Source organism: Dipodomys spectabilis, unplaced genomic scaffold (genome assembly GCF_019054845.1).
Source record: "Dipodomys spectabilis isolate Male_0828 unplaced genomic scaffold, ASM1905484v1 ptg000179l, whole genome shotgun sequence".
NCBI classification, from domain to species: Eukaryota; Metazoa; Chordata; class Mammalia; order Rodentia; family Heteromyidae; genus Dipodomys; species Dipodomys spectabilis.
In genome coordinates, this window is record NW_024870856.1 from 10,806,871 (window position 1) to 10,877,255 (window position 70,385).

The following is a 70,385-nucleotide window of genomic DNA, read 5'->3' on the forward strand; positions in this document are numbered from 1 at the left end:
ATTCTCCTGCCCCCAAGCCCTGCTCATTGGACGTGTTGTTGACTCTCTCTTTGTGTCAACAGACTTGAGTCCAATTAAAAAGCCATCAGCCAGCCACCCACGGAGCATGCAGACTCACAGACATGAGGAGGAATGGGCCTTCACCAGCTTTGACCCAGAAAGCACAAGACCTGGGAGCAAGGAGAGAGCAGAACGAGAAGGAACAGGATCTTCAGAGAGTCCTCCTCCTTCCTCCTTCTCAAGGTTAGCCCCAACCTCCTCTGAGCAAGCGAGGACTGAAGAACTGCTCGCATGTGTCCTTACAAGCCTCAGACACGGCATTTATGGCTCTAACCACCGAGAGGGAAATGAGGCCCAGGACTTTTCGTTGTCTGGAGTGGTGGGCCAGGATTTCGGCCAGAGGCCAGCTCCTTTCTTCTGCTTTGTTGCTCCATTTCTGAGAATGCTCATCTATAGGCAAAAGCCATACCCTAACATTTAGTTTACATATATCTTCAAATGTTCAACATTCTTAATCGTAGAAGACATGCAAATCAAAATAATATGCAGATTTCATCTCACCTCAGTCATCAAGAAAAAGCCAACAACAAAGGCTGGCAAGGATGCAGGAAGAAAAAGAATCCTTGTGCACTGTTGGTGGCGAGGTAAACTAGTACAAACCATTATGGAAGTCAGTCTGGAGGTTCCTGGAGAAACTGGAGATGGAGAACCAGGCAGAGCTGCTCTTTCACTCAAGCATATACCCAAAGGAATGTAGGTGAGCGCACAGAAGACACACCTACATGCCCACATTCATAGTGGCACTATTCACACTAGCTAAGCTGTGGAATCACTCTAAGTGAAAAAAATATGGTACATATATACAATGGAGTATATTTTGAGCAATCAAGAAGAATGAATTACGCAACTTGCGGGAAAATAAATGGATCTAGAGGTCATCGTGTTAAGCAAGATAAACCAAGTTCAGAAAGGCAAATAAATATTGCATGTTTTCACTCATAGGCAGACTCTAGACGTAAAACTATAATAATAATATATTGTGATTGACATGCTTGTCAGCAGTTCTTTTGGCAGGCAGTCAGTCAGTGGAGGAGGAGGACAGGAAGGAGTGAGGGAGGGTATAATAGAACCACATTTTCTATAGGGACAAAAATAGCACAATGAGACCCACCAAAATCTGCAAAAGGAGCAGCAAGAAGGAGGAGTTAGAAAAGGGTAATATTGAAGTACATTATACGCACACTGTAAATATCACAAAAATTTCTTTGCATAAAATGTAAATATAATTTTCATATGACATCTAATATATACATTAAAAAGTTGAAAATCTAATTTTCAAGTTGACTATGCATATATGTCATCTTTCATTTTCCAAGGTACAAATTGCTTGACTGGCAGATCCGAAACTCACCTGGTTCTTATTTTCCCACTCCTGCTCTCAAGACAGAAAGAATTCATGAGGCACCTGGTTTGCAGGTCTGGAAACACTTGAAAGCAGGAGAGGCCTCTGCCCGCGGCACCCTGATGGATTAAGTGATCAGGAGAGAGCAGTGGCTGCTCCAGGAGGGAGACGGGCCCGTCGTGGGGAGCTCGCTGGACAGGCCAGCAGTGGACTCCCTGCGTCCACCATGGGTTCACCACGGGGGCCCAGCGCATGAACGATGTGAGGCCGGCCATCCAGCTGAAGCTCTGAGAAGGTGTGTGGAAATGCATCTCTTGTGAAAACAGAGAGCAGCCGGGAGCGGCTGCAGCCTTGCTCTGGACCTCAGCCCTCGTCACCTCCTCACAGGCCACTCAAAGCGGCCCCTGCCCCGCCCTCCTTGGCTATCACTTAGTCCATGGAGCACTTCCTATTTAAAACACTCCACTAACCTCTTAAAAACATTCAGATCTCCTGTTCCTGGAGTCAGCCCTCTGGGATTGTGATGATAACCTGTGGGCCAGCTCACAGATGGAATGCGTTTAGGGACTGCACACGGTGATCAGGAACAGAGAGAACCATCTGCAGTAACGGCGAACGTTTGCCCCACCGGACAAATCGCCCCCAGCAGCACAAAGGGTTTCTGTGGGAAAAAATCCAGCTACATCTAGAATCCATTGAGGGGAACGAGCAGACTGAGACCTCCAGGCTAAGTGAATATTGGAATTGCTTGATTGGATCAATTAAAGAAATTTGTGAGCTGAGTGTTTTATGGAGAGGACAGGTGTCCATCAGAGGATGTGTAGCTTCATAAGGCAAGAGGAGTGTATGTCTAGTGACCCAGCCATAGTACAGCACAGTGATCAGAAACCCCCCAAGAGCAGAGCCTCTATGTTCTCTTCACAAATTCAGGATAAAGAGTTAAGGTGGTAGAAAGTCTGATTCCTCTGATTTGACCACCTGACTACATACATCAATCAAGCATCACATTGTACACTGTAAATATTAAGAATCATAAAAAATATTTTAAGATGTCTGATAAAACAAAAAAGAAATAGGAAGAGGGGAAAAAGCCAATGGGATAGTTGAGCGCATCAACATGGCCAGCAATTGTTGGAGCAGAAGAAAACTCCAGCTCCGGTGTGTATGCTTGCTCCTGTGAGTGATCCGCTTGGTAAAAAGGTCCACGATAATGAATGCTCACCACTAGGAAGACTTATACGTCAAGTTCACTTGGCTCACAAAGGCATTTGTTGGGTGTAAATCACTGGGACAAATGTGTCCAGCAGATCTGGTTCTGATTTTCTTTATCATAATTCATGGTGTAAGTATGCAGGAATCTCTCCTACACTGCTCATCTGCTCACGCTCCAGATGTGCAAGCAGGCCCAGTGTGAGCAAGTGTGGGCCTGAGTGGAAGGCAGCATGAGACTGGAGGGCCAGCCTCCATCCTCATTAGCCTCCATCTCCACCTGTAATGTGCACAACTTGAGTCGTAAACGCTGTTCTCGTCAGTCTGTAGAGAACTTGCTTCCTTTCCGCAGGTCCACCTCTGTGGGCCCACTGAGTTTTCTTGTGACTTTCTTAAGTTACTAGACACGCTGGACTCCTGCTATACTTGTGACAGTGGGCAGGTTCCATGTGTGCTGCATAGTCACTGGGTTTTAGATCTGGGACTTCTCAGGTTCTGTCTCTGAAACTCCTAGATGGCTAAGTCCTGGAGGGCGTATCCGAGAGGAGTGTGATCCTCCCTGTCGAACAGCTGCTGTGGTCAGTGGCTGCTGAACTGCGGAGAACTTATCTGGAGAGAAGAGCCACCTGCTGAGGATCTGCATGTGTGTGCATTCTCCACTCTTGCCGCCTCCTCTATCTGGGATGGATCCTTGCTGGCTCACAGGGCAAAGGCAGCATGATGCACCCTTCAGCCCCCACTGCCCTGTCCTTCAGCGGGCACAGGGAGCTTCGCAGATACATCCACTGCAAACAGCAAACCATTCTCCCTCCCTTGAAGATCCAAAGTCAGAAGTTGGGACAACGACCATCTCAGAGCCACGGTCCCTCTCAGAGATGAGGATGTGCCCCCACAGGAGTCTCCTCCGCCCCACATGAGCACACGTGCACACATACACACACACACACACACACACACACACACACACACGGCTCATTTTATAGTTTAGAGACAAAGACACACGGTGAGTACCACAAGACAGTGTCGGTGATGGGGACAGACCGAGTCCTGAGAAGCAAAGCACCAGATGGGGCCTCGAGCCCACCGCACCGCTCGCCAGCTGCCGGAGCTGGAGAAGATTTCTCTAGAAATCCACCTGAGTAGGCTGTGGATGCTTCAGTTTTCTGCCCGGAAGTGAAGGTCAAAACCACTCCTGCACAACTGCTCTAAGGTTTTCACGAATGCAAATGCAAAAGTGCTCTCAAGCAGTAGGTGTTTACTGAGCAACCCCTGGTCTGCCTGAATGTACAGCCTTCCCACCCCATGACCTTGAAGGTCTGTTCTGCCCATTCCACCTGGTGCCTGCTGGCCTGCTGGAGTTCCTATTTCCCTACCTGTAAATTCTGGAAGGCAGGAAACAATGGCTATGCCTTGGGATTTAAGAGATGCTACAGGGAAACAGCACATGGCTGAACTAGGGTTGACATTTAGTGAATGACAGCTGCAAGCATCTTCTTTCTTCGAAGGAAAATTCCATTCAAGATGAATTTGGGGAAATGTTTCATTTTTTATGCATTGTGGAATAAGCCAACGACACTCACCACTATGGGCCCTCAGGTGGATGAGGGGTTCTGTGAGAATTCATCAGCTCAGAGAGCGCGACCAGCCACACCAGGCTCCAAGAAGACCCAGCTGACCTCGCAGTACAGCCTTGCAGATTTATGTGTTCTTGCCAACGAAATCAAACCATGGGATAGGCTTTAAACTAAGGCACGATGAAGGAAGAAGTGCTTTGCCAGGGTCATGACGATGGTGTGTACTTTCCTGAGGACCTTCTTGACAGCGCTAACATCATAGAGAGCATGTGTTGCCTTCAAATGGGCAGAAGGAAATTCAACAAGCAAATTAGGCATCGAGGAGGAAGGCATAAACAGAGCTGGATTATATTTCAATTGTACTTTGGTTTCTTAAGCAAAGGAACCCCACCTACCCCCACCCTGCATCCCCTTGCTATTATCTGGAATGAGCCACAATCGGTAGGATTGGTCTGATCGAATGCTAGTGTTTTCCGATTGAACCAATACTTCCCAGAGAAGCCAGTTATTGAGAGGACTCAGCAGCCCCCCTCCTGCAGAACGGGGAGAGCAGCCCGCTTTAATCCTCTCCTGACTGGCAGCCCCCCCAAAGCTCTAAATAATTTAACAAAAGACTAAACTTCTAACAGCAGAGGAGAGACGTGCAGACGGAGCCTTCAAACAGGTTAGCAACCCCAGAATGCAGCTGACACCACGGCCCTCCCCCACGAGCCCCACCGAGCAGCCCACACCCGTCTCTGTCCCCCCATGCCCCATTTCTCTCCCTCTCTTGAACCCTTTCTGTTGGAAACAACAATCCCAGGGGTGTCTGAATGCTCCTGTCGGGGGTTGGTTTATAATTTGAGATATTAAAGCTGAAAGGAAGCAAGAGAAGAGAAGCCAAAAGGTTCCTGGGCCTCCCCTGTTAGACTTGGAAGTCGGTGTGGACCACAGGGGGCCATGGGGCTCCAGGCCATGCGAGAGCAGGCGGGTGGGGGGAGGGGACGCTGCTCAGCCAGCCCTGGCCAGCACATGGTCCCTATCCCTGCGATCCAGCTCAGGCACTCCCTGCCACCACCCTCTCCCCACAGGCAGCCCTGTGGGTCTCACACCACTTCCTTCTCATGGTCTGAGCTGTATAGAGTGGGTCGTGGCTCTGTCCTCGTGGTCTGCGCTGTGTGGAGTGGGTCGTGGCTCTGTCCTCTGTGCTGTGTGGAGTGGGTCGTGGCTCTGTCCTCTTGTGGTCTGCACTGTGTGGAGTGGGTCGTGGCTCTGTCCTCTTGTGGTCTGCACTGTGTGGAGTGTGTCGTGGCTCTGTCCTCTCGTGGTCTGTGCTGTGTGGAGTGGGTTCTGGCTCTGTCCTCTCATGGTCTGCGCTGTGTGGAGTGGGTCGTGGCTCTGTCCTCTCGTGGTCTGTGCTGTGTGGAGTGGGTCATGGCTCTGTCCTCTTGTGGTCTGTGCTGTGTGGAGTGGATCGAGGCTCTGTCCTCTCTTGGTCTGCGCTGTGTGGAGTGGATCGAGGCTCTGTCCTCTCGTGGTCTGCGCTGTGTGGAGTGGGTCGAGGCTCTGTCCTCTCGTGGTCTGCGCTGTGTGGAGTTTGTCGTGGCTCTGTCCTCTGCGCTGTGTGGAGTGGGTCGTGGCTCTGTCTTCGTGGTCTGTGCTGTGTGGAGTGGGTCGTGGCTCTGTCCTCTCGTGGTCTGTGCTGTGTGGAGTGGGTCCTGGCTCTGTCCTCTCGTGGTCTGTGCTGTGTGGAGTGGGTCGTGGCTCTGTCCTCGTGGTCTGCGCTGTGTGGAGTGGGTCGTGGCTCTGTCCTCGTGGTCTGTGCTGTGTGGAGTGGGTCGTGGCTCTGTCCTCGTGGTCTGTGCTGTGTGGAATGGGTCGTGGCTCTGTCCTCTCGTGGTCTGCACTGTGAGTGGGTCATGGCTCTGTCCTCGTGGTCTGCGCTGTGTGGAGTGGGTCGTGGCTCTGTCCTCTCGTGGTCTGTGCTGTGTGGAGTGGGTCGTGGCTCTGTCTTCGTGGTCTGTGCTGTGTGGAGTGGGTCGTGGCTCTGTCCTCTCGTGGTCTGTGCTGTGTGGAGTGGGTCCTGGCTCTGTCCTCTCGTGGTCTGTGCTGTGTGGAGTGGGTCGTGGCTCTGTCCTCGTGGTCTGCGCTGTGTGGAGTGGGTCGTGGCTCTGTCCTCGTGGTCTGTGCTGTGTGGAGTGGGTCATGGCTCTGTCCTCGTGGTCTGTGCTGTGTGGAATGGGTCGTGGCTCTGTCCTCTCAAGGTCTGCGCTGTGAGTGGGTCATGGCTCTGTCCTCGTGGTCTGCGCTGTGTGGAGTGGGTCGTGGCTCTGTCCTCTCGTGGTCTGTGCTGTGTGGAGTCGGTCGTGGCTCTGTCCTCTTGTGGTCTGTGCTGTGTGGAGTGGGTCGTGGCTCTGTCCTCTGCGCTGTGTGGAGTGGGTCGTGGCTCTGCCTCTTGTGGTCTGTGCTGTGTGGAGTGGGTCGAGGCTCTGTCCTCTCGTGGTCTGTGCTGTGTGGAGTGGGTCGAGGCTCTGTCCTCTGTGCTGTGTGGAGTGGGTCGTGGCTCTGTCTTTGTGGTCTGTGCTGTGTGGAGTGGGTCGAGGCTCTGTCCTCGTGGTCTGCGCTGTGTGGAGTGGGTCGTGGCTCTGTCCTCGTGGTCTGTGCTGTGTGGAATGGGTCGTGGCTCTGTCCTCTCGTGGTCTGCGCTGTGAGTGGGTCATGGCTCTGTCCTCATGGTCTGCGCTGTGTGGAGTGGGTCGTGGCTCTGTCCTCTGCGCTGTGTGGAGTGGGTCATGGCTCTGTCCTCTCGTGGTCTGTGCTGTGTGGAGTGGGTCGTGGCTCTGTCCTCTCGTGGTCTGTGCTGTGTGGAGTGGGTCGTGGCTCTGTCCTCTGCGCTGTGTGCAGTGGGTTGAGGCTCTGTCCTCTCGCGGTCTGCGCTGTGTGGAGTGGGCCGTGGCTCTGTCCTCGTGGACTGCGCTGTGTGGAGTGGGTCGTGGCTCTGTCCTCTCGTGGTCTGTGCTGTGTGGAGTGGGTCGTGGCTCTGTCCTCTGCGCCGTTTGGAGTGGGTCGTGGCTCTGTCCTCTTGTGGTCTGTGCTGTGTGGAGTGGGTCGAGGCTCTGTCCTCTCGTGGTCTGTGCTGTGTGGAGTGTGTCATGGCTCTGTCCTCGTGGTCTGCGCTGTGTGGAGTGGGTTGTGGCTCTGTCCTTGTGGTCTGTGCTGTGTGGAATGGGTTGTGGCTCTGTCCTTTCGTGGTCTGCGCTGTGTAGAGTGGGCCGTGGCTCTGTCCTCGTGGTCTGCACTGTGTGGAGTGGGTCGTGGCTCTGTCCTCTCGTGGGTCTGTGCTATGTGGAGTGGGTCGTAGCTCTGTCTTCGTGGTCTGTGCTGTGTGGAGTGGGTCGTGGCTCTGTCTTCGTGGTCTGTGCTGTGTGGAGTGGGTCATGGCTCTGTCCTCGTGGTCTATGCTGTGTGGAGTGGGTCGAGGCTCTGTCCTCTCGTGGTCTGCGCTGTGTGGAGTGGGTCGTGGCTCTGTCCTCGTGGTCTGCGCTGTGTGGAGTAGGTCGTGGCTCTGTCCTCGTGGTCTGTGCTGTGTGGAGTGGGTCGTAGCTCTGTCCTCGTGGTCTGTGCTGTGTGGAGTGGGCCGTGGCTCTGTCCTCGTGGTCTGCGCTGTGTGGAGTGGGTCGTGGCTCTGTCCTCGTGGTCTGTGCTGTGTGGAGTGGGTTGTGGCTCTGTCCTCTCGTGGTCTGCGCTGTGTGGAGTGGGCCGTGGCTCTGTCCTCTCGTGGTCTGCGCTGTGTGGAGTGTGTCGTGGCTCTGTCCTCTTGTGGTCTGCGCTGTGTAGAGTGGGCCGTGGCTCTGTCCTCGTGGTCTGCGCTGTGTGGAGTGGGTTGTGGCTCTGTCCTCGTGGTCTGCGCTGTGTGGAGTGGGTTGTGGCTCTGTCCTTGTGGTCTGTGCTGTGTGGAGTGGGTCGTGGCTCTGTCCTCGTGGTCTGCGCTGTGTGGAGTGGGTTGTGGCTCTGTCCTCGTGGTCTGCGCTGTGTGGAGTGGGTTGTGGCTCTGTCCTCGGGGTCTGCACTGTGTGGAGTGGGTCGTGGCTCTGTCCTCGTGGTCTGTGCTATGTGGAGTAGGTTGTGGCTCTGCCCTCTCGTGGTCTGTGCTGTGTGGAGTGGGTTGTGGCTCTGTCCTCTGTGCTGTGTGGAGTGGGTCGTAGCTGTGTCCTCATGGACTGTGCTGTGTGGAGTGGGTCCTGGCTCTGTCCTCTCGTGGTCTGAGCTGTGTGGAGTGGGTCGTGGCTCTGTCTTCTCGTGGTCTGTGCTGTGTAGAGTGGGTTGTGGCTCTGTCCTCGTGGTCTGTGCTTTGTGGAGTGGGTCGTGGCTCTGTCCTCGTGGTCTGCGCTGTGTGGAGTGGGTCGTGGCTCTGTCTTCTCGTGGTCTGTGCTGTGTAGAGTGGGTTGTGGCTCTGTCCTCGTGGTCTGTGCTGTGTGGAGTGGGTCGTGGCTCTGTCCTCTCGTGGTCTGCGCTGTGTGGAGTGGGTCGTGGCTCTGTCCTCGTGGTCTGCGCTGTGTGGAGTGGGTTGAGGCTCTGTCCTCGTGGTCTGCGCTGTGTGGAGTGGGTCGTGGCTCTGTCCTCTCGTGGTCTGCACTGTGTGGAGTGGGTCGTGGCTCTGTCCTCTCATGGTCTGTGCTGTGTGGAGTGGGTCGTGGCTCTGTCCTCTCGTGGTCTGCGCTGTGTGGAGTGGGTCGTGGCTCTGTCCTCTCGTGGTCTGCGCTGTGTGGAGTGGGTCGTGGCTCTGTCCTCTGTGCTGTGTGGAGTGGGTTGTGGCTCTGTCCTTGTGGTCTGTGCCGTATGGAGTGGATTGTGGCTCTGTCCTTGTGGTCTGTGCTGTGTGGAGTGGGTCGTGGCTCTGTCCTCGTGGTCTGTGCTGTGTGGAGTGGGTCGTGGCTCTGTCCTCTCGTGGTCTGTGCTGTGTGGAGTGAGTCGTGGCTCTGTCCTCTCATGGTCTGTGCTGTGTGGAGTGGGTCGTGGCTCTGTCCTCGTGGTCTGTGCTGTGTGGAGTGGGTCGTGGCTCTGTCCTCGTGGTCTGTGCTGTGTGGAGTGGGTCGTGGCTCTGTCCTCTCGTGGTCTGTGCTGTGTGGAGTGGGTCGTGGCTCTGTCCTCTCGTGGTCTGTGCTGTGTGGAGTGGGTTGTGGCTCTGTCCTCTGTGCTGTGTGGAGTGGATTGTGGCTCTGTCCTTGTGGACTGCGCTGTGTGGAGTGGGTCGTGGCTCTGTCCTCGTGGACTGCGCTGTGTGGGGTGGGTCGTGGCCCTGTCCTCGTGGACTGCGCTATGTGGAGTGGATTGTGGCTCTGTCCTCTCATGGTCTGTGCTGTGTGGAGTGGATTGTGGCTCTGTCCTCGTGGTCTGAGCTGTGTGGAGTGGGTCGTGGCTCTGTCCTGGTGGTCTGAGCTGTGTGGAGTGGGTCGTGGCTCTGTCCTGGTGGTCTGTGCTGTGTGGAGTGGGTTGTGGCTCTTTCCTCTTGTGGTCTGTGCTGTGTGGAGTGGGTCGTGGCTCTGTCCTCTCGTGGTCTGTGCTGTATAGAGTGGGTCGTGGCTCTGTCCTCTCATGGTCTGCGCTGTGTGGAGTGTGTTGTGGCTCTGTCCTCGTGGTCTATGCTATGTGGAGTGTGTCATGACTCTGTCCTGGTGGTCTGCGCTGTGTGGAGTGTGTCATGACTCTGTACTCTCATGGTCTGTGCTGTGTGGAGTGGGTCGTGGCTCTGTCCTCGTGGTCTATGCTATGTGCAGTGGGTCATGACTCTGTCCTGGTGGTCTGCGCTGTGTGGAGTGTGTCATGACTCTGTCCTCTCGTGGTCTGTGCTGTGTGGAGTGGGTCGTGGCTCTGTCCTGGTGGTCTGCGCTGTGTGGAGTGTGTCATGACTCTGTCCTCTCTTGGTCTATGCTGTGTGGAGTGGGTCGTGGCTCTGTCCTCTCGTGGTCTGCGCTGTGTGGAGTGGATCGTGGCTCTGTCCTCGTGGTCTATGCTATGTGGAGTGGGTCGTGGCTCTGTCCTCGTGGTCTGTGCTGTGTGGAGTGTGTCGTGGCTCTGTTCTCGTGGTCTGTGCTGTGTGGAGTAGGTCATGACTCTGTCCTGGTGGTCTGTGCTGTGTGGAGTGGGTCATGGCTCTGTCCTCTCGTGGTCTGCTCTGTGTGGAGTGGGTCGTGGCTCTGTCCTCGTGGTTTGTGCTGTGTGGAGTGTGTTGTGGCTCTGTCCTCGTGGTCTGTGCTGTGTGGAGTGTGTCATGACTCTGTCCTGGTGGTCTGTGCTGTGTGGAGTGGGTCATGATTCTGTCCTCGTGGTCTGCACTGTGTGGAGTGGGTCGTGGCTCTGTCCTCTGCGCTGTGTTGAGTGGGTCGTGGCACACCAATGAACACCCACATGACCTCCATTTCCAGCAGTGTGACAAAAAATCAAATGGAAGCATGGAGGGAGCTCAGATGCAAGCAAAGGTCAGGAGATGGAAAAGAAGAAGGGGACACCGGGGAAGCGGGTGAGAAGCGCCAGCGAGGGAGCAGCCAGACCCCGGGGAGCCTGTGAGCAGAAGAGTGGGGGCGGCGAGGAGGGGCTGGGAAGGGAACAGCCCACTGGAGACCATGGGTTCTCTCTTGCTGGGTTTGGCCCATGAGTGCACTGAATTACAAAGTGAGGCGGATGTGTGTTCAGGCCAGGGAAAGGGCAAAGCTGGCTCGCAGACACTGCTGGCGGAGGAGGGACACACAGCACCTTTCCTATATACAACCATCATCTACCGTGAGACCCCAGCAAGCACCACGCCCGCTACCGGACCCCCTTTTTTAAGTCTTTAAGTAGTTGTACAGTGCAGTTGCCATTGAGCAGAGAAGTTTATGCGTATGCTGCATCTTAATCAATATCACCCCTTCCAACACCCTCCGCCCTCCCTCCCCCTGACCCCTCCCCTCACTCTTCTGAATTTTGTAGGATAGACATGGTTTCTTGTCTGGATTCCCCCCCTCTCCGCCCCTTTATTCCTCTCACCATTTCACCTTAACCGCCCCCTCCCCTTTCAAGTACTCACTTCCCGGTGTTCATTTCTTAAAACACTCTACTGTGTGAGTTCTCCCTTGAATCTGCCGTATCTTGGCCAATGCATTTGTACACACTTGCATACCACGAGAGGTCTTGACTCACAGGTTTGCAATGAACAGAGATGCTTTTCTGGAAGCTTTCAAGGAGCTTCTCCACATAGGAGCTTCTGTGGGTAAGGGAAGTGTGGTCCTCCAGAAAGATACGGGGGGCCAGAGGCCTACTAGACCCCACCTGGCAGGAGGGGAACGTCTCCTAGCCGGTGGCGCCTGTCTCTGGTGGCTTCCTGGGTCTGGCATTGCTCACTCTACCCCAGCCCTGCCACCACCACCCCCGCCCCGCAGGTGTCCAGACCCGCGGTGGTCCCAGCCTTGACCCGTTGGGCTGCCTTCCAGCCTCCCTGCCTCCCCCAGCATCCAGGGCTTGGGGGGGGGACTGGAGGGGGGAAGGAGGCCAGAGGACTTGACTCAGCCATTCACGGTAACATTGTTTTTTAAAACCATGTCATTTCGGTTGATAACTGCAAGAGACTTGAGAATGTTAAGAAAGTCCAAAATTTATGAAAACAAACTAGAGGTTTATAAAAAAAAAAATGTGCTCCAAATATCAACCCTATCTATGTAATAACAGAAACCCTGGTTTGGTGTATCCAATATTGTTTGGACAAGATTCAATTCTATTTTTAGGAGATTTCAATTTCCTTTCCCATAAACTCTATGAAATACAGTATGCGCCGTATTTACGGTGACCCCTTCTGAAGAGTGCTACACTTTTGGACCCTTTAATATTTAATAAGCCTAAATGAGAGGGCCTTTCCCTCCGCTGCACAAATAAATAGATAGCTTGACAGTCCCTGGAATGAGGCCCAAGGAGCTTGCCCGCCTCCCCTCACCCCCACCAACCAAGGCCGCCAACCCCCTAAGAAAAGCTCTCCTAGGACAGTTCTGGGCAATAAAGACAATATTTAGGGCCATCTGGTGATCCCATTCAATTTATTTCATTGACAAGACTTATAAATAAGAAGGCATAATTTCCAGAAGCAATCATGGAATTTACTATGCAAACTACAGGCCACAGCCCTCCTTCTCCCCCTCTCCTCCTCCCAGTGCCCATGTAGACTCCTCACCCGTGATCATTTTATAGCTCTTTGCATTTTCAAAGCACTCTGCAAAATTAGCCAATTTGTTCTCAGAGAGAGCAGGTAGCAGTTTCAGCAGTGAAACGAAACCAACAGGCCGCTTCTTTCCACCCATGCAGTGGGCACAGATTCTGGGGCTTATCCAGAATCTGGACCAGCCCCAGAATCTGTTTTCCTTTCCTTTCTCGTTCGGGCAGGACTCAGGTCTTGCATGCTGGGGGGTGAGGGGGGTGGGGAGATAGGGGAGGTCCCCTCTCATTCTTGCCCAAGGCCTGCCTTGGACTAACAGCCTCTGCTGGCAGGGCATGGGGTCAGTGTGGAAAGGCGGGAGGAACCTGTAGCCACTCTAAGACTCCTCTGCTCTGAGCGGGGGCAGGTCCAGCCCATACTTGGACCACCGTGACGCCCCTAAGTTCTCCCTCAGATCATATCACAACCTCCAAGACCCACACGGGCGGTTACACCCTCACATGTAAGACCTGACACCTTCCAAACAGCATTCATTCTGTTCCAGCCTGGGACGTCCTGCCGCTCCCTGCGCAATCCAAGTGTACTGCTACCCCAGGCCTTGGCACTTGCTTCTCTCTCTGGGAGGTATCTCCCTTCAATTAAATGCGTGTGAGGACAGATCAAGGCTTGGAGGGCAGGGGTTCATACCAAGGAACAGAGTACATCAAGGCTTGGAGGGCAGGGGTTCATACCAAGGAACAGAGTACATCAAGGCTTGGAGGGCAGGGGTTCATACCAAGGAACAGAGTACATCAAGGCTATGGAAGGATAGGCATAACAGTCAGAATTTATTTAGAATGGGTCCACAAAACAAATTACCAAGTTAAAAGCCAGGTGATGGGGACCAGGATGTAGATCGCGGAATCTAACATGTGTCAATAACATGTGTCAATCCACTACCAGATAGACTGCAGCAACCCCTCTCCCCACGCATGCCACTTCGGCTGCTGAGTGCCCGTGCCCTGTCTTCTGTCTTCTACACAGATGCTGAATTCGCACTGCAGGACAGAGGTCAGGTGTTGATGTTTGCAGTGAGGAATGTCAGAGCTCCAGCTCCACACCGGGGTCCTGGCTCCAAGCAAAGGTACAGGCCTGCACCCTACCCCAAACCTGTGTGGTTAAACCTGTGCATGGATCTATCCTCGGTTCTAGAAGAAAACACAGGAGAGGAGAGAAAGAAGCTGTGTCTACTGCTATGGGATCCTGACAGTATTAGAAGAAAGAAGGGGCAGAAGAGGAACTCACCAGGCCAGAACTCATGGAAAGTTAAAGAATACCACGGTGACCTGAGGTGAGTCAGGACACAGGGTGTAATGGGGCAGGGGTGGAGGTGGAGGGTCCTGGGTGGGGGTAGGGTAGAGGTGCAGGACCTGAAGGGTGTCTCTCACGTGTAGATCAAGATTCCAACAGGAGAATGGGCTGCAGAATTTCGAGGGGGCGGGGGAGGAAGAGGAGGGTGGTAGTCAGTGGACCAAGCCATGGAGCAGCATTGAGCTATGAGAACTGTAAGGTCTGCCCCAGCCATGCAGGCCCTGTGCAGACACCCCCCCCCCAACCTCCTGGCTAAGCTTCTGCCCAGTATCTGTGTTACCTACGTAACTGGCAACCCTGGAAACAGTCACCTCTGCCCCTCCTGCTGGGTCACATCCTGGGCCACCTCTGGTCACACCTCCCATCTGACCACAGGAGGGTCCCAGGCCCTGAGGTCACATCAGGATCCAGTGTGGCTATACTTTTCCCCCACCTTACCACACCTTTTCTGTCCCTGGCCTACATAAGTCCTGACCGGGGAAGGTGGGGGGATTGGGGGGGGCACCCCTTTTCAGCCATGTCTCTCCACCATGCATGGCAGGGGCAGTTCGGTAAATAAACTTCTTTTCCTGCCTGAATACCGTGTGGTGTTCTCTTCACCGGCTAAAGAAACCTACCTACTTACTATACCTTACATACCATGTTTTTATGCTAGGGAAGCAGGTGTAGGCCAGGAGAGCCTCTTGTGAACTTTGGTTAACTTAGACATTGCTAGAGTCACCAGGAATCAATACTGTATCTGGACTATAATGGTCATCACATCTACCAAGTTTTGTCATTGCAGAATATTTGTTGCTCAATTCTTGATAAGGAGCAGGTAGGCTCTACTTATTTCTATTTGATCTCCTTGTTGCTTTAATTGGAAATAATAAATGGTTTTTGTGGCAAAGATTACAGTTCAAAGACAGTCCAGGCAGAAAAATCCCCGAGACTCCCATCTCCCAACTAACCAGCAAAGAGCCAGGCTGGGAGCATGGATCAAGAGACTCTTATCTCTAATTACCAGCCAAACACTGGAAGTGGTATTGTAATTCAAAGTGGTAGAGCGCTAGCCTCTAGCAGAAGTGCTCAGGGACAGTGCCCAAGGCTAGACCCCATGGTTTCCCTTATTTGCAATAACTACTATATGTCTGAGACAAGCAGGAAAGGTCAGACAAGTTGATGTTAGGTGAAATGAACCCCAAGATAATTATTCAACTGGTTTTTCTTTCTTGCGATTGTTTCTAACATATTTATAAGATATTTCTTTGTTGCTTTGTATGTCCCTCCCCCACGGTATAGGCCTGTTTTCACTGTATTTGATATTGGTATAATTTGTGGAGGGGAAGGGAAAAAACAAATTGTTTAAATAGGGATACAGGTGGACCCATTGCAACAATGAGATGTACAAGATGTTATGTTGAAAAACGAACTTTACAACTTTGGTGCAGGGGAGTAGAGGTGGAGGTGGGGGAGGATGGGAAGGGATGGGAAGGGGAAACAAAGGAGGAGGCAGCAATGCTTGATAAGAAATGTTCTCATTATCTTGCCCATGTAATTGTAACCCCTCCGTACAGTATTTTCACAATAAAAAAAAAAAAACTCCGTGAATACCAACTGGGATGAACCATCTGAGTTTGGCACCATATATAAGGTGTATTAAATAGGTAGTTTTCATTAGGTAGCTGAAAAAGAGAACACCATACACTATTCAGGCAGAAAAAGATGTTTATTTACTGAACTGCTGGCGGAAAAGGGCGCCCCACCCCCGGCCAGGACTTATCTAAGCCAAGGATGGGGAGAGGTGTGTCCAGGTGGGGGAAAGGTGTGGCTGCACTGGATCCAGATGTGACCTCAGGGCCTGGGACCCTCCTGTGGTCAGATGGGAGGTGTGACCAGAGGTGGCCCAGGATGTGACCCAGCAGGAGGGGCAGATGACTGTTTGCAGGGTTGCCAGTTACCTAGGTAACACAGATACTGGGCGGAAACTTATCCAGGAGGTATGTAGGGGTGTCTGCCCTAGGCCTGTATGGCCAGGGCAGACCTTGTAAGAACAAAGCAGATTCCCATCATTGACAACAGAAGGTGTTGCCCAGAAGAGACCGGGCCACACAGGGGTGGGGTGGGGGTCTGGGGAGACCACACAGAGAAGAGCCGCTTCTCCCACGAGATCCCTGCCAACTCCCAGGAGAGGCTCCCTCGCATCCTGCCCTGCAGACCTGGACTTCTCTCCAACGCCAGGTTTTCGACACGTGAAGGTCTTTCTGGCCCCGGAATCCTCATACCTGTCCACCTCGGTGCGGGTCTTCAGAGGGTGTCCAGACTCCTGGTGTGTAACCATGCTCATGTGTTCACTGACATGGCCAGCAATCCCTGGCCATGGCCCTCCGGAGAGGCCACTGCTGGGCTCAGTGCAGGGAAACAGGCTCCCCAGACCGGGTTCTCAGCCCAGGGGTGGCTGAGATCCCAGCCTCTTCAAGGAGGCAGCCCTCCCCTCCCCTCCCCACACCGCCCCAGCCCCATTCAGGGCACTCAGCCACCTGCGTCCTTGCCCTCTTCCCCGCCTCCTCCGCCTCCCTCTCCCTCTCCCTCTCCCCGTTCCTCTCTTGCTCACTCTCCCTCCACATGCCCCTTCCCCACATCTTTCCTCCACTGTACATGGTTTCTCCAATGTGCTTATGGTTTACACAAATTCACTGACTGGGGGCTTCTCCGGGAGGCCTCCTGCTCCTGTTCCTTGCTGAATCCTTGATCCAGAAGACACTCAGGCAGCTCTGTGGGCCAGAGGGGGCGACTGGACCCAGCTCCAGAATACCTTGTCATTCCTGCCCACTTAGCCAGTCATGGGTACAGGTAACACCTTGTCCACAAGCTGTAATGGCATCAGAAAGCATGTCTCTGCTCAGTCTGCCATCTGCAGCTGTTGTATCACCTGCAGAAGAGTTAGGGTCATCAAAGCATAGACAGACGCACAGCCAAAGAGGGCATTGGCAGTGATGGGCACAGGCTGTGTGAGGCAATGGTATTGGGGAAGGGTCTTGGAAAGAGCTGGGAATGTGGGAGCCAGGGCAGGAGAGCATTGAAGGCAGAAACCTCCCTGGCCCAGCCAGGGCCCAAGCTGGTGGAGCCAGCGACATTGCTCTGGGGCCGGTTGATCTTCCTGTGGCTGGAAAGCCAGTCTGCTTCTTGAAGGGCCCCGAAGGACCTGGCCACTTGCCCAGCAGAGAGCAGAGCTGAGGTTCAGGAGAGCTGGCTGCCCAGAGCCAGACTTCTGGAGCCATGGTGGCTCACACCCACAGCGGTGGGAGGAGGGTTGCTGAAGGAAGTCACTTAGGCTTCCAGACAATCAGAAAGCCAGGGCTTTGCTGCTCATACAGGCGGGACAAATGCTGCACAAGCTCCCCACCAAATGTGCAACGTCCTTCAGAAACCCTCCAGAGAAGAGACAAGTTCCACCCAGAGTTCCCCAAACTTACAGTCACTCTAGGGCTTTGCCAAAGCCTTTCTGAGCTTCTAGTCCATCTGGGAAGTACCCCTGGCACTCAGGCTGAGGGTCGGGTGCATTCCAGGAAAACTGTTATTAAGTTAATGGTGCATACAACAGCTGTCACCACCCTAGAATTAAGGAGATGTGGTATTTAATTCTCCACTACAGTTCCCACCAGAACACTCTGAACAGAGTGTGAGAAGGACTGGTGTGTGTGTGGGCCTCTGGGCTGATCTGGGGCCTCGGGATCCCATGATCACCAAAGAGACCTCCTCCCACCCAGTGTTCGTGGCTAGGAGGTGCTGGCCCGGACCTCCGTCTCTGAAGCGCCCACACTGATTTTGCAATAGTAGTTAAAGTAGGGTTGTTTCCCAGCTTCCCTGCGTTTCCCCAAACATCATTTGGAGCTCTTTTGCTTCACTTTTTCATTTCAGCACAGGATCCAACAAAGAATCAAGTAGGATCTCGGCTGCACGTGTCTGCCTCCTTCTTTCCTAGATCTCCTTCATGTATTGTTTTTCTAGTCTTGGCATTTTTTTTAAATAGTTCAGGGGAAAGTGTCTTGGAGGATTCACATCTGGCATGTCTTTTGTTTCCTCCTCATTAGACTTCACTTCAATATTTTCAGCAAAAAATTGGTGGTAAGAAATATACTGTCGCTCCCATATTGTCTGGTTGTCTTGGCATCTTGTATCTGTGCACAAGAGAGGGCTGGCAGGTGTCTGCAGTGGCATTTACAAGGGAACGAAAAGGAGAGAGGGAGAAAAGCCTGTATTGACCTAGGTCAAGTGACTCCCAGATTAACCAAATATCCCAGAGGAAAAGGATAGATGGTATGCTACTAAAACAAATAAATAGGAAAACAAATCTGCATCTAAAGGCACGAGGAAGACACAGTGGGAGCTAAAGAAAATTTCTTATACGAAAGGACGGGGAGCTCTGAGATGCACAAGGACGTCAAGACTTCTTTAGGAATCCCTCCCCTTGGCAGGTGCTTTTACCTTTGAGCCATGTGAGGTTTTCCTGGTTGAGATGGCAAAATCCCATGGAAAGCAATCACACCAGCTACTGGGGGGATGGAGATGCGGTGGGGGGGGAGGGCTCATGCAGACTGCTGGAAAGGGAAATGGGCGCAACCATTTTGCAAAATGCTATGGAGATTTCTCAAAACGCTGACAAGAAGTGTGACCACAGTAATCACAACACTGCCCATGGGCGGGCAGTGAACAAAAGGAAGCCAATGACTTGAAATGTTTGCATTTCACATTCTGTCCAGCACCATCCACATTGTCAAGATACAGAATCCAGGTCCACCATGGATGACCGTTCAGGAACAAACGAGAAAGAAGTCTGGCTGTTGACAGGATGAAACACAAGGACATCATACAAAGTAAAGTAAGTCCAAGACCAATAAAGACCAGGACCACATTTGTATGTGGAATCTATAAAGGTCAAACTCTTAGAAACAGAAGAGTGGCTTTTACCAGAGATCGAGGGAGGAAAGGAGATGTATTGGTCAATGGGTACAAATGTTCCATTACAAGATGAGTAAGTCCTGAAGACTTAATGGACAGCATATGGACTACAGTTAAACACGAGTTATGTAAGTGAAACTGACTTAGAGGATAGATCTTAAATCTTTCTACCCAATATGCCTTACTCAGTGAGGTCGTCAAAAGTGTTAACTCCATCGTGATGATCGTTTTGAAGTCGTAAACATACATCAAGTTATCAAGGTTAAAGTGTTTACAGTGTTATCTGTCATACCTCCCTAAACTTTTTAACAAAAGTTAAAATCATAAACAAGTTGAAAATGGGATAAAACAACAAATTCTCTCCTTGAATTCATTAAGCGGTGGGTGTGGCTGCAATCCATGGGCAGCACACGTGATGATCATCTTGTGGCATGTCAGGATGTTTTGGCCAAGTGCGGGCAGTGTGTGCACACTGGTGGTCTCATAATATCTTGTTGTCTGGTGACACCATCGCTATCTTGGTTTGGTAAGCATGCTCTCTGACGTAAAACCAGTGGCAAACCTGCCTAACAGTACTCTCTCAGCCTAGGCCTTTGTTCTGAGATTGTAATTTGAGCTGTCCTTGAGCCATAATTGCTTCCTGCAGCCACTCCCTACAGGCAGCTCAGTGCTGGGATCACAGCACTCTTGGGGCAGAACAGAGACCCTCTGAGAAAGGAATGGGTGGTGGTTACCAGCAGAACAGAAGCAGGGATGGGGAGAGAAGAGCCAGCATCTGGACACTGGTGGATGCCACACTGCTTCCTTCTTTCTCAGACCATCTCTTCAGGTGACAATCTGGTGAGCAGGCCCACTGGACCGCATTGGGCAGGACATTCAGTTTGGTCTTAGGGAAATTATAGCTCCAGAAAATCCAGTTAGCATTGATTATGCAAGGCCGGGGTGGTCATGAGGGTAGGAGAGGGATGTCCAAAAGTGACCCCAGCAGCTCCAGGTCTCACAGACAGCTGGTGGCAAGGCTTCAAGCTCTGGGCTAGGGAAGGTCACTGAGAACAACACAAGTTTCTCTGGCTTTGCTTTGTTCCAACACTCTGTATCTGTAACAACTGTACCGCTCCACGCAGCCAAGTGTCACAGGAATGCCATTTTATCTCAACAGATGTGGCTAGAAGCAGATAAGTGGCCCCTACTGAGAACGGTAATGGGCTGATTTCCTGGGCTCTAAATCTCGACAGAGCGTTTACTCTCTGGATTCGGATGAAGACCATGAAAAATGTGCAGACTCAGACATCTCCATTAGACAGTCAGTGGAGGCCTGTGTGGAGCAGCGCTTCTACCCTTCCACTCACTGCCCCTTTCCCCGCTTGGACAGCTCAGTGGCACCATGGTCACTGGCCTGGTGGCGGGTGAGATGCCCTCTTCTCCCTGAGTCCTGACTGGGGTTTAATGAAGAGTGAGATGCTGGATGTGGGGTGTGCAAACTCTCCTGTATCTTTGTAATTACAGCCATAATTCACAGCAGGTTGCATGCTCCTAGGTGTGCTGATGTGTAATGCAAAGAAAAACCTGCAGTTTCTAGATTGCGACATACCTGGGTACTCGATCCAGTTTAGCCCAGCCCTGGCTGTGCGTGGCCCTGACTGTAGTGGGAGAGCAAGGTCCACTTCCCATCCTCTCGCTTGTCTTGTGGAGTTTTGTAAGGGTGGAACAAGACACTAGGTTAGGGAGGAGAAGACACATCTGGTACATAAGAAGCAAAGCAACCTGTGATGTTAGCTCTCTTCCTGTTTCGGAGCACAGCTTCTGGGGCAGCCAGGGTAAAACACATAATAACCTCCTCTTCCTAGTTAATAAACTCTTCCTAGTTAATAAAGCTGGAAAAACAACTTGTAAGAGATCCCTTGGTTGTAAATTTCTGACTCAAAATTTAACCCATGGAACAGACAAAACCCGCCAGCACGGTTTCTTGCTGTGCAGAGAAAGTGCATCCCAGAAGTGTGTCTTAGTTACTCTTTGGTTTCGAAATGCTGTGGCCAGTCATCTACTGCCTGAAGTAAAATATTAACTTAATTAAAGCACAAACCTCATGATTAGGAGGTGAGAGTTTTGAGCTATGATGTGACTTTCCAAACCTTCATCACAGTAAGCTTGCACCTACTCTCTTCTTACCTGCTGCAGGAACCCCACTGCCCCAGCCCACGGCTTCTACCAGGAAGACGATGTCAGTTTAATTCTCCCCGTTTCCTGTCACCTCCTACACCCTACAGCGGTTACCATGGACCAATGCTTCTAAAAGATTATGTTGGGAGAAAAAAAACCATAGGCTCTTTGTTAGAAATAGTCACTGTAACATTACACATTCCAAGAAACTTTAAGGTGAGAGTATTTGAAAACCAAGGTCTAAGGTTGCTTAGAAATCCAGGGCTGAAAGTTACAGATTGAGATATTAACTGCTTTGTCACTCTGGGGAATTCCTCAGAGCACCAATCAATGAGGCCTGGCCATGCTTCAATATCCTCCCTAATGGAGTCATCTCCGGGGCGCGCCTGCCCCAAATGAAAGAGTGGAAATGCAGCGGCGACTCTTTTGTCATGCAGGATCATAAACTCCTCCAAAGTGACCATAGAGGGATCATGGCCCAGTAATGGTGGTGGTACCTTTTCAAGGACATTTCCGGTATTAAAATGCTGGATTCCGTCCCTGCTCGTGGACCCCAGCATGGGGGCTGCTGCATACCTGTGTGGCAGGAGGCAGGCCGATAGACACTCCCATGATGGCAATCTTCACTTTTCTAAAGAAGAAATCTGCAGCTAGCCTTTGAGCTCCAGGGCTCTGAGGTCAGGGCCACGTGGAGGGAAGGTGAGCAGATTCAGTCTCTCCGGGGCCTGGGGGTGGGCGCTGGGCTTGTTGACTGATCTGGAATCCAGTAAGGACCAGTCAGGGTGCAAGTGGGCTTTGGGTCCAGGCAGCCTGCTCCAGGGGCCTCCGCAAGGCCTTGGGGTTCAAATGTGGGTCCAAGAGGCCTGAAGGAGCTGGCGGGGTGGGGCAATGGCTCCCAGCTGTGCCGTCTGCTCAAGCCTCAAGCCACCCCTCCTCCCCGGGCCTTGGCACAACCATCAGGGGTCAGGCTCTCCCCCTTGACCCGCTCAGCTTACTCACCCGTTAGATGGTACACCCCTGTTGGAGCCCCTGTGAAGGCTCAGCTTCCTCCTGTCCACAGTGGAGTTCTGCACCCCTACACCAAGTGGGGGGGGAGGCTGTCACTGCTACCCCAACTGCAATCCCAGAAGCCATCCTGCAGCATCGCTGTGAAATCCCAGATCCCAGTGAGCTGCTCAGGTCTCGGAAGAGCCCTGAGAACAAGCGGCTGAGGACAGGCTTGAGCAGAAGCTCAGGAGCAGTCTACACCCCAACACTTGCCTGTCAGAGGGGATGTTCACTTAGCTTTCAGATCTATTACACATTGGTTTTGACCTCGTATGGTTTTTAAAAATCAGTACATCAGAAGAAATTCAGGTCTGGAATGGCTGCTTGGCAAAGTGCTTGCCTAGCAAACTTAGCGTGTGGGGCTGGATCCCAACACCAAGAAGAAATCCGAAGGGAACCTCAAAATCCCCACCCGTGCTTGGGCAGGGCAGCCCAACCTAGGGGACCTGGTGCTCAGGGAGCCGGCCCCGTCTCTCATTGTCAGCTGGGAGGGAATCTTTGCTCATCTGCTGAGCGCTCCCCTGCCCTTCAGTGGGCAAACATGTTCCTCCCCGAAAGCAAGGCAAGAGTGAATTGCTTAATTGGAGTGAAAAAGTGGAAACGTTCGATCTGTCAAGAGGCAAATGTCTTCAGTGAAAGGTGGGTGGAAACGAATGAAATAAACTTCAGGTGAAAAATGGATCAATACCCAGAGGGCTGGACGGTGTGCACGCAGTGTCCACGCTCTTCCTCTGCAGCGTCTCCTCAGAGCCACGCACGGCGGATTACCAAGCGGGGATGGTATTTAATACCCCACCTCCAGCCCTGTCCTGCCTGTACCTGCGAGGACAATGCACAGGCCTCGGCGTCATTAGCCGACCAGCGCCACGCTCAGCACCGGCAGTCTGGACCCCACGCCCAAAACCGGGGCAGGTCCTGCAGAGGGGCCCTCCTGGGAGGGCTGCAAGGATTTATATTTAGGGTTACCACTGAGTGAAAGCGCGCTCAGTCCAAAATAGGATCCCTGTTCCTTCTGTGGTTTTTCCCAAGAACTCACTGGGAGAGGCGCCAGGCACTCTCTCCAGACAGAGCAGCAGCCTCCTCCTGCCCATCAGGAGGGCGGGGCTTGGTGAAGGATCCGGGTTCCACCAAACACAGAGTTTCTGTGTACACAGAGGGAAAGAATCCAATGGAAAGCTCAAGCATCCTAAAAATTAAGCTCATAAAATATTTTTGAGCAAATGACCCCGCTTTTAACAGCTATTTACTGGCTTTTATAGCTCAGTGTTAACCAAAGTCATAAAAATATCAGGGCTGAAGTTACACAAAAGTACCAGTGTTGTTGGTTTTTTTGTTGTTGTTTTTTTTTTTAATGTTCACTACCGGAATAACAATGCATGCTTGCAATGTTCAGTTGAGATTATTTGAATGTCTTGAAAATGTGTTATAAATTGTTGTCCAAATTAAAAAGAGTTCATCAGAAAAATAAGATGCACGGCGTGTCTCCCAGCCGCCTCCTCACAGCCCCCACGTGTCACCCAGCTTGTGGTGGGAAAGCAAACTTTTCATGGTCTTCTCCTAGCGTTCGTGGCAGCCGATAGACCATCTCAACAGGGAGCGTTCCTGTTCTCTGGGACTTTCTGGCAGATTTGAGCCACTACTGGTAATATGGTGGACAGAAAATAAGGGTAGAAAATAATGCAAAATAATTTGTGGCAAATAATGGAAGATGACCATTCTTGGCTGTGTGAGACCACTAACTCCTCACTGAGAGCCTTTGTTTGAGTGATTTGAATATTAATAAGCAGAGCACGCAGGGTAGAACTGACCAGAACCCCTCATTCCTGAGGTCAGAGTAGCGAGGCCTCTGCTTGACCCCCTAGAACTGACTGCTTTCCACAGTGTTTCGGTGGCACCCCACAGAGAAGTCATGGGACTCCCTTGTCTTCTCCTTGGCCCTTCTAACTCCCCCAGAAGAGAGACTGTATAAGTAGAGCATAGCCCAACGCTAGACAAGCTTCTGTCCAACCCTTTGATTGATGGGTACACAACTCATGGCTCAGTGGGCGACCCAGTGAGATAGTAACCCCCCAAGCCACTGGGACACGCCTGTCCGGTCAAACAGACTTCCAGGGCTGTCTGCATGGTTAAAGCAGTGCAGAGCTGTGCTCACCTGAATGACTGGCCAGGCCCAAGCTCCCTGTTCTCAATCGAGCCGTGCCCATGCTTGTGGCCAAAACATCCCTGGGAAGCTGTTGAGAGCCAGGAGCTGTGCACCAGATCTGGTCTGGAAAAAATCCAAAACGATCCATGTTCCACCCACCAGTCTTCTTAGGAATCCGGGGAAGCATGATGGGGTGGATGGAGAACATTCCAGATTCTTGTCTCTGGGTCAAGGGCAGTGAGCTCCTGAAATGTCTTCCAGAAGGAAACGCCTTTCTGAGGCCCTCTTAGAACCGAACCCAACCTCAGACAGATGTGTCCAGAGCTCACACTCTGCTCCAACAGTCCCAGCCGCAGAGACCCAGGGCTCAGGAGAAGCCCTGCAAGCAAGGCTCTCCGAGGCCCCCAGCCCGCCACGCAGGCTGAGTGTTTGCCTAGCGGGTCTTCCTCTTTGCTGCCTCCCTTCGCTTGGTGTGCAAGGAGGGGCTCACCACAACCCTGAGGACAGCTACAGCCTCCACACGGGATGCAAGGCGGGCTGAGAAAGTCCTCTCATCCCAGCCTCACACACCGACCCGGAAGGAGTCGCAGCCCCCAGGGAGGGTCGCAGCCTGGCTAAGGAAGAGAATCATGTGAGAGTGAAGCTGGAAAGTGGCTGTGGGTGGAGCGGCCGAGGGTTGTGGGTCACGGGAACTCTGGGACAGAACCAGAAGTAGGCAAAAGCACAAGTGCGTGTGCACGCTTTGGCCGAAGTAGACTTGGCTTGATTTGAGGAAGCAATCTAGAACCTAAACAGTCTGGTGGGGTTGGCTGCCTGTCCTACGGACCTGAGAACATGCAATGTGGCACGCAGCAGGACCCAGCTGCTCATCCATTTCTTAGCAGAACCTCCAGAGAGGATCTTGGGGCTGGAAATCTGCAGAAATCTAAGGAAGTCGGGCCTTCCCACATGTTCCTGGGTATGAGACCAGGACTCTGCAGCCACTGGTCTCCCAGATGGAAGCTGTGCTCCTGTAAGGGAGAGGAAACCCACACTCTACACTAAAGCCTCGCTGCCAGGGGAAATGGTACTGAGCGGTGCCAAGATCCTCAAAGTCCGGGTGGCCTGGCTGTGCCCACACCCGGGGCCCAGCCCTTTCCTCAAACCTGTGTCCTTGAGCAGGAGGAGAATGCATGTGGCTCTCAACCGATCGGGTTTTCAGCCCTGCCCTCCAGCCTGTATGGGTGTGATTCCCTTTAGTAAAAAGAGGGTAGTCACAGAGCAGAACTGCAGGACAGCTGGAGACCAATGACAGTCCAGTCAGGAGACTACTTTGCCAGCTTCCTGTTTGTCTCCTTAAACCAGCAGAGAAAGCTAGCGGTTTTCTGAAAACATCCCGGTGGCAGCCGATTTCCAACTTCTATGCACTTTCACAGGGCTCTGTGGCCCAGTTAAATGTGTTTGGCAAGTAGCAGAGAAAACAGTTTCTTTCTCAAAGCCTGTTTCTGTAACAGGTTAACGCATCGTACTTACAGAGCACAGTTAACATTTACGCGAATGCCTATGTTTTCGTGCAAAGCGAATTCCTTAATTTAAGAGCCACTTTTGTTCCAGGTCTGCCTTTCAGTCTCCAGCTTTTCAACTTCTCTCTCGGCAAGGAGCTTCCTCCTGTTTCATGCCGGTCATCTCCTTTACAGCACGAGCATCAGGGATCCGAGGCCTTCAGCTCCTGTCCAGACAACATCCTTGGAGACAAGGTGAAGACTTTCAAACGCCCTTGGCAAACGGCCCTTATGCATGGAGAAGCAGAAATGACCTGTGCTTGACCATCAAGGACCTGGAGGTCTGTCTGCCATCATAAAGATGGAAATATGATTAGCAACTTTGCTTCCACTCTGTCTGCTCCGTCCTGGCGCTCCAGTCTCCTGAGTCCTGTAGTGGGATGGAGACCCCCCACCATCAATCTCAGGATGAGGGACAGGGCGGGGTCAGGTGGTCCTCCAGGGTGAAGAGTTGTGTCCAACTTCAGCCCTGGGAGGAAGGAAAGCAGCCAGAGGCCCCCACCCAGACTGCAGTAGCCTGAGAGTTTGCCAAGATGTTACCACTTAGAGGCAACACTTTGAAGAGCAATTTGACTAAATCCCTTCATCATCATTTTAATCCCTCTCATGAAAGACACACAGATGCCACTGGCCACCCCGCCAAGAGCTTTCCACAGCGTAAGCTTGGCAGCTTGACTTCAGTCTGGAGGGAAGTAGAGGGGGAGGAGACTGTTTCCTTCCCAACACAGCCTCCTGAGAGCATCCTCCCCCTCAGGGACTCCCAAGAAGGGCCCACCCTACCACCTCCCTAAGAGAGGTGTCAGACACCCACCTCTCCCTGGGGCCCTGGGATAAGAGTTAGGCATTGTCAGAGCACGACAAAGTGCTAGAAGAGCACTCATAATGTTCATTTGAAGCTGTTATTTTAAGCACTCCCTGTAACATTTATTTTTACTTTAAGGTACTGAGATGTTTGGGGCTGGGACAATTTGACTACTAATTCACTGCAATTAGATCCCGGCTGCCCTGGGTGAGGGACTACTAGCCATCTGCCTGTCCTTGTGCCAACACCAGCTGTTTCAACCCTTCTCAGACACCTTGAGGAGGCTACACACAGAAGCGCACTCTCCTTGCAAACAGCTTACACAGAACTCTTTGCCACTATAAATCTTGGTACTCTCTAGATGACCCTGTGTCCATTCTACCAGGCTCAGCAGAAGACTCTGATTGGTATAAACATAGCCCTTCATTTGCATAATAGAGCTGTGCCATGATTGGTGCAAACACAGTCCTTCATTTGCATAAGGAAGTTTTCTGGAATTGCAGCCGGAACCCAGTTGTTCCTCCACTATCTGGCTATATGAGCAGGCTGTTTGGTTCACTTTGTGGGCAGCTGGTAATTTCCTCCTGTGCTACCTCCCTGCTGTTAGGACATTAGATAAAGACTTTCAGTCCAGTGGTCTTGTCCACTTTTGTAGAGCTGGTCACGTGAAGAAGGAGGAGGACGAGGACGAGGATGAGGACCAGGACGAGGACCAGGACAGCTGGGATGTCAGGTGAGACACCAATGCTGGATGCAGGAGCTCTGTGCACCGGGGAGAGAGGGGCCAGGAGGATCCATGGGAGCCCCAGCTGCTCCTGCAAGAAGCAGACTCACATCCCTGACTCCATCACTGGGCAGAAATGTAGCCCAACAGAACAAAGGAGACCCCAGGGCCAGTCCCACAGTGGGTTCTCAGCTTATATCCCTTAAGGTCACGTCCTAGTTCATCACACAGCAATGGACCGCTGTGTCTCCTCAAGGCTGTGTTCCTCTAAGCAACACCAGAGATCCACTTCTGGGTGAAGCAGTCAGTGGAGGAGCAAGGCCCACTGGGCTCATTGTTTTGGTAACAAACACAGCTGTACTATGGGGTGGTTGGCTAGCACAGCCCACAAGGAACTGTGCCATTTAAGAAATCAAAGTTTGGAAAATAAAAGGGAAGTGTGTTCAAAGATACACTGTGGGTCTAAGTGGTGTGCAGAGGAGGAGGGTGATGTCCCAGCCGGGGCAGAGTCCAAATATCCAGGAGAGGCTCTTCCCGGACAAAACCATACCCAAGGCAGGCTCTGCCCACACAAAACCAGAATACCCAAGGCAGGCCCTACCCATGCAAAACCAGAATACCCAAGGCAGGCCCTACCCATGCAAAACCATACCCAAGGCAGGCCCTACCCATGCAAAACCAGAATACCCAAGGCAGGCCCTACCCATGCAAAACCAGAATACCCAAGGCAGGCTCTACCCGCAAAAACCAGAATACCCAAGGCAGGCTCTGCCCACACAAAACCAGAATACCCAAGGCAGGTCCTACCCATGCAAAACCATACCCAAGGCAGGCTCTACCCAGAGTGTTCTCATGGAGAGTACGCTTTTGTATAACAGTCCTGTAGAGAAACTGCATGAGACCTTGGAGAATGGCTTTGTAATGAGCTCCCATATTAATTTTAAGAAATCGGTATGATGTGCTGCTGGCCGATTATAATGTAATTCTGTAATACAAATTAGACCAGCCCTCGATGTCTTTGAAATGTAGTATGTTCAGAATGGTGCGTGCAGGTTAAAAGATACTGATTCAGAACGCCAGGATTTACATGAAATTATCACACAGGCTTTGATAGAGCCCTGAACTGATTCAAAAGAGCAAGTTTCATATGAAGCTGCCTCATTCCCTTTGAAAGCACCTTGATCTCAGAGCAGTCATCTATTAATTATATTACAGATAAGGTAAATAAAAGTGTGCAATACAGAGATCACAGCCTCCTTTCTTCTGGTGGAGGCGGAGGTGAGGGTGCTGTGAAGTCCGCGGCAGCACGGAGGATGAAGACGTCCATGACCAGGAGGCTGCTTTTGTTTTGACACGTGATGGGAAGATCTGAAGTTCCCTGGCTGACAGCCACGCTGGAAGGTGGCAGAGGAGGCCCCAGCGAGGACCAGAGCCTCCTGGGGAGGGCAGCCCTTCCCTTAGGATTGCTGGCATTGTTTGCACTTCAGTAAACTTCATTTTGCAGTGGCTGCGGGCTCAGCAGAAAGCAGAGCTCCCGTACGTATTGTGTAGCACTACACTCACAGCCTGCCCCTTCAGGGTACCATCTTCCTTGTTGACAAGAGACCATAATTTACAAAACAGCTTTTTAAATTAATTATGTAAATCATGCCACAGGTCTTAGATAGATACTGCCTTATCCCACTCAGGATTCCATAGCAATTCTTCATCCATCAGTGGGGAAGCTTTCCTTCTCTCTGTTCTGGAGGTCTTGAGTATAGGGTTAAGTGACAAACCAACCTGGTGTCTAGTGAAGGGCCTGCTGTGGTGTGAAGGATCCCCGGATTTGCAGGCTGGACACCTAATCCCCAACACAGCCATGCAGAGAGCTGGCCAGATCGCCCTCGAGTGCACGGACACTCACAAGAAAGAGAGCAGCCTTCTCAGTGGGGTCTACTGCGGCCCTCCCTTCTCTTTGCCCTGAGTTCCCACCCTATCCTCAGCTTTGGTTGCAGAGTGGCCCTCAGGTTGGGTCTTCCAAGTCAGGACAAGGCTGTCCTCTCCGTGCTCAGAGATGGAGCTTTGTTCTGTGTTTTCTAAGCCAAAGAGCTAAGAACCCCTTATAAGGAGGATTTCACCATGACCTAATCACGTCTTGAAGCTGTACCGCCCAATGCCAACACTTGGCGCTTGCGATTCAAGCAGTGATGCGGAGGGGACAGAGGTCACTGCAGACAGGGCAGAATGACTCTCCACCGTGGGTCGGCGTGGATCAGCAAACACTAACACTCACCCTCAGATAGCACGCTGGGTTATGAGGTGTTTCCATGCCTACTGGGATTAGGAACTCTGGATCTAAAATGTTAGGGAAATAAAAGCCACACATACCCCTCCATCTATGGAGATGCTTCCTAGTGTCTTCACTTTACCCACAGATTTAAGGGAACATCTGGCTTTGGGAGACATTTTGATTCGGGCCTCAGCCATGCTCCAAACTGGCATGGATTCCAGGTGTGTGCATCGTCCCAAGAGACCTCCTGGTGCGCTTACACAGGAGCCTGCCCTGCTAGGAGCTCAGACCTGGCCTTGAGACTCAGGATGCATGGCCGCACCTGCTGTCTGAGCCTGCTTCAGACCTAAAGCTCATGCGCAACAGAAATCTACTGTCTCCTGCTCTGGTACCTGGACGCCCAGGATGGAGGGGTGCAGGACCTGCTGTTCTTGAGGCCTCTTCCATGGCTGTGGCCTGTGGATACATCTCCCCACGTCCTCCTGTGTGCCTCCTCGGGCAAGATCCCTGCCTTACTCTCCTTTCCTGACAAGGATTCAGTACCTGTCCTGGCCACCCCAAGGACCACGTTTTAACTTAGCTACCCCTTAAAGGCCTGCAAGGGCAGTCACATGCTAAGGCCCTGAAGTCCCTTTAGCCTTTGTGCTCTGGGTAAGGGTGAAGTACCAGGAGGGATCCTGAACATGGGAGGGTCTTGCCTGAGGCTGAAGGCCTCGAGGAAGGGTGCAGAGCCCCTGTCTTGTGGGCAGTTCCCACACAGCCCGAGGAAATTCTGATTTTGTCTGTTCTGGTGTCTACTGCTCTATCTAGAGTGAACACTTGCTTTTGATTCTCCTGTTCCTTTTCTTTTATTTTTTATTTTTTTGGTTGTGAGGCCTGAACTCTGGGCCTAGGCACTGTCCCTCAGCTCTTCAGCTCGAGGAGAGCACTCTACCACTTGAGCCACAGCGCCACATCCAGCTTTCTGCTTATGTGGTGCTGAGGAATTGAACCCAGGACCTCATGTATGCAAGGCAAGCGTTCTACCACTGAGCCACCTTCCCAGCCCAAAAGAGTTTTGGGGTTTTTGTTTTTTGTTTTGGTCAGTTGTGGGAATTGAACAGAGAGTCTGGGTGCGGTTCCTGAGCTTTTCTGCTCAGGGCTGGCACTCTCCCACTCTGAGCCACAGCTCCACTTCCTCCTGTTCTTGACTTTATACACACGATGTACTCATCATTTGGTACATGTGCCTGTGCTGTAAACAACCCTGGGCCCCTTCTAGGAATAGACGGCGATTAAGGAATGGGTGCACACTCGCTGTACTGCACCCATGGAGAAGCTCAGTGCAGGTCCTTATTTTTAACTCTGACCCATGGTCTTTTTGATTGCCTTCCACTTGACACATGTTGCAGAGATTTCCAGAAGACTCTTCTTCCTGCAACAGGCTGGGAATGATTTGTCCTCTTGTGCAGAGGCTTCCCGTCCGCCCTGGGCAGACCCTCTGTGAGTGAAGAACAGAGCCGGAAGGCCCTGGATACTGGATCAAAACCACTGCCCGTGGCCAGGAGAACAGGTCTCAGGTTCCTGGACAAGGGTTAAAGATGTAAGATGTAGAGCCGATTATGGCAACTGCGTTCAAATGGACTGGCAGAGTCAGAGGAAAAGTGTCCCCGAAGTACTCTGTCAGGAATAACTCGGGGCCAGTTTTGACTATGTTAACGCACAAAGTAAAGAAAGTCAGGTGTTTGCCAGGATAAGAAGGAAATAAAAGCTTTTTTGACACTTTCTTAGAAGATTCTCAAGCGAAGACTAGTGCCAGAACAGTAAGCCCAGGGAGCAGCCCCTGACCCAACCACGGTCCCTGCACACGGGTGTGAGATTAGGGCAGAGCCATGGCCAGCACCAAGGAAACAACAGCACTGGGGGTGAGGATGCGGGAGGAAGGCACCCCCTCCCCCACCCTGCTGGTGGAGAGAGGAAATCAGCCTGGCCACTCCCACCACAGCCAAACCAGAGCCCGCAGGATCCCGCTGTGTATCCCACCCGTCCCACACACGAGTATATAGTCGAGAGACCTGCACACCTATCGCTAGAGCAACACTGTGCACAGTAGCCAGGCCGGAGAACTCATCTAGCTGGCTGTCATCTCAAGACTAAAGAAAGGCGACGGCACACATACACACAATGGAGTATTATTCAGCAATAATGGAGAATGAAAATGGATGGCACTGGAGATTATCATCTTGAGGGGGATAAGCCAAGTGCAAGAAATAAAAAAGTCTCATGTTTCCATAGACTTGCAGAACCTAGAAATCAAAGTATTAATAATTAATAAAATGACATGATGGTACAAGGGTGAATGACGGAGGGGAACCAGCAGAGTGAGGAGGAGAAAGAGAGCATGCTTGGAAAAAATGAATGTGATCAAGTACATAATGTGCATGTGTGAGAATAGCATGATAAGACACCAGAAGCTGCTGAACAAGAGGTGGAAGCAGGGAAGGCAGCTAAGAAAAAGTGCAGGGGGGTGAATTCAATCAGAGCACATGATGTGCACACATGTAAATATCACAATAAGACCACTTTGTGCAAGTGGTTGATGCTAACAAGAAGGGAGGAAGGAAAGAGGAGAAAGGAAGGGAAGAAAAGGGAAGGGAAGGGAAGAGGAAGAGGTAGGGCAGGAGGGGAGAGGGGAATGCAGTCTGTGAAGGCTCACCGAGCTCCCTGGCATCTGAACTAGAGTCTCCCTGTGCAGAGATCAGGAGTAAGGAGCCCCCCCCACCCCCCTACTGAACCAAGTTGATAAATGAACTCCATCGTGGAGACCTCCTTCTCCAGAAGCAGGGTAAGGGAGCCCTCTAATTGGCTGTCATCTTCCTGAAAATTAAGAATATTAAAATGAGACAATGACTACCGAGACAGGGCCCAACTCCTCCTTGAACTTGATTCTCTCCCTGTAAGCCCACCCTGAGTCACAGCACACAGATCCCAGAATGCTGCTCACTCCTTGTTCTCCAGAACCATCAGAGACCGGCCACTCTACCTCCACCAAAGAGGGACCTGGGGCAGGTGGAAGGCCCTCCTGGTGGCTGGGGCATGGCCGGGGCTCCTGGCCCAGGCCCCTTGTGCTGATTGAGCTACTGTCTGCTTTGCATTCAAAGCTGCTTTGGACACATAGCTTTTTGTTTTATTTATATGTTGTTTATGCCCAGACCATAATGATAAACGGCAATAATTATCCATTTGTAGCTACAGAGAAGCCAATTTCATAAAAATTTGTTTAGCCCACTATTAATCCTGATCTTCTCATTAGGAAGAAGGGGGAAATAAAGCTAAAGCAATTCTAGCCGACTGTACCGGACACCGATGAAGGGAGCTTTATAATCTGAGAGCCGTCTGTTATCAATGCAGCAATGACATTTTCGATTGAAAAATCAATTTTTCCCCTTCGCTCCTTTTAACCTCTCGTGCCATCTTCCTCCCTTGCCCGAGTCCAGATAACATAACTCACCATGAAAGCCGGACAGAGACGGCCTGGAGCATGTCCACAGGAAACTCAAAGCATCTAGTCATAGAAGGACTCATTTCCCTCCAGCTCGGGCTGCTCAGCCCCCGTAGCGCCTTTCAATTCTCCTTATTAACCCTTACCCAGGGAAAAACTAAAGTCAAGTTGTGGGTGCTAATACTGCACAAAGACATAAGAGCTACAGGCCGCTCTGGAAGAAAGGGCTACAGCTCTATTAGCCAGACGCAGGGCCAGCCTGGATGCATGCTGAGGCGTGGTTTCTGCGGCACACAGCGCTCACGGCATGGATGACCCCTGGGCTACACGTGGTTGTGAACGATCCAGGCTTTTCTTGATTTAGCCAGTGGCCGAAAAGGAGTCTAAAAAAGGCTGAGGCTGCCTGGTGCCAGTGGCTCACGCCTGTCATCCTAGCTACTCAGGAGACTGAGATCTGAGGATTGTGGTTCAAAGCCAGCCCAGGCAGAAAAGTCCGTGAGACTCTTATCTCCAATGAACCACCAGAAAACCAGAAGTGGTGCTGTGGCTCAAGTGGCAGAGCACTCACCTTGAGCTGAAGAGCTGAAGGACAGCGCCCAGGCCCAGAGTTCAAACTCCATGATTGACCAAAAAAAAAGGGCTGAGGCTGAAGGAACCTATCCCAACAGCTTGAGATCAAAGGTAGACATACTGACACCTCCAGCCAGCCACAGCCTGAGCCTCACCAAGACCTGTCTGGCCATTAGAGCACTGCACCCAGGGCCACAAAGCCCATGTCCACCACACCAAGGGCCACAAAGTCCATGTCCACCACACCAACGGCCACAAAGTCCACGTCCACCACACCAAGGCCACAAAGTCCACGTCCACCACACCAGGGCCACAAAATCCACATCCACCACAACAAGGTCACAAAGTCCACGTCCACCACACCAAGGGCCACAAAGCCTATGTCCACCACAACAAGGCCACAAAGTCCACGTCCACCACACAAAGGCCACAAAGTCCACGTCCACCACACCAGGGCCACAAAGTCCATGTCCACCACACCAGGGCCACAAAGTCCACGGCCACCACAACAAGGCCACAAAGTCCACGTCCACCACACCAATGGCCACAAAGTCCATGTCCACCACACCAACGGCCACAAAGTCCACATCCACCACACCAGGGCCACAAAGTCCACGTCCACCACACCAGGGCCACAAAGTCCACATCCACCACACCAAGGGCCACAAAGTCCATGTCCACCACACCAACGGCCAAAAGTCCACGTCCACCACAACAGGGCCACAAAGTCCACGTCCACCACACCAGGGCCACAAAACCCACATCCACCACACCAAGGCCACAAAGTCCACGTCCACCACACCAGGACCACAAAGTCCACGTCCACCACAACAAGGCCACAAAGTCCATGTCCACCACACCAGGGCCACAAAGTCCACGTCCACCACAACAAGGCCACAAAGTCCACGTCCACCACACCAACGGCCACAAAGTCCACGTCCACCACACCAGGGCCACAAAGTCCACGTCCACCACACCAGGGCCACAAAGTCCACGTCCACCACACCAGGGCCACAAAATCCACGTCCACCACAACAAGGTCACAAAGTCCACGTCCACCACACCAAGGCCACAAAGTCCACGTCCACCACACCAGGACCACAAAGTCCACATCCACCACAACAAGGCCACAAAGTCCATGTCCACCACACCAGGGCCATAAAGTCCACGTCCACCACAACAAGGCCACAAAGTCCACGTCCACCACACCAATGGCCACAAAGTCCACGTCCACCACAACAAGGCCACAAAGTCCACGTCCACCACACCAGGGCCACAAAATCCACATCTACCACAACAAGGTCACAAAGTCCACGTCCACCACACCCGGGCCACAAAATCCACATCCACCACACCAAGGCCACAAAGTCCACGTCCACCACACCAAGGTCAAAGTTCACGTCCACCACACCAAGGGCCACAAAGTCCACGTCCACCACACCAGGGCCACAAAGTCCTTGTCCATCACACCAAGGTCACAAAGTCCACGTCTACCACACCAAGGGCCACAAAGTCCACGTCCACCACAACAAGGCCACAAACTCCACGTCCACCACACCAGGGCCACAAAGTCCACATCCACCACACCAAGGGCCACAAAGTCCATGTCCACCATACCAAGGCCACAAAGTCCATGACCACCACACCAGGGCCACAAAATCCACGTCCACCACACCAAGGGCCACAAAGTCCACATCCACCACACCAAGGTCACAAAATCCATGTCCACCACAACAAGGTCACAAAGTCCATGTCCACCACACCAAGGCCACAAAGTCCACGTCCACCATACCAAGGTCACAAAGTCCACATCCACTACACCAAGGGTCACAAAGTCCACGTCCACCACACCAAGGGCCACAAAGTCCATGCCCACCACACCAAGGGCCACAAAGCCCATGTCCACCACACCAAGGGCCACAAAGTCCACGTCCATCACACCAGGGCCACAAAGTCCTTGTCCACCACACCAAGGTCACAAAGTCCATGTCCACCACACCAAGGGCCACAAAGTCCATGTCCACAACACCAAGGCCACAAAGTCCATGTCCACCACACCTCAGAAAACCACCAAGTCCACATCTACCGTACCCCTGTAAGGGCTTCTCGGCCTCCTCTGCCCATCCCCAGTCCTGACCCAATAATATCCCTTCTGCTTTAGCCTTCCTGGGAAGCTACCACACAAGGTGTTCAAATGTAACCCACCAGCTGTAACCCAAGCCACTCCGTGCCTCTGCCCTCAGCCTCCTCAGCTGTAAAATGTGAGTCCTGTGGCGCCCACTTCCCGAGCGTGAGTCCTGTGGCGCCCACTTCCCGAGCGTGAGTCCTGTGGAACCCACTTCATGAGGCTCGCGGGCTGGGGTGGTGCGTGCCACATGCTTCTAGCTCTGCCACACAGGCATCAAGTTGTCCAAAATAAGTTAAGAGTCTCAGGCTCTCCAGCTCTGTCCACAAAAGGGCTGTAATCTCAGTGGTGTAAACAGCAGTTTTCTGGCAGTCCTGGAAGCCAGAGCCCTCAGCCCACGGCTGGCAGTCTGGGGAGGGCCTGAGCTCTGGTTTATGGACGGCTGTCATCTGGCTGTCTGGTCACATGGCAGAGAGGACCAGAGAATCTCTAGGGTCTCTCACAGAGACGTAAGCTGGCCACGCAGGCTCTTCCTGTGTGACACATCCGCTCCCCTGGGTCACAGCTGTTGATGTCTACACATGTATGATTCAACAGAGGAGCTGGGGGACCCAAACCTTGGGAGCAATCATTAATCGCTGCTGTGTATTTGATTGTGCTTTGGCTTGAGCAGAAGACTGATCTTCCCGTGTGAGGAGTAGATTCTTTGCAATTGCACCCATGTATGCATTATTTCTCAAGAAGCCACCACTGGGGGTTCATACTCCCAGGATTGTCACTTCATGAAGCCCTCCCTGGCTGTCTTTACAGATGGCAGTGAAGCAGGAGGAGTTAAATGGCCTTTCCAGTAATCCAGGTGAGCGCAGCGGTTGATTGGACCAGGGTGTATCTGAGGAAGTGGTTAGCCGTGGTTGTTTTGGAGACATCCAGGAAGTCATGCACGAGGCCTTGCTGCTAGGCTCTGGGAAAAAGTTAGGAAAGGAATTCGAGATGATTGCTAGGCATCCATCTCCAGATGGAGATTTTTCTATTCATTCCTAAGGAGAGAAGCAGGTGAAAGGAAAGGAAATCTGCAACTCCACTACGGGGACGCAGGTTGAAAAAGCGCTGGAAATACTGAGTAGGCCACACAGGGCAATGGGCAGAGAGCAGGCTTTGGGGCTGTTTCTGGAGTCATCTGCCATTTGTGCCTTCTACAGGGCTCTGAGTGGGAGAGCTCACCCAGAGAGATGAAGAGCACTGAGGAGGTGACTGGTGAGTCCTGCAGAGTGTGAGGATGGGGAAGAGGGAGTCCGGGAGCAGGGAGAGAGGACCACGAGACCGCAGCACCTCCAGAGCCAGCTGTGAGAGCTGTCTGAGCCCGTCACCTCCTGCAGCTCGCTCCGCGCCGTCCTCCCGCTGCTCATGGGGGACAGGCACCCCGGGGCCGAGCGCAGGTCGTGGCATAAACAGGCTGTTCACAATCAGCACCCGAAGCTAGGATGGGGCAGAGCGGAGAGGGCAGAGCGCCACACACCGCTGAGTCGGGAGGTTTTCGCCACACAGTTGTGTGCATGTCGGTGTCCTGAGAGTGTCCACTGTGTGGATTTTCGTTTTGGTGTCATGGGTTATTGTGTGCTCTGGGTTGTTTTTTCTTCTGGTCCTCCTTTTATCATGTGTTTTTGGTGTACGGGGGTTTGAACTCAGAGCTCCACACTTGAGCCATGTGTGTAGTCGTTAGTCTGTGTTTTGTACCTCTGGAAAGATAAATATGTTTCCAGTCACCTTGCTAAACGTTTGGTTTCAATCAAGACTGTGAGGAGCGAGGTGAGCACCGCAGGGCCCACCGCTTGGAGGACGGAGCCACACGGGCACCACCTTTCCTGACAGGCTCTGTGCACACACCTTTCCCCGCACCATGCTCAGTGAGTGCCACAGAGCCGTCTCAGAGGCAGACTTCAAGGAGCTCCGCGAGGGTCCAGGAGCAAAGGCAATGGATCCACGAAACGTTCACAATGGATTATGACTCATGTACTCTCAAACATGATCTCTTAAAATAACTAACAACGATGTGGAGTTGACCCCGTGAATTAGTAGCACAGCCCAGGACTGAAGTGAACAGAAACCTACTACGTTAGCAATGACTGGAGGAATTTATAGAAAATGGAGACTCTTATCTGTAGTTAAAGCTCTTTATAAAAACATTTCATAGCCAAGATATTAATTTGTTGAGCCGGATCACCATCATCTCTCTGAGACACAAGGTCTCAGGACTCCGGGGCTAGATGACAGCAAGAACCTGGCCCTGACACTGTTTCTGTCACAAGCAGACAGAAGTCCACAGCCCCTCCATGTGTCTGTCCTGCAGTTTCAAGTGTTGGGCTCAGGATGCATGTGTCCAGGGCGAAGTGTGCTTATGTCAGCGGCCCTTCAACACCAAGTGGTCTCTGCCATACAGAATTCTCTGACATTTGCAACCGATGATGAATGAGATCAGGACTAGATTGAAAAGCAGTCAAGAATTCATTGTATATACCATCAAATTCAGAATAGTAAGGGAAGGTGTGAGTGAAAAAGGGGTAGAAATACTGAAGGAAATCACACTGATCAAGATGCACTGCATTCATAAACTGTTCTGCTAATTGGCAACCCCTCTGTACAATTACTTAAAGGTAATAATAAAAATAATTAAGAAACCACGGAGGGGAAGGGTGAGTGAGTGCAGTCGTAGTGCTTGAGTTCATGTTAGAAAACAGGAGGGTGACAAGGGATGGTGGGGGAGAGAAAGCGCATCATCCGCAGGAACTGGAATTCCTTTGTACAACTATTTATAGATAAGCTTGCAAAGCAACTTTAAAAAAGAACACAAAAGAGAAACAATTATTCCAATACACCTGGAAAAGGAAAAGCAGACACTGGGAAAGTTAGTTCGTTTTGCAACAGAATGTACAGTCGCTTCGGCTTGCCCCACAAAGCCTGGCCTGGAGTCGGCAGTAGGACCGTCAGAGCTGGACAGGTCAGCTGGCTCACGAGAGCACAGAGGAGCACAGGTGTGGACGGTAGGCCATGCTGTCCGTTGGTAATGCTGGCGGGTGCTATCTGGTTCTCTTGCCTAAATTGAGTAGCGTGACAGGCCCTGGACTCCAGGATTTAACCTCCTTCCTTTGAGGACAGTTCCCTGCTTCCACGAAGCTAAGAACGGGTCAGACACGCACAAGTGATTGGCACCTGAGCCTTCCTCTCTCCCTTCCCTTGCAAATGTCGTTGGAACCATGGTCATCTCTGTGCGGAAAGGAGAACCTCTCGGCCCACGCAGGACTGCGGGACTCTGCATATGCCCTGGCTTCTACTTCTCCAGATGCACCAAAGTCCTTCTCCCTGGTCTAGAAACTGTGATGTTAGGGTCAATTTATCTTTGGAGTGTTTCTTTTTGCCTCACACCTCAGATGTCTGAAGAGGAGGAGCCTCACTTTTTATAATAATTCAGGGTGAGAGAAATAGTCATGGGACACAGCAATTAGAGTTCACACAAAATTTAGGGACTTTTGTTCTCAGCAAGCGAAACGTCAAGTCTCCTCACACTCTTAGCTTCTGCAGGCTGCAGCTTAAAGTAAGGAACAGAGGAGGACAGCCTGGCGTGGAGGCCACACCCTCCCCCTGCCCAGCAGCTGACCAGGCGTGAGCTGCTCATCAGAGCCTAAGTTTACAGCTGGGGACTCAGTCCCCTGTAGAAACTTGAACTCGGAGTGAATGGATACCTGAAGGACAGACCATGGTGAGAATTCTCCTGAGAGTTCTCCATCGCAGATGCTTTCAAATCAGGAGTTCTCGTACAGTCCCGGGAAGCTCTGCCTGTCCACATGCAGGCAAATGCTGCCTGGGCCAAGCTGACAGAAAGCCAGCGCCAGCCATCACAGCGAGGTGAGCCGGTAAAGCCACCAGACTGATGGATGCGAGACCCGCCCGAAGGCACAGGCTTTATTTTGGCTCCTGTTTGCAGAGGCTGCAATCCCTTGCTCCCAGGACCATGCAGTAGAGTAGGCACAACCCTCAGTGCTCTGTGCCTTCCTTCCAGGCCCCTCACCCTGTGGTTCCTACCCCCTCCCAGTTGTGTTCCTCCAGTGGACAATCCACTGGACATTGGTGAGGTCCAAGCCCTCATGATTCAATCGGCCTGGAAAACTTCTCCTCATCTGTAGACACCCCCTCGCCCCCACGAACCTGACAATCAACACAGACAGCAAGATGAATCCTCAGAAAGACTGCTGGGTGCTTCGGAGGTGGGGGTGGGAGGGAGATGTCACTTGGTGATTGAAACTTTTCTGTCACTGAAAAGAGCTGCAGCTGAAATGAGGGAGCCAAAGGCAGGCCCCAAATATGGCCATTTCCCTACCTCCCCTGACAGCTAAAACACCAGCCGGTGACTGCTCCTCGCTGTGACCAGCCGCCTCATAGCCATGAGATCGTGAGCTCTGAGAGGTCACCCTGATGGCTAATGCACAGGTACCTGGGAAAGTCAAGGAACGGAACTGTCTGCTTCACAGAGCATGGCTATGTGGTTTGCTTTCTTTTAGAGGGAAAGATTGATAAACTATGGGCATCACCTAATGTTCTTTTTTTTTGTGGTGTATGGTTTAAAAATATACTCCTGCCAGGCGCCGGTGGCTCATGCCTGTAATCCTAGCTACTGAGGAGGCTGAGACCTGAGGATCACAGTTCAGAGCCAGGCTGAGCAGAAAAGTCCGTGAGACTCTTATCTCCAATTAACCACTAGAAAACCAGAAGTGGTGCTGTGGCTCAAGTGGTAGAGCGCTTGCCTTGAGCTGAAATGCTGAGGGACAGCACCCAAGCCCAGAGTTCAAGCCCCACAACCGACAAGAAAAAGAAAAAGAAAAAAAATATACTCCTAAAGTGTTAATATTTATTTTATGTCCTGTTATTAGAACACACATCTTGGACTCATCCCGAAAAGATGAGACAGAAACAAATGGTTGTAAGTATTTTATAGTGACCTGAATGTAGCATCCGCTGTGAGAATCACGACGTGGGATTTCAGTGGAGAGATAAAAGGCGGACCGCACGCCGCACAGCCTTCCTGGCAGATGCGATTGTCAGAGGGACGCTGGCATTTCCTCCAACTTGGATGTGAACATGATTAGCAAGGAAAGTATGCTTTGTTCCCTGCCTTCACATGCTCTCAACATTGGCAGTTATCGCTTACTTATATTTTTAAGACAGACTTTACCCTGCCCCATGTGATGCAGCCGAACATACAACCACCCTTCATAAATCTCCAGACCCACAAGCTAAAAATAAGTGTGTGGATCTATGCTTCTCCTTTCTCCTTCGCCTAGCATCTATGCACCCATACACACTTTCCTACATACACATAAGTAGCTGGTTCTCTCTGCTGGCTCCCATGTCTCAGCCCGACCACCTTTTCTCTTTGCTCCAATGCCCCCTCATAGAGCAACCCACCCACCCCCAGACACCCATTAATTGACTGCAAATGCAACTTTATTGCAAAATGACTGCAGCATTATTAAGCAACTGGATTTACAGGCAATAACATAATCAATATAACATTAATATAGCACATAATTAAATAAGAGTCCTACAAGGACCTGCCTGTCTACTAAAATATAGAGGCCTTAATTGTTTCCACCAATGGCATTAGCAGGGCTGGAATGGGGAGAGACTAGAAACCGAACTTGGAAGAACATAGCTCCTCGTTCTTATGTTTAGGTGTTTCATCTGCAGTACACAGGGAGTGAGCTGCAGCCCTCGGCTCCCTGGGTGCCCCCCTCCCTTGAGCCCTGGGGGAGGAGTCACGGAGCTGACCAATGCTCTCAGGAAGTGCCAAACAGCAAAGGCAAAGGGCTAGTTGTGTCTAATTTGTTTCTCCACCAGTAGGAAAAGGCCAGTGGTTCTTTCCCATAGAAAGAGCCATATCTGCTGAAAAATGAAGAATTCAGTCTCGACAATAACCTCAGCCTACCTCAACTTTTGGTTGAACATTTGTGCCACAGAACCCCAGAGGAGGAAGAGAATTGCCAGGAGGCATGTACCGGGTACCGGCCATGCCTGGTCGGGGACGGGTGGTCAGGAGGTAGGCAATACACAAGGGAATCCACATGAGGGAACTCTCCACCAAGTCCACCATCAGCACAGCCTGGGAGTCTGGCCCCACTCAGGGTGGGGCTGAGCCGGCCATCTGTAACTTAGTGTCTCTGACACCAGCAGCCTTACCACCACCTATGCTTCCACCAATCAGGTATTTAACTCGGCCATCACTTCATTAAAGGCACAGGATGACCTTGCCAGGATTCAGACGGTGGTGAGGGAGATGGCACCGTGAGCATCCTGACACGCCTCACAAGGGATGTATGCACCCAGTTCCAAGGTCAGTGAAGCCCCCCGGGTATGCCAGAGCCTCCCAGGCTGGGCCTGACGTAGGGAGCTGTACTGACCTTAGACGAGGGAAGAGCAGGAGTCCTCTGACTGTGACGGGTGTGCATCCAGCCCTGAGAAGCAGAAGACCGAGGTCACCACCCCTGGCCCTCTGGCCCTTGCTAGAGGCCTTATGAAGCGTCTTCCTCTCTCTGTGTCTACCCAGAGACCAGTGGGGCCTTAGGAAGCTCATGCTCCCATATGGAACCCATTTCCTCACTCGTAAGATAAGGTGTATTCATTCGTTTATTTATTTTGTCAGTCGTGGGGCTTCAACTCTGGGCCTGAACACTGTCCCTGCGCTCTTCAGCTCAAGGTAAGCACTCTACCACTTGAACCACAGAGCCACTTCCAGTTTTCTGGTGGTTTGTAGGAGATAAGAGTCTCATGGACTTTCCTGCCTGGGCTGGCTTTGAACCACAATCCTCAGATCTCAGCCTCCTGAGTAGCTAGGTTGACAGGTGTGAGCCACTGGTATCGGCATGAGGTTTGTTTTTATTTTTTCTTCTCTTTTGGTACTGGGGACCGAACCCAGAATGTTGCACTTGCTAGGCAAGTGCTTTGCTACTAAGCTGCATCCCAGCCTAAGATAAGGTTTTGAGGGCTCTATAAGGTGGCAAGAGGACTTTGGTATAGGACCTCTTCTGGTATGTGCAGCTGGGCCCAGTGACCAGTGAGAGAAAAGCAATTTTTCAGGGCTTCATGACTCAATTATTGGGTGATGGACCAAAACAGCCAAGTGCATGCTTTTTCTTTCTTTCTTTCTTTCTTTCTTTCTTTCTTTCTTTCTTTCTTTCTTTCTTTCTTTCTTTCTTTCTTTCTTTCTTTCTTTCTTTCTTTCTTTCGTCGGTCATGGGGCCTGAACTCTGGGCCTAGGTGCTGTCCCTCAGCTCTTCACCTCAAGACTAGCCCTCTACCACTTGAGCCACAGCACCACTTGCAGCTTTTCTGCTGCTGGGGTGCTGAGGAATCGAGCCCAGGGCCTCATGCATGCAAGGCAAGCGCTCTACCACTGAGCCACCTTCCCAGTCCCACCAAGTACATTCTTATCTCTCCTTCTGTCCTTTCCAGACCACCCATCAACACACACACACATACACACACATACACACACACATACACACACATACACACACACACACACACACACACACACACACACACACACACACACACCAGTTGCCACTTTAAATAATCACTAGACCAACACTGTACCAGAACCAGGAGGAGGTGCAGCCTTGCTGGTCGGCGGCACCTCCACTTCCAGAGCTTCCACAGCTCACACCTCCCTCCAGCTACCCCCAGCCCTTGAGCAGTTCACTTGCTATCACAAAGCCTGGGGACCAGATGTGGCCACCACAGGGACCTAGAGAAACAGAACGGACACAAAAATCACAACAGAGGAAGGATGCAAAAATCTACCTTTTCCTATCTTCGTTTCCTCTTTGGCATCAACCATCCCCTGTGACATCTCCGGGGCCTCTGCCAGCCAGCCCAGTGCTCGGCAGGGTTCTGGTAAGGCTGCATCTCCAGTCAGGTCTGCGGAGACCCCTTGGTGGGGTCAGATCCCGTCCTCAGGCTAGAGACTTGAATTAGCAAGTTAGGGTACCAGGAGTAGATCACAAACAGTACTGAAACTCACCTGGATAAACAGAAATACACACATGCATGTGCATGCACACACACACACACATACACACACACACACACACACACACGTACGTGTATATCAACAATGGATATACTGGAGACCAAAACAATTCCAAAAATCTGCTGCTAGCCCCAATTGTAACCTCTTGTGATTAAACAAAACAATAAAATGCCTAATGTTTTAATTCCCCAACACAGCAATGCCTTCTTCCTCTGTCCCATAGAAGAGATTTCCTGTCTTCTCCTTGAATGATTCTCATGGGTCGTTTCTGGAAGTGCCTGAGACTTGTCCCGCTGGACGGCTCTTGTTAGAATGCTTCTCCTTACAAGGCTGAGTTCAGCCTTCATTTCCGTCTGCAGCAGTACCAGCTCCAGCCTCTCAGTACAGGGAGATTCAGCCAATCCTCATGAGTCAGCACTCTGAGTGCAATTAGGTCATGTCTGCCCCTTCTCACTGCTGATGTACAGTATTCCTAACCAGCCATCAAAAGGATTTTGGGATAGGACCCAACATCACTCCTGTCTACACAGAAGCTCTGAGCAAAAGTAAGTCTCAGAACTAAAACGCAATGAGTCTCTGGATTGGACACAGGGAATTAAAGAAAGTCAACTTAATAGTCATTGTACTCAAAGATGATGTAGACACTGACACTTAGAGAACCGGACAAATGGTGCATGTGTGTGCAAGGAGGGTGTGGCATCGATTGTGTCAGTGGTTGATGATTGGTTGATTGTGACACTGGTTGGTTGTCTGGTTGTGTCTCCAATTGTGTCATTGGTTGTCTGACACCAATTGTGTCACTGGTTGATTGTGTGGTTGACTGTGTCACTGGTTGACTGGCAAATGGTTGATTGTCCTGTGAGGCGGGCCTAGCCTGTCCACACCTGAACTTCCACCCCCCACACCTCCTTCCCTGCCCCCACCCCCTGAGCCACACAGACACACCCCGACTGTAAGCTCACCAAAATCAAATGTCCAGGCAATTCCCTCCATTAGTAGTTTCCAACATGTCAGAAAGCAAAGCCCAGGCATGGAAACCACTGATTCTCACCGTCCCTTAATTCAGAGGGTAGACGGACGTGACAGCCATCTGCCAGGGGTCCGTGAGTGGCAAGCCCCCAACATGGGAATGGCAGTTTTACATGTTTAACACTCTTGCAAGTTTCAGAGTTAAAGACTTGGAAGCACAAGATCGTGCCCTGTGGGGACCATGAGCTTGAGCTGGGATGTGCCTTGCCAAGTGGGAGGGGAGGCTGGAGAATGGGTTGGAAGCCCTCAGGGAGGGGCAGACGCTGCACACCAAAGCCATCCAAATGAGCGGTGGGCCTCTGATCACGGGAAATCTACCGGAAACACGTGTATTGGCCCAGCCCCTCAAAATTATGTATGGGTGTACCCAACTACAGAGTCTCTGAATACCTCAAACTTTCTGAAAATATTTGGGGTTCAAAATGCAAGCTTTTCAGGGAAAACCAAAGCCATATGTCTCTGATTCATTCATACTTAGCTTATCAAAATGTTTCCTTGTTGCTTTGACAAATATTTGGTGTCCAGGAACTTTTTGAGGTTTTCTTACCGAAGTCTTTTTTGTTTTTGTTTTCAGAGCATCGCTACCTTCCTTCGTCCTGCTGGGAGCTGAGGGAAGGTTTTGCTGGCCAAGGACACTGGAGGGTATGGACCTGTGGCTCTGCATAGCTGAGACCAGCCTCATCTTCAGGGCTGAGGGATTTGGGGGGTGCAGCAGGATACAGTGCACCCAGAAAGTTGTCCTGTGGCTAGCACAAGTTATTCTCAACATTCAGGATTAATTTACTTGGAATGTCATAAAACCTCTCATTTCCAGTTCAAATACTAATTAACCTGAAGCCTGGATGAAGGCAGCCAGTTCCACAGGAAATGGCCTGGCCTAGGCCCACAGGGCTCCCCAAAGGCAGGTTTCTGAGCTCAGGCTCTTGGGATCCACCCTGGCTAGGCAATCCTGGGCTGGTTTTATTTTCTCTTTCTTGCTTTCATACACAAATTGCTCTCTGCTGAGTTACCTGAGGTTGCATTTGCAAATCCTACCCAGCACTGCTGAGCCAGGAGCCAGTGTGCTGACCAGGAGCCTGGAGTGGAAGATAAGTTCCTGGGGGGGGGGGGGGGGGCGGGGATTGGGAGAGCCACTAGGGAAATAGCAGTGCTGATCCCGGAGGGAATAGCACCGGATACCGGACAGTCACCAGCAGAAACGCCCCATACCAGAACAGAACAAGGACAGGGCAAATGTGACTTCAAAGACTTCAAAGATTGAGAATACGATGAAATGGTATGAATCGGGAGTAGCCTACAAGCTGGTCAGGATTTTGGGTTCATCTTCTGACACAGCAAGGGGAAGGAAGGAAGGAAGGAAGGAAGGAAGGAAGGAAGGAAGGAAGGAAGGAAGGAAGGAAGGAAGGAAGGAAGGAAGGAAGGAAGGAAGGAAGGAAGGAAGGAAGGAAGGAAGGAGAAGGGAAGGAAGAAAGAAAAGAAGGGTCTCCGGGGTTCATGCTTCCCACGGAACAAATCAGAGCATGCATGTCCTGGTCCTCAAGATCTGCAACCTGTGAAACATACACCACCAACAACCCAGTCCACCAGTTTGGCCACCCCGTGTCCCCCTGTCCTCCCTGCATGGAGGCCACTGGGGACAGACCATCCTCTGGGGAGGTTCATAGAGCCTTTGGAGTCAGCCTGGGGAGCTGAGATCCCCGACCTTCTAGTTGATAGTGGGTCATTCAGCCGGGAGCCACCTGCAATTCCAGCCCTTGCACAGGCTGAGATGCCACTCAGAAGGCGCGGATGAAAGCACACATGGATAGATAACGCAGTCGAGGGAAGGGAGGGCTAGCTTCACCAGATTCAAATTTGCTGGGCGCCACCTTTTTCACGCCCCATGTTTTCGATTACGACATTACTGGACCTATACAGATGCTAATACGCGTTTGCCTTGCTGGCTTTCATTTTAGTTTTCTTTTTAAAAGTCACCACAGGATAGCAAAGTTGGGGGGGAAAATGCATCATTCTGATCAACAAGACCCATCTGTGGTAACTGCACACAGAAGCAATTAATTTCCTGGTGATATTTTTACACTGGGGGCCTAGTGTGGGTCCCCATTATATAAACACAAACTCCAGAAAGCAACTGCTGCCTGATAAAAAATAAATAAATCCGATTGTACAGGGCTTTTTGGCTCAGAACTGCTACAGGCTATGACTTGTAATGAGGCGTCCCAACACTAATTATCAAGCCTATTAAAGAGAACTGTGGACCTTGTAGTAAAGTGCACATTGTAACCCCGTGAAGGAAGGGGGCCTGGGGACTGGCAGCCTGGCCTGGCACGCGGGGTGGCCAGCGTGAGGATCCTAACACAGGAACAATATTATTGTGTTTGGCAAATTGATAAGGATAACTCTGGCGGGGAGTGGGGAGGGGGGAATCATTCACACAGCACAGCTGTCCATCGAAGATGGGTCCCAGAAACTGTCAGGAACAAACCTTGCCAGCATCGCATTTCATTATTAAACTTATTCTGAGTCTTCGCGTTCTAGAAGCAATATTTCTACGTACTCTTTCAGGAAGGTAGGGGAAAAAAGATTAATAAAGATGTTAGAACGCTGAGCTGCTATGAGATCTGTTTAATTATTCCCCACAGGACTGCCCCAGCAATCCGCTGACATTTAGCCCCGACCTTGCAAATCCACAGTAAATATTAATATATCAACTCAAACAGGCACCGTTGTTTTATTGGTTCCCGGAGCTGGGAGAGATTCGCCACAGCGGTGCATGATAACGCGCAGAACCGAGGAGGATGGCCGCTTTGATTTCACCTTCTGCTGCGCACATGAGCAGGAAAGCCGCCACAGAAGGGGAAGCCAGGGCTCTTCTGCAGCTGGCCTGACACTTCAGATGGCTCCCTCCCTTTGTACAGTCTGCTGGAGTAATCCCAAAACCACCGTGGCCACAGATTAGAAAGCAGACGGACCGGGAGACTGGAGAGGACAGATTTCACTTCCATATCTGGGAGAGTAGAGATTTTAATAACTGGGGGGGGGGGGGGGGGGTGCTGTGCCTTCCCATCAAACCTGCCTACCCAGGGGCGTGCATGGGCCCGGACCGGTTCCTGGCTGTGACACCACAGCTGGGTTGAATTCAGTCTTTCCCCCTCCTCCTCCCTCCCTGCACCTTCTAACAGCCTCCCAATTTAGGTCTGCCTGAGGTTCTAATCTCAATGGCTGAGAATCGATAGGGTTCTTGTTCAGTATGTTAAGGGAAAACCCCAAAACAAGAATTGCATCTCATTGTTGTGAGGGGTGTGTGTGTTACACGCCCACATGTCAGTGGTGATGGTGGTATTTCGAGTGTTGACCTCTTCTCTTTCAGTCCTGCATACTTATTATTGAAGTAACCCTTCATGAAGATTCTGAAGGCCTGGGGGCTGAGCACCTGCCCCGGGGAGCTTGGCCTCCCACAGCTCTTGGGGGTGAGCAAGAAGGAGGCCGCCACATTGGGGTTTCAGATGTACAGTGCAGCAGAGCTAATGCGTGATTAATTTTATTCATAAAAATGTTAATCACTTCATTGTGAGATCTTTTTAACATTCAGGGCAGCGAGCACCTTTTTAATTTCTCTTGCTCACCGTCTCGCAGATGTATTTAATATTTTCAGACATTGCTGCAGCTATCCAAGGCACTAGCAATTAAGCATACGTTTAAATTTCGATAACAAGCAAAGCAAGCGAAGGTAGCACAAACAAACAAACAGGCGACCCAGGGGAGACCTGGAGACTGAAAGGCAGGAGTTCAGTGACTCTTTACCTTCTGGAACAACCACCTCTTATAGATCCGTTGGGAGAAATCAAGATGCCTTCTTCTCCTCTGCAGAGGATCAAAATGATAATTTGTATAATAACAAAAGGCCTTCAGGACTTTCTGCCATGGGCCCAAGGGTTCGCGTGCCAGGGCCAGGCAGATCTTCCCTGCCCTGCCCTGCCCTGCCCCTAGCTGCAGCCCAGCCACAGGGTCCCCATCCCCCAGCCACGTGCCCTCCCCCAAGCCATCATGCCCAGGAAGCCAGACAAAATGATTAAGGTCAGACACCTTAAGCATCCTCAGAATCCACACCGTTGGCAGAAAGGGCTACCACTTGGGCCACCAAGTGACTGCTGAGCTGCTGTCCCTTGGTCAAAAACACTACCCTGGGGTAGATATGGCTTCCGAGGGCCAGGGGTGGGTAGAGGCAGGAAACTGGGAAAAAGTGAAACCCCGAGTCTACAGCTAGCCTCCCTCACCCCCCTGGGGGACTCTCTTTGGCCACCCCTCTTCTTGGGCAATGCTGGGGTTTGGGGCTTCCCACGGGGCCTCCTCCCAGGGGAGACCCCAGGTCAGCTCCCGAGCTTCAGATCCTTTCCTCCAGGACTGCTCCACCGAAAGTCAATATTAAAACGACATTCCAGGGTAGTTTAGACACGAAGGAGAATCTCTTGGTGTATAATACGATCTCTTCGGTTAAAAAAAGAAAGAAACCCCTCTGTGTCCAACTGGCAAATGGATTAAAACATTTTCATAGGCTCGGGAAAGAGTGGGGCCGAGCTCAGTGCTCCTGGCGCTGCCCGTCCCTGGCCTGCGGCCTTGCCCTGTCCAGCCCCGGCGGCGGAGTGCCAAGGCCGCCCGGCAGCTGGATGGTCTTTGGAGCCATAATGAGAGCGCCTGCTCCGCGGGGCGCGGGGGAGCGCGGGGTGTGGGGCCGCGGGGGGGCGCGGGGGAGCGCGGGGAGGGGGGGCTTGGAGGCTGCTGCCCGGCGGACCGGCCCAGGCCTCGGTTCAGCGGTAGCCCCTGTGGATGGCCTCCGTGCTGGTGTCGGAGAGGCTCCAGAACACACCCCCGCCCACCCAGAGAGCCCCTCGGCACAGGGGGCTCGCCCGGGCTGCCGTGGCTCCTCAAAGTCGGGATCCCCTTCTGGCTTGTCCCCCACTTTCGGATCTTCTAGGATCCTGTCTGTTTCAGAAGCAGATTTTGTGGGTTCGAGTCGGTTCCCACAAAACGCAGTTTCTGCTCTGGAGCCTGGGGGACAGCGGGCAGCCAGGAACGGGGAGGGAGAAAGGGCTGAGCCCCGAACTGAACTGCGCAGCCCAGTGTTGAAACAGAGCCGGGGAGTGGGGGCTGCTCCCCGACATTCCGAACCCGCCCTGAGCACCCTGGGGTGCCGCAGCGACCCAGACGGCCCCTCCCTCCCCCCTTCCCTCCCCTCAGCTCCCGCTCTCTGAAGGACAACTCCAAGTTCGCCCGGCATGATTCATCTGGAGGTGCGCCTCTCGCCCCTCGGAGCCAAGGCGCATATTACATTAATCAGTGTCAGACCACGAAAACCGAGATATGAATATGAATTCTCCATATTGTAGGAGAGATAAATGTGCTGGTGAATATAATTGATCTAGGGAAGGAGGGAGGACGGGAGGGGGGAGTCTCCAGGCAATCACCCTCAGGCCTGGCCAGGATGGGAGCAGAGACCCAGCTAGGGGTCGGCTGCAGCACCCCCCCAAGCCAGGTGTGGAGGGGTGGGTAAGCGCTTCATTCCAACAGCTCAAGTCTTCCCCAGGACCAACTGCTTTGGTGTTGGAGGCGTCTGTGGAGAGATGCAATGGGTGCACAGCCCAGTCTCCAGACACTGACATCGACAGCCAAAGCTGCAACCAAGCGCTGCAAACAGTTTTTAAACCTTGACTGAAAATTCATTTCTATCTTTTCACCGGAGAAACATAATCAAGAGGCTTGTGCTCTAACTGTGTACAGTGAACACCTGATCTGAACATCACCATCGGCTCACCATGCCTAGACCACCAATCCCTGGGCCTGAGCTCCTGTCTGGGTGATGGCCTAGCCACTGTCGCCAGGCCCTCCACTTTCATCTGTAGAAAAAAATTAAAGATAAATACGAAATATGCCAGGCACCCATTGGTTCAGACTGTAATCCTAACTACTCAGGAGGCTGAGATTTGAGGATCCTGGTTTGAAACCAAGTTGGGCACCAAATAAGCCAGAAATGGAGCTGGGATTCAAGTGGTAGTAGAGTGCTGGCCTTGAGGGGAAAACAAGCTCAGGTCCAGAGTTCAAGCCCTATGATGAGCTTGTACACCCCCCCCCACACACACACACACTCCAGAATGGAAGTTTCGGGGTGCAGGCAGCAGACACCATCTGGGACCATCCAATTACAGCAGAGAAACTGATTTTTTAAGTAACCTACATACCCACTGCTCCCTGCAGCTGCTCAGAAGGGCTTCCTGAGCAGCCTGTGCGGCTGGAGATACCGAGCTTCATTTCAGGGGAGGACATGGCTGATCAAGGCGCTTTCTAGGTGCAACCCGGACCGGAGTGCTAGGCGCATTTGCCCCGTGTAGGTAAGGTGGGCAGAGGCCACACTCGGGACCTTCAGAACAGAGAGGTGGGGCTGTGGCCACACCGGAGGGTTTGCGGCTGAGGACTGACAGCGATCCCGCCGACCTTCTAACAACGCACCACCGCAGGGCTCTGGATACTCTCTTCCCCCAAGCCCCAGAAGACTAGCCTCGCCCCCGACCGGCACCCCGTCCCCGCCCGAACAGCCGGACTAAGCGGGCTACCCGTGAGCACCAAGCTAGCCCCGCAACCGCCAGCCGAGGCTCCGGCCCGAGGAATCACGAGGCGCCGCACTCCCAGACTTGGCCCGCGCGCCACGGAAGCCACGCAGGACGGATCAGACCCCATTCTGCTTTCGGACCATAGAGGGCGCCTCGAGCACGTCCATTCCGACCGAGAAACTGGTCCGCCGCGAGCCGGCCGAGCCTGCGGCCCACTCGGTCCGCGCGGCCCGGTCCCTCGCGGCCCCATCCACCCAATTACCCACCGCGCCCCTCCGCGCGCACTCCGCCGCTCTTGCTCCACCCCGCAGGCAGGCAGAGGACCCAGCCTCGAGGAGGGGGCGCGCGAGGGGCAGGGCGGCTCTAGCGCGGCTTTCCTCCCCCTTCCCTCCACACCCCCCTCCCCGCTTCTCTTCTTTCTCGGCTGGCAAAGGCACCGGGGCCACGACTTTCCCAAGACCCAGCAGCCGCGCGGCGGATGAAATCACCGGAGCATTTGGGTCTCAACCCGCCGGGAAGGCGGAAGACAGCCTGGGCGCGGCGGGGACCGGCGAGCTCCGGGAGGGAGACTCGGAAGTGTGCCTTCCCAGGACGCGGGATTTTTCAGCCCGAATACTCAAGAGCAGTCTTTTCATGTCTGCTTTCGTAGTTGTTACGAATTCCATGATCGTCTGTGTCCCCGGAGCCCGGGCTCCTCGGGCACCGTGCGCACCCGCTCCCGGCGTCAGGGCGCCCTGCCCCGCGTGCACCCCGGCGCGACCTGCCCGCCGCCTCCAGCCGCCCCTGCCGCCCCACCGCGCCGCCCTGCGCTTCGTGCCCCAACGCCTCCCGATGCCTCGGCCCTCGCCCGGCTTCGCCCTTCGGGTGATTGATTGTGGCCCGCTCCGTGTGCTCCCCAAGCCCCACAGCAGAGGACGCACCGGGGTCTTAGGCACCCCAAAGCCGATTCTCCCCTCTCACCGCCCGTGGCAGACACTGCCCCCTCGCTGAGCGCGCCGAAAACTTCCCGGGGCCCCGCTTCCCATCTCGTGAGAAGCTAAAGGGAGTTCTAGTTCCTCCCAACTTCTTAAGTGACTAAAAAATACACCTAAAGCAATAGTCCATACTGCAGTATTTCCACGAAGTCAACCCTAGGCCGAAATGCCCCGCTCGGGCCCGGAGTGGGGAGCGGGCTTCACGTAGCGCAGCCCACCAGTGAGGAACGGGCTTCACAAGTTCTCCCTTGGGAGCGTGGTTGCAAACTCTTCCCCAACCCCCATTTTTATCCACTTTAAAGCATCGTTTTGTAAACTGCCTAAAACTAGATTCATTTACTCCCAAAGAAAAGCCTGCTCCAGATAAATAACTTGAGTGCGCAGTTAGAAAGAATTCGGCTGTCAATAATAAATGGCACGGGAACAATGTAACAAATTCAACAAAAACAATCACAACCAAAAGACTTCGGCTCCCTGGGTGGGAACGCTCCCCACAACGGCCGCGGGAGAAGGCTGGCCAGGGCTGCTCCCCCTCTCCCCCTCCCCCTCTCCCCCCTCCCTCTACCCCCTCCCTCCCTCTCTTCTCTCTATCTCTCCTCTCCCTCTCTTCTCTCTCCCTCTCCTCCCCCCCTCTCTCTCTACCTCCCCCTACCTCCTCTTACCCCCTCCCTCCCTCCAGCCCCCGGCCCGGGTTACCAGGGTCCGAGTTCAGCATGCACAGCAGCAGAGGAGCACTGGGCATTTCATTTAGTTTATTAGACAAAAATATATGATTTAGACAAGTTCGCTGACGCGCTATTTACAATCTGAAATCACTATATACAGAAAGGAAAAAGAAAAAAGGAGAAGACACAAGCACGTGAGGGCATTTACCGGAGCGTGGTGCCCGCCGCGGGCCGGAGCCGCGGGCAGAGGCCGGGCCGCGCGCGCGGGCCGGGTGAGGAGCCCGTCTGCAGAAAGCGATGCTGAGTCCTTCACGCCGCCGCCGCCGTAGTCGTCGTCGTCGTCCTTGTCCTGTACACCAGTCTGAAATACCTGTCTCCATTCCTCCCGCACCCCTCCCTCCCCAACGCCTCCCCCCACCCCTCGCAAAAGCAAACGGAGACCCTGCATCAGGCGGACGGGAGGGCGGCTAGGATCCGCGGCGTTCCCTCCTGTGGAGCCAGCGAGCTGCGGGGGAGACGGGGAGGCGGGAGACGGGTCAGGGGGCCGACGGGCGCTGGGACCCTGCTGCCCCGCCGCGCCTAGGGGCGCGGCCCGCGGGGCTCCCGGCTCGGGAGAAATTCACTCCTCCGGGTCTCACTCAGCCTGAAAAGACGGTGAGGCCCGGCCAGGGCGCCCCCGACCTCCACCCCTGACCCTCCCGGAAAGCCTCCGACACTCACTTGTCGCGTACCGGCTGGAAGGGCGATTTTAGCTGCTGGGCCGGCGAGTCTGGCGTGGGGACGAGGTCTCGCTCTGCTAGGGAGTGGACGAAGCAGAGGGTTAGGGAGGGACTGATGGGAAGGATCGTGCCCGCTGCCCACCCGCTCTCCCCCCCAGCCGCCCAAGTATGCCAGCCAGAGCCAGGCTTCCCCCCAAGACAGGCCCGGGGGCGGAGCGCAGCTCTCCAGGCCCCAGGGCTTCAGCTCGGCTGGGCACATCCCGCCACCCCGGCCACGGTCCCCGGGCTCCATTCCCAGCGAGTTGGCGCGGTACCTGGAAGCGCGGGGCTGCCTCGGGCTGAGGCCTTGTCCACGTGCAGCGCCCCTGCGGCCACGGCGACCGGCGGCTGTGCGGGCGGTGGCGCGGACAGGTGTGGCCCGTGGGGCGCGGCGTGGGGCGCGCCGACGCCCAGGAAGGAGCGCATGTTCAGCAGCGACCCCTGCGCCAGGAAGGCGCCGCTGGTCCAGTTGGAGAATTTGCCGATGTGGCAGGTGTACAGTCCGTGGCTGGGCAGGAAGGCGGGGTGCTGCAGCGGGGCGCCCGCGGCGGGCCCGTGCGTGCCGGGGTGGCCTGCGGGCGGCGGCGGGGACGCCTTGGGCGCGCCATCGGGGCTCGTGGCGGTCTCGGCCAGCGACCAGATCTTCGGTTTGCTGTTCGGTGCGCCCTGCAGGCCGCCGGTCGCGGCTCCGCTGGGGCTCAGCAGGCGTGTGCTGCTCGGGTCCGGGGTCTCCTTGGCCAAGCCCAGGGGCGAGTCTTCGGGCGCGAGCAGGTCGGCGGCGGCCAGGGGGGAGCCGCGGTCCCGGGCAGGCGCGGCGGGGGCGGGGGCGGCGGGCGCTCGCGGCGGCGCTTCCGTCTTGTCCTCCTCGTCCTCGTTGCTCTGGTCGCCGTCGTGCTCGTCGATCTTGTCGATGTCGATGCTCTCCAGGTCGATCTCCTCGTCGTCCTCGGCCTTTTCGGGGTCGCCTTCCGTGTCGCTGCCGAAGAGGGCGCCGTCCTCCGGGTCCTTGCTGCGCGCACCCCAGGTCACCTTGTTCTCCTTCTTGAGGCGCCGGCGCGCGTTGGCGAACCAGGTGGAGACCTGCGTGAGGGTCATCTTGGTGATGATGGCCAGCATGATCTTCTCGCCCTTGGTGGGGTAGGGGTTCTTGCGGTGCTCATTCAGCCAGGCCTTCAGTGTGCTGGTGCTCTCGCGCGTGGCGTTCTTGGGTCGCCCAGGGTCCCCATATTGGAACTGGCCGTAGGGGTAATAGGCCGGCGCCGTGTGGGCCGCGAAGGTGGCCGGGTGCGCCCCGGGGTTATCCTTCAGTTCATACTGCGAGCCCTGAGAGGCCGCGGAGCGCGAGGGAGGGAGGAGGAAGCAAAGAGAGAAAGAGAGCGAGAGTGAGTTCCGCAAACTTGGAGAGGGGGGAGGGGGGAGATGCTCCAGAGCCTCCCTGGCACCCGCTCACCGGACACCCCCAGGCTTCTGCTGGGCCGACATGACCCCAACCCAGAGGACCCCCTAGTACAGGGAGAGGGGCTGTCAGAGCCAAAGTGAGCCCGGGACCGGCTTCCACTCATTGCGGAAATCAGTTCTGTTCACTGTAGAGAAACTTCTAGAAGCAGGCCTTTTGCAAAAAGGCACGGAATCTGTGCTTCTCCACTCCCACGCCATCTCCCTAAGCCCCTGCGACACCACCGCTAGAGCTCACACGAGCGGATTTCCACGTTTGTCTCAGGATAGCTAGAGGGGAAAACCTCTGAACCGGGCTGAAGACACAGTTTCCAAACAAGCAGAACCCAGAACGCAGGCACTCCACCCCTTCCGCCCAGAAGGGGGTCAACCAAAATAAACCAGCCTGCTTTCTGGGGATCTAATTCCACCAGCAATTTAAAAGGAACGAATTCTTCCAAATCAATCTGCAAAGAATGGTTTGCCCGCACTCCAAGGTCTGTAATGGTGACAGGTAATTTAAAATTTTAATCCTGGCCATCACCACCAACAACAACAAAAACACCGTTTGTTTTTTTAAAATACAAAAGGGCTTATCCGGTAAAATATTAACACCAGGCCTCCAAGCAGCTGGCTGCAAGGAGGGAGTTGGTTCAGTTTCCTGGGCCTCTCTCTTCTCCTTATCTCTTTAAGTTTGACTTTGATCTGGAGAGAGCAAACACAAACTGTTTGCAGGCATTTAGAGGCGATGATTTATTTGCAATCAATATTCTTTTTATCATCAGTAGTAAAACACAGCAAGTCAAATTATCCCATCAGGTTTTTTGGTAAATAACATTTTATCTTTCTAACAACCTCATTAGGCCTCATTATTACCATAAATTGCCCAGACAGACGCTCGCTTACAATTTTATCTTTTGACTTCCAAATACCCAGTCATCAAGGCTTGGAAACTTAGGCCTAGAATGGAGTTTTGAATTTAGTTTTACTTTCCGAGAATTGGTAGGAAACCTGGGGGGGGGGGGGCACAAACAGCTTAGGGAAAAAAGTTTTTACATTTTCCCTTCAGTTAAAAATATTTTTAAATATAGCCTTAGAATATTTTTTTAAAGATCACCTTCCCCACCTCATCCTGTGCTGATCTCTCTCCCTCCCCCACAAACACAAATTCGGCATTCCCAAATGGCTAACATCTGCATTCAAAATTTCTGTGAAAAATCCGTCCTCCACTTAACAAGAATTGTGTTGTGTTCGCAGTGGGGGCTCGGGACTCTGGGAAAGTTGTAAGTCCCCCGCGTCCCCGACTGCTTAGTCGGGTGAGGGAGGCCGCACAGAAGTCCCCGTGACCAGAATTCGTTTTTACTTCTCTTTGCAAAACGTACTCGGCGCTTTTCAAATTATTATTAAGATTGTTTTGTTGCTGCGATTGTAAAGAAGACATTCCAGCTTTGTGTCTGCGGGGAATTCCTTTGGAAGGGACTCCTTATCAGTCTCTCCTCTCGGGCATTCCGGGGCCAGAACAAAATGGGAACCGATCTTTCTGGGTAGTCAGTGCCCTGGAAGGCAGCTGAGGCGGGATTCCAGAGAAACTGGCTTTCTGGCAAAACTAGAAGAAAAAAAAGTGACGGGGACCGGCCTGCCTCTCTCCTCCGGCGGCGCAGTCTGAGAAGCGTCGGGGAGAGGCCCGGCCTCTTCCCGGGCCGCGAGCATTCAGAAGCCCCGGAATCGCGCGCTCCAGACGGGCGCCCGGGGTTTAGGGGGGCGCTGGCTGCACCCCGGGGCTGCACCCCGTCCCAGCGTCCCCCTCCCCCCGCAATTCACCAACAGCCCGAAGTTCACGCCCCGACATGGCAGTCGGCGCACGGAAAATGGATGGTTTGGACAGGCGGACAGGCCGGGGCCCGCGCCGAGAAGGAAGTCTGCAGCCCCCGTCCCTCCCTCTGACAGCCGCCGAGGCCGGCACCCGACGGCGGGAGTGTGCAGCCCGGGGACGCAGGTTTCCCCGAATCCACCATGATGCCATCTGGGCAGAGAAGCGCTTCTCTTTCGGGGTCACCGCGAACGAAAACTTGGGCAAGTTACAAAAGTGCAGTTGCGCCGCGTCCCCGACCCCGGTGTCAGCGCCACGGGACGTTCTGAACCCCAGACCGTCACACACACCGTGGAGAGCCCCTCCGCTCCGCCGGGCGTCCACGGCCGGGGCTACTTGCACGGATCCTTCCAGGCTTTAAAGAATCCCCTCCGGCACACTCCGACGCAACTATCCCGATTCTGCCAAAGACAGAAAACCGACTCTTCCAGGCTCCGCTTTGGGGTTTGTGTGGTGGCTGTTTTTTTTACCAAAAAAAAAAAAAAGCCGCCGAGACCGAGCGAGCGGGGCCCGCGGGCCGGAAAGGGGTGGGGGAGCCCTGCTCTAATGCGCGGGGCGCCCGGGCCCGCGCGCCCCGGGCCGCCCTCGCCCAAGAGCCCCGGCCCGGGGCCGATCGCGTCCCTCCCAGGGCCGAGACGGCCGGCCCGGCGGACCCCCGCCCCCTCCCGCCCTCGGACCCCCCCCCCCCCGGCCCCGGCAGCCGCGGCCCAGAGCGCCCCGCGGGACCCGCCAGCTCCGGGGCGGCCCCGCGCACTCACCATCTGCGAGAAGAGGCTGAGGTCGGCGGCGTAGGGCAGGAAGGCGCTGTAGCCGGGCGCGCCCGCGTACGGCCCGGCCGCGGCGTACATGCCCAGCACCGAGCTGACGGCGGCCGCGCCCGCGCCCGCGCCCAGCTCCGCCGCCCCGGGCCGGCCCGACGAGGCGGCGGCCGCCGCGGCGGCGGCCGCGGCCAGCACCCCGGGGCGCTCGCCGCCGTAGGCGCCGGGCCCGGCGGCGCTCAGGTACTGCGGGTAGCCGAGCTGCGGGAAGGACATGGCCGCGGACGCGGCGGCGACGGCGGGGGAGCGGCGGGTTCGCCGCGCGGGGCGCACCGGGCGCGCTCAGCCGGCCCGGGGGCGGGGGGCGGGCGCTGCTCCTCGGCCCGGAGCTCCCTGGCGCCCCGGCTTCCCGGCTGCGCCCGGCTCCGCGTTCGCGCGCCGACTGCGGCGGCCGCGCTCCGCTCGGCGGCGGGGCTCTCGGACACAATTTGAAGCGGACGCTTTGATTGGCATCCCCTCGAGCGCAGGCCCCGCCCCGCCCGCCCCCCGCCGCCCCCCGCTCCGCCCGCCCTCGCGGCCGCGCCCGCCCCTGCCGCCGAGCACGTGGTGCCCCGCGCCGGCCCGGCCGCCTCCTCCCGCGGCGGGCGCGCGGCCGCGCACCGTTCCCCGCCGGCCCCGCCGCGCGCCCCGGCGCCCCGCGGTCCGACGCCCCGCGGGGCGTCCGGGGGCCGTCCTCCCTTTTTTAAAAACAAAATGCACCGGGCGTCCGCGCGCCCCGGGGCTGGGCACAGACGTAGGCCTCTCCTCGGGGCCTTCCCGGACATGGACAGGAAGGACACCCGGCGCCCTTTTTCTGCGCCCACATTCTGACTCGGCGACCCCTCCGACGGGTGGCGGGTCGGGGGCCCCGGGGAAGCGGGAAGGGTCCGGGCCCTACGCGCACGTCCACCCGTGAACACTTGGACCGGGGCCGGTGATCCGAGGCCCTCCCAGCGGCCCGGGGCGTGGAGACGGGCCGGGAGAGAGGCCGCTGGCTTGTCCTCGGGTGGGCAGCTCTGGGACCCGCGGAGGAGATGCCTGTCCAGCTCGGGGGACGGCGCGGCCTGACCTCGGCCCCGCGCGCGCCCCTCCGCCTCCGAGCTGCCCCGCTCCATCCTCAGACTCCCCAGCGGCGCTGCTCCTCTAGCCGACGCCCAGGGTCGGCCCCTCCGCCAGACCTGGCCTCTGCGTGCGCGGGACGGCCGTCCTGGGCGCCCTGCCCGCCGGGCTCCGCTGGCCTGGCTCCGCGTCCCCGCCGTGCCTCCTCGGGGTGCCCGCCAGACCGTGAGCCCCAGACGCGGGCCCAGGCCCTTCGGAAGGCTCCGGGATGAGGGCCGGCCAAAGACCCTGCGCCATGGGGAGCGGGAGACCCCCGCACCCCCACCCCCTGACCCTGGAGATGTGCGGAGTCTGCAGGCCCCGCACTCCCGCATCATCCGGAAGATTCGGGTTTCCGGGCCAGAGGACAAGACATTGAACCGCGGCCTATAATTAGCCACAGTAAGGACCCTAACAGTAATTACCCATCACCAGCTCCGCAGTCACGGGGTTCTGCCTCTGAGTTAAGTCTTTTGTCCATGCCCCACCCCGAACCTGTCCCTGCACACTTCAGAACCCCCGATGGGAACGCTGGGGCTTTTTTCTTGCTTTGATAAACACGGGAGGGGGGAGGGGAGACACCAAGAGCTCCAGTCACAGGAATCCGAAGTGGGTTCCCACCCCACCCCTTCACCTTCAACCCCCAGATCAGTCTGCCAGCAGCTGCCACCGCTCTCCTCCTTTCAGCCCATAACCCAGCGCTGCAAGTGAGAACTAGGCCGACCACACCAAGGTGCTGGCGTAGCCAACTGCAGAACCCCCACTCCAAGGCAAGGTCTGAGTGAGACTGCCCGGGAAGGGGGCACGAGGGGAGAGGCAGGCAGAGGCACCGCCTGGGCAGCCACGCAGATGGCCCACCCACCCGCTGCCCCCTCCACAGCCCTTCCCCCACACCTGCAGGTCAGCTCAGGCCAGGGGAGTGGGGAGAGCCTGCTAGGCCCTACGTGCTGTGAGCCCTCTCCAAGAACCGCTGTGGTAAGAAGACCGGGACGCCAGGCTTAGAATGTGCAGAGCCGGGACTGTGGCTCCACTGCCAAAGACCAAGAGAAATGACCCCCCTCCCCCCACCTTGAGAACCAGTTCTGGGAGGTCTTCAGAGTCTTCCTCTTCAGCCCCGGGTCCCAAAGTTCGAACCTAGTGATAGGAGAGGCGGAAAGCGAGGGGGAGCGGGAGTGGGCGGAGGGTTCCACGGACTCCCATGCCGGCCGCGAGAGGAGCCGGGTGTCTGGAAGCCTTGGGCTTCCATCAAACGCTTTCTTACCAGCTCCGCCAGGGACCAGGGAGGGTCATCCTGGTGACCTCGGAGAGGAAGAAGACTGGGGGCTGGGGCCTCCATAGCCTTTGAGGGCTCAAGATTGTGGGGCTCCACCTGCTGGGGCCGCGGAGAAGCAACGCACCCAGTCGCGACAGTTGGGTCCACAAGCCACTAGAGACACTTCTCACGGCCCGCGCGCGCGCGCGTGGCAGCCCCTCACTTGGGCGGGGTGCCTCTGCAGGCCGGCCCCTCCCCTCCACAAGACTGCCCAGGCCGGGCCTGTGGCCCGGGCTGTGCCCTGTCAGACCCAGGGGTCGCTGTGGTCAGAGCTGCACCTGCTGGGTCTGCCCAGCCAATCTGGAAACCCCCGAGCCTTGGTTCAGACGCCCCGCAGGAAGCCCGGCCCGCGCAGGGGCACGCAGCCCTCGGGAGGGGGTAAAGAGGCAGCGAGGCCTCTTTTGGTGACCAGCGCCTTTTGGACCAAGTTGAGTTTTAAGCCAGTTTTCAGGTTTGCTGGAGAGTCTGCTCGTGGAATGGGGACCATTTCCCAAGAGGGAGAGCCCTGTAGGTTTCAGAGTCTGCCAGCAATTCCCTCATTCCTTGGATCCTCTCTGCTAGGAGACTTGACAACTCAACACCAGCCATGGCGCCATTTTATTTGATTTTACTTCCTCCGAAATCTGTCTCCACCGACCTCCAGGCTTGGGGGTAGGGGCACTCCTCAGTGGAAGGAGCTGGTAGGGGCGCCTTGGCTCCTTCCTGGCATCCTGGACTGCACCGCCCCTCTCCTCTGCCTTTCATGGCCGTTCTTTGCTCCAAGGATGTTCTGGCCTGTGCTGGGTGGGCTGCAGCCCGGCCCTCCACCCCAATATGTGCTCCTCCAGTCATGTAGGATTTCACACCTTCCCCGCTGGACCTGGGTGCCACTGGGTTTGGCCAAGAGCGAGACAGTGCACCCACCCCACCCCACCCATGGTGGAGCCAGCCCCGCACACAGAAGGGAACCTGCTGCATGGCCCACGCTGCTCTCAGCCTGAGCCCTGTGTGTCTGGCCGGCACTCGCATGCTGCATTCTTTGTAGGGAGCCCAGACCAAGGCACATAGTAAACTGCCCAGGGCTGCCAGGATGCGGGTACAGGCAGAGCACACTGCAAGGTAACCTCGGATAGAAGCATCCAGAAGGAATGGACGAAGCGTCATCAGATGCCCAGCGAAAAATCTTCCACACCACAGAAGAGCCCAGACAGCAGCTGAGTCTAAGCCAGGAAGCTGAGGAAACAGGGTCAATGGCTGACCTGGGTGCTCTGTGCTCTGCCTGGGGTGCCACCATACCACCACAAGGAAGGGAAGTGCATGAGGAAGGGAAGTGCATGAGGAAGGGAAGTGCATGAGGAAGGGAAGTGCATGAGGAAGGGAAGTGCATGAGGAAGGGAAGTGCAGGAGGAAGTGCATGAGGAAGGGAAGTGCATGAGGAGGGGAAGTGCATGAGGAAAGGAAGTGCAGGAGGAAATGCATGAGGAAGGGAAGCGCAGGAGGAAGTGCATGAGGAAGGGAAGTGCATGAGGAAGGGAAGTGCATGAGGAAGGGAAGTGCATGAGGAAGGGAAGTGCAGGAGGAAGGGAAGTGCAGGAGGAAGTGCATGAGGAAGGGAAGTGCATGAGGAGGGGAAGTGCAGGAGGAAAGGAAGTGCAGGAGGAAATGCATGAGGAAGGGAAGCGCAGGAGGAAGTGCATGAGGAAGGGAAGCGCAGGAGGAAGTGCATGAGGAAGGGAAGCACAGGAGGAAGTGCATGAGGAAGGGAAGTGCAGGAGGAAGTGCAGGAGGAAGGGAAGTGCATGAGGAAGTGCAGGAGGAAGGGAAGCGCAGGAGGAAGGGAAGCGCAGGAGGAAGGGAAGTGCAGGAGGAAGGGAAGTGCAGGAGGAAGGGAAGTGCAGGAGGAAGTGCAGGAGGAAGTGCAGGAGGAAGGGAAGTGCAGGAGGAAGGGAAGTGCAGGAGGAAGTGCAGGAGGAAGGGAAGCGCAGGAGGAAGTGCACGAGGAAGGGAAGCGCAGGAGGAAGTGCAGGAGGAAGGGAAGTGCAGGAGGAAGTGCAGGAGGAAGGGAAGTGCAGGAGGAAGTGCAGGAGGAAGGGAAGTGCAGGAGGAAGTGCAGGAGGAAGGGAAGTGCACCAGGAAGGGAAGTGCAGGAGGAAGTGCAGGAGGAAGGGAAGTGCAGGAGGAAGTGCAGGAGGAAGGGAAGTGCAGGAGGAAGTGCAGGAGGAAGGGAAGCGCAGGAAGAAGTGCAGGAGGAAGGGAAGTGCAGGAGGAAGGGAAGTGCAGGAGGAAGGGAAGCGCAGGAGGAAGTGCACTAGGAAGGGAAGCGTGTGCACGCGCATGCAAATATTTTATAAATTTCCCCTCAACCCAGCCATCTCCATTCGGCTTCAAATGTGATCGCCAGTGACGGGAGGAAGGTTTTTCAGGGTTTCTAATTCGATGTCACAGACGGTTGCTTGGGACAGAGGCACATTCGCCCTGCCAGCTGCACTTGTCTTATTTGTTTTCCCCCACCGTGTTCCTGCAGGGCCTATTGTGCAGTTTTTAATTAGTTTGTGTTTGTATTTCACCCGTCCCAAATCAACGCCGTCCTGGAGCAGGGCGATGTAAACCGTGGCAGTACAGGTGTCCCTGCTTGCTCCTGCACACTGGCAAACGCGTGTCAGACAAATGAAAGCCGGGCTGTCAGCTCCCAGAGCCCAGAGTCTCGGATCAAAGCCAGTGGGGACCTCTCCCTGGAAGCAGCTCCCAGCGCCAGTGGAGGAGCTGGGCAAAGCCACGGCACCGAGGACAAAGTGACTCTTAATTTCCTCAAGCCTCGTGGTCCTTAGGCTGGTACTGATGCATGGTCACTTCACATCTGGGGTCTAGGGGACCCCGAACTGCTCCCTTGGAGAAGTGTGGGATGCTGCTGGATGCTTCCAGAGAAAATGCTGAGACTGCCCAGATCCCTACAGCTAACCAGAGAGCCGAGCCGGGAACTTACTCTGAAATCTTTACACAGGAAACCAACACCTGCTACACACACACACACACACACACACACACACACACACACACACACACCGTGTTTCATGTCTCTTCCTTCTTGAAATGACCTCTGCGGAAAGTGTAAAGCCTGTAAATCCATCCCATCCCTGCAGCCACAGGGGATTCTTTAAAAGCTTTCTTTTCTTTTCTTTTCTTTTTCTTTTCTTTCTTTCTTTCTTTTTTTTTTTTTTTTGAGGAGTAGAAGATTGTGCATCTTTAACTAGGGCACATAGAAATTATGATTCAACAGCAGTGTATATTTAATTAGAGTAATCTCACTTGAATTTAATTACCTAATGAATTATTTGTTTAAAAGGTAGAACGTCTTGTTTGCCAAGTGCTAGGCAGACCTCTGATAAGAAGCGTGTTGTGAGAACACTGCACTGTGAGTGCACGCAGGTTTGAGGTTTGTGCTTGGTTAACTCTCCTGTACAGTCTGTAACAGTTCCCATACTGCAAACAAAACCTAGGGTCTGGGGGACTGTGGGGTGGGCCGGGGAGGGGTGGACCAGCAGAGGTGGGCGTGGTGTTTTTCACAGCCGGGGCCGAGGCTCTCTTGTTATGCACATAGGTCCCTTTGCAAATTGAAGTCCTCTGACTGTTTGTGATGCAGATGTCGCTTCTTCCAGGGTTTTGTTTTTCCACTCTGTTTTATTTCATTTCATTTTGAGGGTGGGTGTTTTTTCCTCCTAGTGTTAGTCAGAACCCTTGTCTGCTCCTGGATTGGAGCTGATTGCTCCTGATCTTGAAGAGGTGCATCTTTCTGGCACCTTCACCTGCATACCCATGCCCCAGGTCCTCTCCCAACCCAGGGTCTGTGGGGCTCCACACTGGCAGCAGGAGTCCAGGTGGGGGGATGGAAGCTGCCGAACGGCAGGCCTTGACCTTCACCCTGAGATCCTAGACTGGTACAGCCTCATTTTCACCTGCTTCCAACAGCAAGAACAAATCAAACCCAGCCACGTCACTCTCTGGGGGAGGTTCTGAAACTAACTGGTCCCAAGGATGCCCACACTTCCCACCTCTGGGAAGGGAAGGACAGCCATGGAGAGCTGGGCAGGAGATCCCACTCTGGTGGTCTTTGGTGCGGGGCCTCTCTGGGCCTCAGCGGGAGAAGAGCTGCTGGGACAAGCCGCAGGGGGCCCAGTGGGTAGAGCACACTCTCCCCTCTTACTGGAAATAAAAGAGGGGAAGAAATAGGAAGCCCTCGGATCCACTTAGCTGGATTTCACTATCATTTTCATTGATGCCTCATTAATCAAATGCTTTAATTGCAGGTGTGGGCACAGTGTCACATACTAAAATAAAACGCCCATGCAGCCAAGCAGGAATGGGCTTATAAGAAGAATACAACCTTGATAAGAATGATTAAATTTTGTTTCTTTTTGGAATTCCTGATTTTAATTGTAGCTGTATAGTCTATTCTAAACTTGTTGCTCTGACAACCCATGTGATTAAGCTGTAATATAAACTTGATCACATTTAATTATAGTTACAGCAACTCCCTCTCCCCACGAGCTCAATCTGCGTGAACACATTTTAAAAGCTTATTTATGAATTTACTTGGAATATTCTTCCAAATAACTGACAATAACGTGCAGAGAGCTGAGGTGATGGTGGAGATTTCTCAGATCTGACAAAAACCCAAAGACGATTTCCCAGGAAAACCCTCAGAGGAAATGATCCTCATGGGAAAGAAGAACAGGAAAACACCAAATGGCAGATTTGTGTTTGACACTTCCAAAAATGTTTGAAATCTAGACCAAACAGTGATTTGACTTCCTATCAGTTCTCAGCCATTTTTATTACTAATGATAAAAGCAAGCCAGCTTACTAGAAATCCATTTAAAACATCTACTGACAAATGTGCGCCCCTAAAAGAGCGTAAGCAGAAAGTGTAATGTATTCTTGGTTTCCTCTGTGTCTGTGCTCACCTGTGCACACAGACACGAGCGCCTGTGTGTGTGCTGGGGCTTGAACCCAGGGCTTGGGTGCTGTGCCTCAGCATTTTCTCCTCAAGGCTAGCGCTCTACCAATTGAATCACAGCTCCATTTTTTTTGGCTTTTTTGGTTGTTAATTAGAGATAACATTCTCACAGTCATTCTTGCCTAGTCTTGGCTTCAAACTATGATCCTCAGATCTCAAACCCCTGAGCAGAGAGGATTAGGGATGTAAAAGACCAACCCCAAGAGGGTCATAGATTGCAATCACTTAGACCTTAGGAAATCAACTAAAAGTTTCTACTGACAGCAGGAATGACGGAAATTCAGGAAAACCTCTAGGGTCTATCAGCATTTCCCCAGCCCATTCTTACAGAAAAAGTAAGTGTGAGGGTAGAAAATAGATCCAGGGGAAAAAAAGTTAAAGCAAAACAAAACATTCCTGCCCAGGGCTCCTTGGTCTGTCTGGTGACTGCCAGGTTCTTACCTGTCACCCTATCTGGAGTGCAGCTGCTCAGTGTGGAGCTCTGGGATGGGGGCCCATCAGCTCCATCCATCCCTAGTGCTGGAGGAAATGCAAAGTGGGGTGTCAGACCTCCAGCCTCCCAGGATGATTCCAGCTCTGGGGGCTGAGTGTGTGTGTGTGTGTGTGTGTGTGTGTGTGTTCAAGGGTGCATGCATGCTAGGGAAAGTGGGAAGAGCATGGGGGAGCAGAGGAAGGGGAATGTTGTTTTCTGATAGCCATACTTGCAAGACCAAGCTGATGCACACAAACATGACATGCCTGTGACCAAACAGGAAGCTAATCTGGGCAGAAGGTCCAACGGGGAGACCTCACCTGTGGCCCTACACTTCTTAGTGTTTATACCACCTCCCTGCGGCTCTAGCCTAACAGGGCTCACAGCCTGCCAACACAGGCCTCCTGCCTCTGGCCACCCAGCTGCTGTCTTTCAACATGAAAACCCCATGACTGGGGTCACTCTCTTGGAAGAACTGAACAACAGTCAGGCCAATCATAACCTCTCTTTTCACCTAGGATGTTTGTTCACTGGCAGAGGCTGGATGAGTTCAACTGCTGGGTTTAATGAGGGGCCCTAGTTCTGTGTGGAGAGGGGGTTGAAGGACTCCGTCCCCATTCTCTTTGAGGGAGGAGGCTTTCTGCAGCCCTGGTCATTCGAGAGGTGGGCTTTGAATCTGTCACCTGTACCCTCTCCAGCTTCAGGGACAGGAGTGGTCATCTCTCAGTCCTGGGAGCATGGGGCTCAGGCTCCAGGGGTTGAGAGGCCTGGCTTCTTCTAGGTCTCTCTCCAAGCCCATGGGCTGCACCTCTGTGCATGTATCCCCCCCCCCACGCTGTGTATCCAAATTTCCTCCTCTCATAAAATGCCAGTCAGATGGAATCAGGACCCTTCAAGGGTCTGTTTTGAACCCAGTCATTGTTTTGGAAGCCTTATCTCCAAATGCAGTCAAATTCTAATGCTTTGGATGTAAGAGCTTCTGCATTGATGGGGGGTGGGGGTGGTGTGGACCTCAACCCCTAACAGCAGTGGTGACCACCTACCCATCTCCATCCCAGACAGCACTGTTCCCCATCTGAGCCCACGGCAGTAATAGATCTATCTGTTAGTTTGGGCCTGGCAAGCAGCTCTGGAGTTTTGGGATTCTTTTTTGTCAGTGTTAAACAAAACATTATGTTTAGGAGGATTATATTTTTTACCTTAAAATAATTTTAATACTGATTGTTATTAAAGGCTAAATTTGCCATCCAGAGACTGTCTATCTGAGTAGAAAAGAATCAGTTGCATTTCTAAGGTTTATAGCCCATTTGAATTAAGCACATTTGAGGAAATCAATTCATTCCCCCACTAAGTCTACTTCTGCCCGATGACCCCCGATTACCAACAAGCAGGTGTGATGCCTATGTGCCCCAGGGGAAGCATAGAAATGTGTCAATTACACTCTCCTGATGTCATTTCTGGCGTGAAAATTCCCAGCTTATCATTTAAGTTCCCACTCACTGGGATTTGCAAACGAATCCTTACATAGGAGAGTTCTCTTGGGCCCCCCAGCATCAGGGAAACTGGGTGGACATTAGGCTTGTCCAAAAAAGAATTGCCACTTGAAATTAAAATAAAAAAATCTGAGTCTACCGCTGCCTCTGATCAGCGACTGAGCCTCACTGCAGACAAATACATTATCACGATGGCGGTGACAGGAAGGAAAGAATCAGCGATCATTTTACAAGCTGAAGACTTGGTGACATTATCTCTAGGGTTGAGTTAAGTGGTTTGTCTAAGGTCGCTGAGCAAGTGTGTAATAAATCCAGGATTAGAACCTCGGCACCTCGTTCAGCCGGCTGCATGTTGGGCCAGGCTTGTTGATCCCTCCTAGACCTCACCGCCGTTCCTGCCCTCTGCCCACATGAGACCAGCTGCTCCCCACCCAGGGCCCAGCACAGCGCAGAGCGCACAGCCGCCGCCTCCCACCCTGCCTTTCCCCTGCTTCATTTATTCACTTAAGCTTCTGTGGAGGGCCATTGTAAGAAGCCCGCCGTGTCTTGTGCTGTGGGGGAAGTGAAAATGAACTAGACAGTTGTCCAAGTGTCTCCAAAGCGCAACACTAATCATTTGTAATTGTTATTTATAATTATTCATTGTTCTTCAGGGCAGGAAGAGGGGCTGGGACAGATACCAGCTAGTAGGCTGTTGTCCCAGTTTTTAAGTTACCCTCGTCTACTTTTGTCCTGTGTGACGCTAGGGTCTGTGTGCCCCTGTGGGAGGGGCTCTGCGTCCGCCAGCGTGGAGGACGCTGCCGTGCCTTTCCCAGGGGTCTCTCCGCTTGGCCCCATCTTCTCCTGCCCTCACCGGGCCTCTGTAGCTAGCCCAGCTTTGGGGGGGGGTCCCTGTACTCCTTGACCCAGCCCACTTCACTCCCTCCGTGTGCCCCAATCAAGCGGGCACCCCACTGCCAGGGAAGCCAGAGTGTTAGCATCTGCTGTCCGGAGGCTGGACGTGCAGGGCCTCTGTGTCCTCGGGCTGGGTGGCCTCCCCCACTGCCATGGGGAGAATCGTCTGTAATCCTGGCGTTAGTTGGTGGTCTCTATATAGCCTACGCTGGCCTCGAACCTGTGGTCCTCCTGCCTCGCCTCATGGGTGCTTGGACGGCAGGCGTGTGCTAGTACATCAGGGGAAGCTCACCTTTCTTCAAGCCATCCCCACCGGCTCCCAGCTGTCCAGCTCAGAGTGCATGGCCGGTCACACCTAAGGTGGCTGTTTTCAAACTGGGTCATAGGTAAGAGACGCAGAACGAAGCTTGCCTGCGTACGTTCCCGGAGCACACAGTCCCACCCACAGGATCTGGTTCAGGCTTCTTTGCATTGGAGGCAGGATGGCCCCTCACGCATAGCTAATCTGAGCTAATAAATGAACACTTCTTCACACGCATTGCCTACATCCAGGTAAATGGCGCAGCTTCTCCCTCGGTGATGCATGCTGCTGAGGTGAGGAGAGCCAGGAAGGAGCTCAGGCTTGGACAAGGGAGAGGGCTTGGCTGAGAACATGAACGAAGAGTTCCCTGGGGTTTGAGCACTAGGAGCAGGACAGGACGGAGGCTGGTGGTGGGCCTGTGGCAGGGGCAGGAGGCGGGGAGGACAGACCCTGGGCATGGCCCGTGGCAGAGTAGACACAGGCTCTGGCTGTCCGTAGCTCCTGGTGGTCGGCAAGGGGAGGAGAGGGGGTGCTCACCTGTCAGAGGAAGCATGTGGGATTTCTGGTCCTTATCTTTGGACAGAACAACTCCACTCTTCTCACTTTACAGATTGAATGTCAGATAGGATTTTGGTTGGGCAAAAGATTTTTGTACCTTAATACAAATCTGAAAAAAAATCACATTCCTAGCGATTGGGAATAGATGAGCAATGATGTGCAGATTTCTCACGGGGGTGATGGCATGGTAACACGTCTCTTGTCTGGGATCAGACTTGAAGGCTCTTCTCTCGGTCTCTAGATCCATAACGTATTCTAGAAGCTTTAATATGACATATGAAAGGTTAAGCAGAAGTCTGGAATGTCTAAGAGGACTAGGGAAACAGTACAATCAAACAAAGGATGTTACAACTGTTATCATGATTGCTATTGAGGAAGGTAATATACTTGCAAGCTACGTCTTGGAGCAAAATATTTGGGCTATGATGCTTCACAGACCAAGCACACTGGGTACTTTTGCACCATGGGACCAAGCAAATGGTTTGGACCCAAGTTCCTGTGAATCTGACCCTGCTTGTTTAGCCAGTGCTGTTGGGAGAGCGTCATGGGTGGGAGTGGGGGGTGGGGATGCTTCTCCAGCCCGTGGAAGATGCAAAGGAGACACAAAGGAGCAGACTAGACGGCTATTAGTATGGCCCAAGCCTATAGTGCCAGCTACTTGGGGAGCGGTGCTGAGTTCAAGCCTGGCTCCTAGAAAAATGGCAGTGAGGCCTTATCTTCAAATCAAAACAACAGGGTTAGGGGCCTTGCTTAAATGGTAGTGTTTGGCTGGCATGGATGATGCCTTGGTTTCAACCCTAGAAATAGAAACAAAAAAGAAAAGAGAGAAGAAGAAAGGAAGAAAGGAAAGAAGGAAGAAAGGAAAGAAGGAAGGAAGGAAAGAAGGAAGGAAGGAAGGAAGGAAGGAAGGGGGAAGGAAGATAGAAAGGAGAAAGAAAAGGTGAGAAGGGAAGGAAGAAATGAATGAGGGAAGAAGGAAAGAAGAAGGAAATAAAAGACAGTAAAAAAAGGAATGAAGAAGAAAGAAGGAAGGAAAAACAAAGGAGGGAGGGAAAAAGGAGGAGAGAAAGAAAGGAAGGAAGAAAAGAAGGAAGAGAAAGAAAGAAAGGAAAGAAAGCGTGTGGGGGCCTTCCTCTTGGGAGGAAGAGAATGTAAAGGAAGGAAGTATAGATTTGGGACCTTGCTTAACTTTCAAAGGCATACCTCCCAGTGACTTCCTTCTTCAGTTAGACCCTGCCTCCTAAATTACCCAGAACATTCCAAATTCATGCCACCATCTGGAGACCAAATGCTAAGCACATGAGCTAGGGAGACATTCCATACTCAAACCATAGCATTCCTGGACCCAAAGGCTCCCGGTCCTCTCGTGACAAGAGATGCATTCAGCCCTTCTCCAAGAGTCCATGCAGTCTTCCAACTCCAACCTTGTTTGAGGTCTAAATCCAAAGTCTCCTCTGACACTCAAGGCAAACAGCCACGAGACTCATGTCTATGCCCAAGATATAATGGCACCGAAGAAATATTTCCCTTCCAAAAGGGAGGAACAGGAGCCT

General features: G+C 53.5%; 1 protein-coding gene across 1 annotated transcript; it reads right to left on the reverse strand.

Annotated features, from left to right (window-relative positions):
* Nucleotides 1-52,926: 52,926 nt before the first annotated feature.
* Irx1 (iroquois homeobox 1) lies at nucleotides 52,927-57,948 on the reverse strand. The gene is made up of 4 exons (XM_042695208.1): nucleotides 57,673-57,948; nucleotides 53,886-54,933; nucleotides 53,573-53,645; nucleotides 52,927-53,357 (listed from the first exon to the last, which is right to left on the reverse strand). Exons 1-4 carry the CDS (start codon nucleotides 57,946-57,948, stop codon nucleotides 53,300-53,302), a joined length of 1,455 nt encoding a protein of 484 aa, XP_042551142.1. The 3' UTR covers nucleotides 52,927-53,299.
* Between the last annotated feature and the right edge of the window lie 12,437 nt (nucleotides 57,949-70,385).

What these genes read in the sequence shown, in the direction of transcription:
- Irx1 (XM_042695208.1), bottom strand. Translation starts at nt 57,948, where the DNA reads ATGTCCTTCCCGCAGCTCGGCTACCCGCAGTACCTGAGCGCCGCCGGG. An exon ending in TCAGCCTCTTCTCGCAGATG is followed by an intron (nt 54,934 to 57,672) that starts GTGAGTGCGCGG and finishes GCGGCCTCTCAG; the next exon opens with GGCTCGCAGTATGAACTGAA. An exon ending in TTCCAGCCGGTACGCGACAA is followed by an intron (nt 53,358 to 53,572) that starts GTGAGTGTCGGA and finishes TCTCCCCCGCAG; the next exon opens with CTCGCTGGCTCCACAGGAGG.